The sequence below is a fragment of the Triticum aestivum genome, chromosome 3A (genome assembly GCF_018294505.1).
Source record: "Triticum aestivum cultivar Chinese Spring chromosome 3A, IWGSC CS RefSeq v2.1, whole genome shotgun sequence".
In the NCBI taxonomy this organism is placed as follows: domain Eukaryota; kingdom Viridiplantae; phylum Streptophyta; class Magnoliopsida; order Poales; family Poaceae; genus Triticum; species Triticum aestivum.
In genome coordinates this window covers 172796729-172851933 of record NC_057800.1, presented here as the reverse complement: position 1 = coordinate 172851933, position 55205 = coordinate 172796729, and the positions used below count along the sequence as shown (strand labels likewise).

General features: G+C 45.4%; 5 protein-coding genes across 7 annotated transcripts; 2 read left to right on the top strand and 3 right to left on the bottom strand.

Annotated features, from left to right (window-relative positions):
* Positions 1-17527: 17527 nt before the first annotated feature.
* LOC100873124 (probable transcription factor GLK2) lies at positions 17528-23493 on the top strand. 2 transcript variants are annotated; one of them, XM_044483709.1, is made up of 6 exons: positions 17528-18551; positions 19501-19644; positions 21955-22332; positions 22467-22535; positions 22647-22781; positions 22972-23493. In XM_044483709.1, the coding sequence occupies exons 1-6, from the start codon at positions 17925-17927 to the stop codon at positions 23140-23142; spliced, it is 1524 nt and encodes a 507-aa protein (XP_044339644.1). In that variant the 5' UTR covers positions 17528-17924; the 3' UTR covers positions 23143-23493. The 2 variants fall into 2 exon arrangements, with proteins under 2 accessions (XP_044339644.1, XP_044339643.1); XM_044483708.1 differs by having other exon boundaries at positions 17531-18557.
* A 543-nt stretch (positions 23494-24036) lies between these two features.
* On the bottom strand, positions 24037-32525 carry LOC123060847 (DDB1- and CUL4-associated factor 13). Its single transcript, XM_044483704.1, has 17 exons — positions 32249-32525; positions 31614-31703; positions 31420-31531; positions 30076-30103; positions 29885-29983; positions 29110-29179; positions 28986-29020; positions 28822-28896; positions 28651-28746; positions 28428-28491; positions 26894-26947; positions 26649-26734; positions 25889-25949; positions 25742-25806; positions 25097-25202; positions 24488-24576; positions 24037-24382 (listed from the first exon to the last, which is right to left on the bottom strand). Exons 1-17 carry the CDS (start codon positions 32312-32314, stop codon positions 24220-24222), a joined length of 1359 nt encoding a protein of 452 aa, XP_044339639.1. The 5' UTR covers positions 32315-32525; the 3' UTR covers positions 24037-24219.
* An 88-nt stretch (positions 32526-32613) lies between these two features.
* On the top strand, positions 32614-34752 carry LOC123060849 (protein NUCLEAR FUSION DEFECTIVE 6, mitochondrial). Of its 2 annotated transcripts, XM_044483706.1 has the most exons (4): positions 32614-32853; positions 32940-33061; positions 33552-33588; positions 34412-34752. In XM_044483706.1, exons 1-3 carry the CDS (start codon positions 32720-32722, stop codon positions 33569-33571), a joined length of 276 nt encoding a protein of 91 aa, XP_044339641.1. In that variant the 5' UTR covers positions 32614-32719; the 3' UTR covers positions 33572-33588; positions 34412-34752. The 2 variants fall into 2 exon arrangements, with proteins under 2 accessions (XP_044339641.1, XP_044339642.1); XM_044483707.1 differs by lacking the exon at positions 33552-33588.
* Positions 34753-34987: 235 nt separating this feature from the next.
* LOC123060846 (probable metal-nicotianamine transporter YSL1) lies at positions 34988-37556 on the bottom strand. The gene is made up of 5 exons (XM_044483703.1): positions 37073-37556; positions 36826-36989; positions 36646-36743; positions 36231-36552; positions 34988-36128 (listed from the first exon to the last, which is right to left on the bottom strand). Exons 1-5 carry the CDS (start codon positions 37554-37556, stop codon positions 34989-34991), a joined length of 2208 nt encoding a protein of 735 aa, XP_044339638.1. The 3' UTR covers position 34988.
* A 121-nt stretch (positions 37557-37677) lies between these two features.
* On the bottom strand, positions 37678-40123 carry LOC123060848 (uncharacterized protein At4g28440). The gene is made up of 2 exons (XM_044483705.1): positions 39750-40123; positions 37678-38163 (listed from the first exon to the last, which is right to left on the bottom strand). Exons 1-2 carry the CDS (start codon positions 39997-39999, stop codon positions 37976-37978), a joined length of 438 nt encoding a protein of 145 aa, XP_044339640.1. The 5' UTR covers positions 40000-40123; the 3' UTR covers positions 37678-37975.
* Positions 40124-55205: the final 15082 nt, after the last annotated feature.

Here is a 55205-nt window from a genome sequence, read left to right as displayed (position 1 = left end):
CGTTTGGGGGGCCGGCCCCCCTTTCCTTGTTTCCCTCTTCCCCTTCTTTCTTCTTACTTGGACTAGGAAAGGGGGGAAACCTAGAATGCATACTTTTGGAGGCCGAGCTCCAGTGAGCTCGGTATTTTGAAAAAATCAAAAAGCGTATTTAAAAGTTCCAAAAAAATCTGAAAAAATACCATGAAAACTTATATGTATTCCGCAAGAACGTGTTAAATTTCGTCGAAAAATGTTGTGATTTGTAGGTTGTACAAAAATAACAAATTTTTGGCCCAATAACAAAAATAAAAGGCCCATTAAAAATGTGTATGTCTTTTTCCTGTACGCCACATGTAAACGTATAATACTGTGAATTTTTGCATATACATAGTATACATGTGCATGTGTGTTCAAAAAATAAATTTGGAATTTTTCGCGCTCCAAAAAAGTAAAAATTGAAAACGAGCTCAGTGGAGCTCGACCTCCTTTGGCATTTTTCCGGGAAAACCTACTCCTACTAGGAGTAGGAACCCCCCCCCTTGGGCGTGCCCCTTGAGGCCGGCCCTCCTCGTCCTCCCCTCCTTTATATACAGGGGAGGGGGCACCCCATAGACACACAAGTTGATCTTTAGCCATGTGCGGTGCCCCCCTCCATAGTTTTACACCTTGATCATATTGTCGTAGTGCTTAGGCGAAGCCCTGCGTCGGTGACTTCACCATCACCGTCAACACACCATTGTGCTGACGGAACTCACCCTCGGCCTCAACTAGATCAAGAGTACGAGGGACATCACCGAGCTGAACGTTTGCAGATCGCAGAGGTTTCGTGCGTTCAGTACTTGATCGGTCGGATCGCGAAGGCGTTCGACTACATCAACCACGTTACTTAACGCTTCCGCTTTCGGTCTACGAGGGTATGTAGACGCACTCTCCCCTCTCGTTGCTATGCATATCCTAGATAGATCTTGCGTGATCGTAGGAAATTTTTGAAATACTGCGTTCCTCAATAGGTACGTGGACACACTCTCCCCCTGTCGTTGCTATGCATCTCCTAAATAGATCTTGCGTGATCGTAGGAAATTTTTTGAAATTGCATGCTACATTCCCCAACACATACCCTCAGTCCCGAGGGTGAACTACTCCCTCCTCATCATGGAGAGCGTCGGGATGACGAAGATGGCCATCGATGATGGTTTCCCCCTCCGACAGGGTGCCGGAACGGGCTCCCAATTGGTTTTTCGTGGCTACAGAGGCTTGCGGCGGCGGAACTCCCGGTCTAGGTTTATTTCTAGGGGTTTCTATATTTATAGAAATTTTTGGCGTCGGGAAAAAGTCAGGGGGTCCACGAGACGATGACAAGACAGGGGGGTGCGCCCTCCGCCCTTGTGGATGCCTCGTGGCTCTTCTGGCCCAACACTTTTGCTTCGGGGGCTTCTTCTGGTCCGTAAAAAATCACCGTAAATTTTCAGCTCATTTGGACTCCATTTGATATTCCTTTTCTGTGAAACTCAAAAACAAGGGAAAAGCTGGCACTGGGCACTAGGTTAATAGGTTAGTCCCAAAAATAATATAAAATAGCATGTAAATGCATATAGAACATCCAAGATGGATAATATAATAGCATGGAACAATCAAAAATTATAGATCCGTTGGACACATAGCAGTACTGTCTCATGGAGAAAAAAATAGAGAGAAGGAATCATCATGTTTTAGGATACGAAACCGCCGCCGCCTCTTGTTCTTCATCGAGAGCGCTCATCTGGAGTCCGGTCGGGACTCTGAAGGGTAGAATTTGTCGTCATCGTCATCATCAACCCTTCTCCATCAACAATTCCATGATGCTCACCACCAGGAGTTAGGAATTCCTTCATAGGCTTGCTAGACGGTGATGGAGTAGGATGAGATTGGTCATGCAATCGAGTCAATTTGCTAGGGTTTGATCCCTCGTATCCACTATGTTGTGAGATTGATGTTGCTATGACTTTGCTATGCTTAGTGCTTGTCATTAGGGCCCGAGTGCCATGATTTCAGAGCGGAGCCCTCTATGTTTCATGAATATATTTGAGTTCTTGATCCTATCCACTAGTTGTATGCACTTGTTATTGTTCTGAACCGTAGACCCCATAGTGACAATAATTGGGATACTCTTCGAGGATGACTATAATTCGAGGATTTCATGTACTCACCATGTGTTAATGCTTTGTTCTGATTATCTATTAAAACGAGGCCTTAATATCCCTTAGTTTCCTTATGGACCCCGCTGCCACGGGAGGGTGGGACAAAAGATGTCATGCAAGTTCTAATTATAAGCATGTATGACTATATACGGATACATGCCTACATTACATCGATGAATTGAAGATATTGTATATTGCTCTAGATTGTGACTGTTATATGATGAATATCATCCAACACAAATATCCATCTTCGATCCAATGCATATGCTTTTCTCATATGGTTTTTGCTAAGTTACTTCCGTTGCTACTGTCATTACAATCATCACAAGCTGCTACTGTTATTGTTCATGTTACTATTGCTATTTTCTACTTCTTGAGCTTGCATTGATTTTTCCCTTGAAGAGGAAAGGGTGATGCAGAAAAGTAGAGATAATTATTTCCCTCGGTTAAGAACCAAGGTATCGATCTAGTAGGAGGCACAAGCAAGTCTCCAATCTATGCACCTGCACAAACTAACAAACACTTGCACACAACACGAAAAAGGGGTTGTCAATGCCTTCACGGTCACAAACAAGAGTGAGATCTAATAGAGATAGGTATAAAAGATAAATAAAAGAGCAAACTAAAGTAAATATAAATAAATTGCAGCAAGGTATTTTTGGGTTTTTTGGTTTATAGATCTGAAAATATATGATGAAAAATAGACCCGGGGCCATAGGTTTCACTAGAGGCTTCTCTCTTGAAAGAAAACATATGGTCGGTAAACAAATTACTGTCGAGCAATTGATAGAAAAGCGCATAGTTGTGACGATATCTAAGGCAATGATCATGCATATAGGCATAACGTCCGTGACAAGTAGACCGACTCCTGCCTGCATCTACTACTATTACTCCACACATCGACCGCTATCCAGCATGCATCTAGAGTGTTAAGTTCATAAGAATAGAGTAACGCCTTAAGTAAGATGACATGATGTAGAGGGATAAACTCAAGCAATATGATGAAAATCCCATCTTTTTATCCTTGATGGCAACAATACAATACATGCCTCGCTACCCTTACTATGTCACTAGGTGAGGACACCGCAAAATTGAACCCAAAACTAAGCACCTCTCCCATTGCAATAAAAACCAATCTAGTTGGCCAAACCAAACCGATAGTTTGAAGAGAAATACAAAGTTACTTAATCATGCATAAAAGAGTTTAGAGAAGACTCAAATAACATGCATAGATAATCTGATCATAAATCCACAATTCATCGGATCTCGACAAACACACTACAAAAGGATATTACATCAGATAGAACTCCAAGAACATCGAGGATAACATTGTGTTGAAGATCAAAGAGAGAGAAGAAGCCATCTAGCTACTAGCTATGGACCCGTGGGTCTTTGGAAAACTACTCACACTTCATCGGAAGGGAAGCAAGGTTGATGTAGATGCCCACGGTGATCGAACCCCCCTCCGGCAGGGTGCTGGGAAAGGCCCCAAGATGGGATCTCACAGGAACAGAGGCTTGCAGTGGCGGAAAAGTATTTTCATGGATGCTTCTGATGTTGGGGGAATATTTGGGAATTTATAGTGCAAAGATTAGGGACTTCCGATGGGCCCACAAGCCCTGAGGGCGCCCCCCCCCCATAGGGTGTGCCTAGCAGGCTTGTGGCCTCCTTGGGAACCTTCTGGCCCCCTTTCCAAGTCGTACGGGTGTCTTATGGTCCAAGAAAAATCATCGCGAAAGCTTTATTCCGTTTGGACTTCGTTTGATATTCCTTTTCTATAAAACTCAAAAACAAGGAAAAAACAGAATCTAGCACTGGGCTCTAGGTTAATAGGTTAGTCCCGAAAATAACATAAAATAGCATATTAATGCTATAAAACATCCAAAACAGATAATATAATAGCATGGAACAATCAAAAATTATAGATACGTTGGAGACGTATCACTATTGCTACTACTACTATCAAAAATATCGTACTACTATGCTACTAAACACTTTGTTGCAGATATAATTTCCCAGGTGTGGTTGAATTAACAACTCAACTGCTAAGGTTCATAAATATTCTTTGGCTCTCCTTGTGTTGAATCAATAAATTTGGGTGAAATACTACCCTCGAAGACTGTCACAATCCCTATACTTGTGGGTTATCAAGACTCATACTGATGAGGGCATGGTGGTCAGCAAGGATGGAGGGGCTTCTTAAGGCCACGTCCACCGCCCATTAGCGCTCCACCATCTCGGCTCCTCTGTGGCCGAGCTACGAAAGCGATGCCCTCGCGCCCTGTCCTCACCTAGAGGCGGAGGCAGCGCCACTTGATGATCGCGTGGCTCTGAGGCCACGTGCGCTGGAGATGTCGGGCGAATGATTGCGGGCTCTCCATGGCCAGGGGGAAGTTTCTTCCCTTGGTCCTCTGCTTGGCTCCCCATGGACAAGTATTGGCCCTAGACCATGGAGGTATTAATCCCTCCTCCAACATAAGACGCTGGAGGGGTAGGTATTAGACCTCTCCTGCCTCGGCTTGTGCGAGGGAGGGATTGACCTTGGTCTCCCATAAGCTCACCACTAATGAGCTCGCGGGGAGACCAGGGTAGTCCTCGTCTAGCAATTCACACTGCTCCCTATAAAACAAGGTGAGAAGAAAGAAGTAAGAATTTGTAACGTGCATTGCCATCTTAATTAAAACTAAGTACTTGTTAAAAGCTTACCTTAAGGCATCGGGGCACGTGCGACAAGGGTGGCTGGGACTCCTTGGAGGAGTCCGAACTGATCTCCACGACAGGCCTCGACGGCTGGCACGCCACGGACCCCCTAGTCCTCCTAAGGAACTTGGAAGCATGGGGGAAGGCCAAAGCCTCGTCATCACCTGGCGCTGCCCATTCCCTCTTCCCACCTCGGGTAGATGGGGCCTCACTGGAGTCATCCTGTTGCTTGGAGATGGAGTCCAAACCCCAGGCCTGTTACTCAGGAGCGCTCTCCCGAATGGCCAGTGTTGGGGAACGTAGTAATTTCAAAAAAATTCCTACGCACACGCAAGATCATGGTGATGCATAGCAACGAGGGGAGAGTGTGATCTACATACCCTTGTAGACCAACAGCGGAAGCGTTATATCAACGCGGTTGATGTAGTCGTACGTCTTCACGATCCGACCGATCCAAGCACCGAAACTACGGCACCTCCGAGTTTCAGCACACGTTCAGCTCGATGACGATCCCCGGACTCCGATCCAGCAAAGTGTCGGGGAAGAGTTCCGTCAGCACGACGGCGTGGTGACGATCCTGATGTTCAACTGTCGCAGGGCTTCGCCTAAGCACCACTACAATATTATCGAGGATTATGGTGGAAGGGGGCACCGCACACGGCTAAGAAAACGATCACGTGGATCAACTCGTGTGTCTAGGGGTGCCCCCTGCCCCCGTATATAAAGGAGCAAGGGGAGGAGGCCGGCCGGCCCTATGGCGCGCCAAGGAGGAGTCCTCCTCCTAGTAGGAGTAGGACTCCTACTAGGAGGGGGAAGGAAGTGGGGAGGGAGAAGGAAAGGGGGGCGCCGCCCCCCCTCTCCTAGTCCAATTCGGACCAGGGGGAGGAGGCGCGTGGCCCACCCTGGCTGCCCTTCTCTCTCTCTCTCCACTAAGGCCCATATGGCCCATTACTTCTCCCGGGGGTTTTCCGGTAACCCTCCGGCACTCCGATTTTCTCTGAAATCACCCGGAACACTTCCGGTGTCCGAATATAGTCATCCAATATATCAATCTTTATGTCTCGACCATTTCGAGACTCCTCGTTATGTCCGTGATCACATCCGGGACTCCGAACTAACTTCGGTACATCAAAACTAATAAACTCATAATATAACTGTCATCGAAATCTTAAGCGTGCGGACCCTACGGGTTCGAGAACAATGTAGACATGACCGAGACACGTCTCCGGTCAATAACCAATAGCGGAACCTGGATGCTCATATTGGCTCCCACATATTCTACGAAGATCTTTTATCGGTCAGACCGCATAACAACATACGTTGTTCCCTTTGTCATCGATATGTTACTTGCCCGAGATTCGATCGTCGGTATCTCAATACCTAGTTCAATCTCGTTACCGGCAAGTCTCTTTACTTGTTCCGTAATACATCATCTCGCAACTAACTCATTAGTTGCATTGCTTGCACGGCTTAGGTGATGTGCATTACCGAGAGGGCCCAGAGATACCTCTCCGACAATCAGAGTGACAAATCCTAATCTCGAAATACGCCAACCCAACATGTACCTTTGGAGACACCTGTAGAGCACCTTTATAATCACCCAGTTATGTTGTGATGTTTGGTAGCACACAAAGTGTTCCTCCGGCAAACGGGAGTTGCATAATCTCATAGTCATAGGAACATGTATAAGTCATGAAGAAAGCAATAGCAACATACTAAACGATCGGGTGCTAAGCTAATGGAATGGGTCATGTCAATCACATCATTCTTCTAATGATGTGATCTCGTTAATCAAATAAAAACTCTTTTGTTCATGGTTTAGGAAACATAACCATCTTTGATTAATGAGCTAGTCAAGTAGAGGCATACTAGTAACACTCTGTTTGTCTATGTATTCACACATGTATTACGTTTCTGGTTAATACAATTCTAGTATGAATAATAAACATTTATCATGAAATAAGGAAATAAATAATAACTTTATTATTGCCTCTAGGGCATATTTCCGTCAGTCTCCCACTTGCACTAGAGTCAATAATCTAGATTACACAGTAATGATTCTAACACCCATGGAGCTTTGGTGTTGATCATGTTTTGCTCGTGGAAGAGGCTTAGTCAATGGGTCTGCAACATTCAGATCCGTATGTATCTTGCAAATCTCTATGTCTCCCACCTGGACTAGATCCTGAATGGAATTGAAGCGTCTCTTGATGTGCTTGGTTCTCTTGTGAAATCTGGATTCCTTTGCCAAGGCAATTGCACCAGTATTGTCACAAAAGATTTTCATTGGACCCGATGCACTAGGTATGACACCTAGATCGGATATGAACTCCTTCATCCAGACTCCTTCGTTTGCTGCTTCCGAAGCAGCTATGGACTCCGCTTCACATGTAGATCCCACCACAACGCTTTGTTTAGAACTGCACCAACTGACAGCTCCACCGTTTAATGTAAACACGTATCCGGTTTGCGATTTAGAATCGTCCGGATCAGTGTCAAAGCTTGCATCAACGTAACCATTTACGATGAGCTCTTTTTCACCTCCATATATGAGAAACATATCCTTAGTCCTTTTCAGGTATTTCAAGATGTTCTTGACCGCTCTCCAGTGATCCACTCCTGGATTACTTTGGTACCTCCCTGCTAGACTTATAGCAAGACACACATCAGGTCTGGTACACAACATTGCATACATGATAGAGCCTATGGCTGAAGCATAGGGAACATCTTTCATTTTCTCTCTATCTTCTGCATTGGTCGGGCATTGAGTCTTACTCAATTTCACACCTTGTAACACAGGTAAGAATCCTTTCTTTGCTTGATCCATTTTGAACTTTTTCAAAATTTTGTCAAGGTATGTGCTTTGTGAAAGTCCAATTAAGCGTCTTAATCTATCTCTATAGATCTTAATGCCTAATATGTAAGCAGCTTCACCGAGGTCTTTCATCGAAAAACTCTTATTCAAGTATCCATTTATGCTATCCAGAAATTCTATATCATTTCCGATTAGTAATATGTCATCTACATATAATATCAGAAATGCTACAGAGCTCCCACTCACTTTCTTGTAAATACAGGCTTCTCCAAAAGCCTGTACAAAACCAAATGCTTTGATCACACTATCAAAGCGTTTATTCCAACTCCGAGAGGCTTGCACCAATCCATAAATGGATCGCTAGAGCTTGCACACTTTGTTAGCTCCCTTTGGATCGACAAAACCTTCCGGCTGCATCGTATACAACTCTTCTTCCAGAAATCCATTCAGGAATGCATTTTTGACATCCATCTGCCAAATTTCATAATCATAAAATGCGGCAATTGCTAACATGATTTGGACAGACTTAATCATCGCTACGGGTGAGAAGGTCTCATCGTAGTCAATCCCTTGAACTTGTCGAAAACCTTTTGCCACAAGTCGAGCTTTGTAGACAGTAACATTACCGTCAGCGTCAGTCTTCTTCTTGAAGATCCATTTATTCTCAATTGCTTGCCGATCATTGGGCAAGTCAACCAAAGTCCATACTTTGTTTTCATACATGGATCCCATCTCAGATTTCATGGCTTCGAGCCATTTTGCAGAATCTGGGCTCACCATCGCTTCTTCATAGTTCGCAGGTTCATCATGATCTAGTAGCATGACTTCCAGAACAGAATTACCGTACCACTCTGGTGCGGATCTTACTCTGGTTAATCTACGAGGTTCAGTAGTAACTTGTTCTGAAGTTTCATGATCATTATCATTAGCTTCCTCACTAATTGGTGTAGGTGTCACAGAAACCTGTTTCTGCAATGTACTACTTTCCAATAAGGGAGCAGGTACAGTTACCTCATCAAGTTCTACTTTCCTCCCACTCACTTCTTTCGAGAGAAACTCCTTCTCCAGAAAGGATCCATTCTTAGCGACAAATGTCTTGCCTTCGGATCTGTGATAGAAGGTGTACCCAACAGTCTCTTTTGGGTATCCTATGAAGACACATTTCTCCAATTTGGGTTCGAGCTTATCAGGTTGAAGTTTCTTCACATAAGCATCGCAGCCCCAAACTTTTAGAAACGACAACTTTGGTTTCTTGCCAAACCACAGTTCATAAGGCGTCGTCTCAACGGATTTTGATGGTGCCCTATTTAACGTGAATGCGGCTGTCTCTAGAGCATAACCCCAAAACGATATCGGTGAATCTGTAAGAGACATCATAGATCGCACCATATCAAGTAAAGTACAATTATGACGTTCGGACACACCATTACGCTGTGGTGTTCTAGGTGGCGTGAGTTGCAAAACTATTCCGCATTGTTTCAAATGTAGACCAAACTCGTAACTCAAATATTCTCCTCCACGATCAGATCGTAGAAACTTTATTTTCTTGTTACGATGATTTTCAACTTCACTCTGAAATTCTTTGAACTTTTCAAATGTTTTAGACTTATGTTTCATTAAGTAGATATACCCATATCTGCTTAAATCATCTGTGAAGGTGAGAAAATAACGGTATCTGCCACGAGCTTCAACATTCATTGGACCACATACATCTGTATGTATGATTTTCAACAAATCTGTTGCTCTCTCCATAGTAGCGGCGAAGGTGTTTTAGTCATCTTGCCCATGAGGCACGGTTCGCAAGTACCAAGTGATTCATAATCAAGTGGTTCCAAGAGTCCATCAGTATGGAGTTTCTTCATGCGTTTTACACCGATATGACCTAAACGGCAGTGCCACAAATAAGTTGCACTATCATTATCAACTCTGCATCTTTTGGCTTCAACATTATGAATATGTGTATCACTACTATCAGATTCATCAAAAATAGACCACTCTTCAAGGGTGCATGACCATAAAAGATATTACTCGTATAAATAGAACAACCATTATTCTCTGATTTAAATGAATAACCGTCTCGCATCAAACAAGATCCAGATATAATGTTCATGCTCAACGCTGGCACCAAATAACAATTATTTAGGTCTAATACTAATCTCGATGGTAGATGTAGAGGTAGCGTGCCAACCGCGATCACATCGACTTTGGAACCATTTCCCACGTGCATCGTCACCTCGTCCTTCGCCAGTGTTCGCTTAATCCGTAGTCCCTGTTTCGAGTTGCAAATATTAGCAACAGAACCAGTATCAAATACCCAGGTGCTACTGCGAGCTCTAGTAAGGTACACATCAATAACATGTATATCACATATACCTTTGTTCACCTTGCCATCCTTCTTATCCGCCAAATACTTCGGGCAGTTCCGCTTCCAGTGGCCAGTCTGCTTGCAGTAGGATCACTCAGTTTCAGGCTTAGGTCCAGATTCGGGTTTCTTCTCTTGAGCAGCAACTTGCTTGCTGTTCTTTTTGAAGTTCCCCTTCCTCTTCCCTTTGCCCTTTTTCTTGAAACCAGTGGTCTTGTTGACCATCAACACTTGATGCTCCTTTTTTATTTCTACCTCCACAGCTTTTAGCATTGCGAAGAGCTCGGGAATAGTCTTATTCATCCCTTGCATATTATAGTTCATCATGAAGCTCTTGTAGCTAGGTGGCAGTGATTGGAGAATTCTATCAATGACGCAATCATCTGGAATATTAACTCCCAATTGAATCAAGTGATTATTATACCCAGACATTTTGAGTATATGCTCACTGACAGAAATGTTCTCCTCCATCTTGCAGCTATAGAACTTATTGGAGACTTCATATCTCTCAATCCGGGCATTTGCTTGAAATATTAACTTCAACTCCTGGAACATCTCATATGCTCCATGACGTTCAAAACGTCATTGAAGTCCCGATTCTAAGCCGTAAAGCATGGCACACTGAATTATCGAGTAGTCATTAGCTTTGCTCTGCCAGACGTTCATAACATCTGGTGTTGCTCCAGCAGCAGACCTGGCACCCAGCGGTGCTTCCAGGACGTAATTCTTCTGTGCAGCAATGAGGATAATCCTCAAGTTACGGACCCAGTCCGTGTAATTGCTACCATCATATTTCAACTTTTCTTTCTCAAGGAACACATTAAAATTCAACGGAACAACAGCACGGGCCATCTATCTACAATCAAACATAAACAAGCAAGATACTATCAGGTACTAAGTTCATGATAAATTTAAGTTCAATTAATCATATTACTTAAGGACTCCCACTTAGAAAGACATCCCTCTAATCTTCTAAGTGATTACGTGATCCAAATCAACTAAACCATAACCGATCATCACGTGAAATGGAGTAGTTTTCAATGGTGAACATCGCTATGTTGATCATATCTACTATATGATTCACGCTCGACCTTTCGGTCTCAGTGTTCCGAGGCCATATCTGCATATGCTAGGCTCGTCAAGTTTAACCTGAGTATTCTGCGTGTGCAAAACTGGCTTGCACCCGTTGTAGATGGACGTAGAGCTTATCACACCCGATCATCACGTGGTGTCTGGGCACGACGAACTTTGGCAACGGTGCATACTCAGGGAGAACACTTTTATCTTGAAATTTAGTGAGAGATCATCTTATAATGCTACCGTCAATCAAAGCAAGATAAGATGCATAAAAGATAAACATCACATGCAATCAATATAAGTGATATGATATGGCCATCATCTTCTTGTACTTGTGATCTCCATCTCCGAAGTACCGTCATGATCACCATCGTCACCGGCGCGACACCTTGATCACCATCGTAGCATCGTTGTCGTCTCGCCAATCTTATGCTTCCACGACTATCGCTACCGCTTAGTGATAAAGTAAAGCATTACAGCGCAGTTGCATTGCATACAATAAAGCGACAACCATATGGCTCCTGCCAGTTGCCGATAACTCGGTTACAAAACATGATCATCTCATACAATAAAATTTAGCATCATGTATTGACCATATCACATCACAACATGCCCTGCAAAAACAAGTTAGACGTCCTCTACTTTGTTGTTGCAAGTTTTACGTGGCTGCTACGGGCTTAAGCAAGAACTAATCTTACCTACGCATCAAAACCACAATGATAGTTTGTCAAGTTGGTGATGTTTTAACCTTCGCAAGGACCGGGCGTAGCCACACTCGGTTCAACTAAAGTTGGAGAAACTGACACCCGCTAGCCACCTTTGTGCAAAGCACGTCGGGAGAACCGGTCTCGCGTAAGCGTACGCGTAATGTCGGTCCGGGCCGCTTCGTCCAACAATACCGCCGAACCAAAGTATGACATGCTGGTAAGCAGTATGACTTATATCGCCCACAACTCACTTGTGTTCTACTCGTGCATATAACATCAATACATAAAACCTAGGCTCGGATGCCACTGTTGGGGAACGTAGTAATTTCAAAAAAAATCCTACGCACACGCAAGATCATGGTGATGCATAGCAACAAGGGGAGAGTGTGATCTACGTACCCTTGTAGACCGACAGCGGAAGCGTTATATCAACGCGGTTGATGTAGTCGTACGCCTTCATGATCCGACCGACCCAAGCACCGAAACTACGGCACCTCCGGGTTTCAGCACACGTTCAGCTCGATGACGATCCCCGGACTCCGATCCAGCAAAGTGTCGGGGAAAAGTTCCGTCAGCACGACGGCGTGGTGACGATCTTGATGTTCAACTGTCGCAGGGCTTCGCCTAAGCACCACTACAATATTATCAAGGATTATGGTGGAAGGGGGCACCGCACACGGCTAAGAAAACGATCACGTGGATCAACTTGTGTGTCTAGGGGTGCCCCCTGCCCCCGTATATAAAGGAGCAAGGGGAGGAGGCCGGCCGGCCCTATGGCGCGCCAAGGAGGAGTCCTCCTCCTAGTAGGAGTAGGACTCCTACTAGGAGGGGGAAGGAAGTGGGGAGGGAGAAGGAAAGGGGGGCGCCGCCCCCCCCCCTCTCCTAGTCCAATTCGGACCAGGGGGAGGAGGCGCGTGGCCCACCCTGGCTGCCCTTTTCTCTCTCCACTAAGGCCCATATGGCCCATTACTTCTCCCGGGGGTTTTCCGGTAACCCTCCGGCACTCCGGTTTTCTCCGAAATCACCCGGAACACTTCCGGTGTTCGAATATAGTCGTCCAATATATCAATCTTTATGTCTCGACCATTTCGAGACTCCTCGTTATGTCTGTGATCACATCCGGGACTCCGAACTAACTTCAGTACATCAAAACTAATAAACTCATAATATAACTATCATCGAAACCTTAAGCGTGCGGACCCTACGTGTTCGAGAACAATGTAGACATGACCGAGACACATATCCGGTCAATAACCAATAGCGGAACATGGATGCTCATATTGGCTCCCACATATTCTACGAAGATCTTTTATCGGTCAGACCGCATAACAACATACGTTGTTCCCTTTGTCATTGGTATGTTACTTGCCCGAGATTCGATCGTTGGTATCTCAATACCTAGTTCAATCTCGTTACCAGCAAGTCTCTTTACTCGTTCCGTAATACATCATCTCGCAACTAACTCATTAGTTGCATTGCTTGCAAGGCTTAGGTGATGTGCATTACCGAGAGGGCCCAGAGATACCTCTCCGACAATCGGAGTGACAAATCCTAATCTCGAAATACGCCAACCCAACATGTACCTTTGGAGACACCTGCAGAGCACCTTTATAATCACCCAGTTACGTTGTGACGTTTGGTAGCACACAAAGTGTTCCTCCGGCAAACGGGGGTTGCATAATCTCATAGTCATAGGAACATGTATAAGTCATGAAGAAAGCAATAGCAACATACTAAACAATCGGGTGCTAAGCTAATGGAATGGGTCATGTCAATCACATCATTCTTCTAATGATGTGATCTCATTAACCAAATAACAACTCTTTTGTTCATGGTTTAGGAAACATAACCATCTTTGATTAATGAGCTAGTCAAGTAGAGGCATACTAGTGACACTCTGTTTGTCTATGTATTCACACATGTATTATTTTTCCGATTAATACAATTCTAGCATGAATAATAAACATTTATCATGAAATAAGGAAATAAATAATAACTTTATTATTGCCTCTAGGGCATATTTCCTTCAGCCAGGCCCTTGCCTTGGCCTCCTGGGGGGCTTGGTCTTATTTGGCTTAATCGTGACCACATATGGGTCCTCGGTCAGCAACTTCTCTAGATTGGCGCTCAAAGGATCCCCCCATTGAGGTGCTAATGATTTGACTGACCTAGCAAATGCACGGCACTCCCGTGAATTAAAGCAAAAAAAACTTAGTCACTTAGTCAAGGAGTAAGAAAGAAAATTGAAACCACAAATTAACAGTGGGTACTTGACATACCTCGGTCGCTGGATGTGCTCGGTAGTAGCCGATGTCGTCCCCCTTGGTTTGGTAGGTGTTCTCCCTTGTCGAGGGCTTGACAAGGATGGTTAACATCCCTCGAGGTCCTTCCCCCTGAAAAAACTTTGGCTCAAACATCCATAGGGGGGATGCTTGGGTCTGGAGGGGCTAGACCCTGCCGTGGAGCATGATGTGGATCACTTCCACCAGTGTCAGACCATTGCTGATAAGGACCTTCACCTAGTCCTGGAGTTCTCGGACTTCCCCCTGGTTCCCCCAGTTGAGGCTCTTGGTGGTCCAGGAGTGCAGCCTCTTCAAGGGTGCTGCCGAGAAGGCGGGAACACCCTCTTGATTCCCCAATTTCACGTCAACCATGTAGAACCACTGCTCTTGCCATTGTTTCACCATTTTGATGAACTTGACTAGCAGAAATTTGACATTATGAAGCTTGCTTATCATATTGCCCCGCACTCGGTGATCTTGCGGCCATTGGTCTATGGTTTTGACATAGAACAATTTGAGCCAGAATCCAAAGTGCGGCTCGATGCGAAGGAAAGCCTCGTGGAACACAATATACGAGGCATTATGGAGGATGGAGTTGGGGGCAAGTGGTGGAACTGGATCCCGTAGATGAATAGAAGGCTTTCGGGGAAGGGGTGGACAAGAAAACCCAAACCTCAGATGACATGGGATATGAACACGATGCACTCGCCTTCCCGAGGTTCTGGGACTCCAGAGGCGGAGTAGATATCGTCGCTGACAAGGGGCAAGCGGCACTTGACCTCGTTCGGTGATGGGAGTTAGCCGCCCGCGTGAAGCTCGGTGATGTTGCCGGCGGTGACGGTGGAGTCCATCCACATGCCCCTCTTGTTGGATGCCTTCACCTCCGCTACCTCCGCGGCGACGCATTTTCCCTTGCCGGACATTTCTTGGGATGGAAAAGGGGGTGAGGAAAAGGATGAACGGTGGGGTTTGGTTGTGCTCTCTGGGCGCTGCAGCTTGAGAGTTTTCGAATGCTGGAAGCAATGGGGAGGTGTAGGATGAATTAGATTCATCCAACTCCTTTTATAAGCTGGTAAATATACCAAGGGGCACCATGTCGTGCGCTAATTTTTGCCGCTTCCCAACCACGATGTGCATTACGTGTGCGCATGGGTTGAGGGATTTTGTTAATGATATCGTCGAAAATCCGGAGCACTATCCTTTATTGATGGGACGTGCCAATGGAAACGGCCTAGGGCCATGGTAAATTCAGCACAATGACTATAGATGGGACCTTTCAGTTCTACAATCTGCGGCAACAGTTCTGTTTTCGGTTAAAAGTTTTTAGAACACCACCCAATTGACCTATCATGCCAGCACAACAAAACTTTGCGGTTAAGCTATCGAAGCTTGGATCGAGCCTTCGAATCCGATGAGAATAAAAGCATTCCATGGGGATTATGGGTTGGACCTCCTCAAAAGACCGAAGTGTCTAACTCTTCGGACTGAAAGACATGGTTAAATAGAGGAAGATGTCGAAGAGTATGAACCTATCAAATTTACAAGAGACTTCGGATCCAAGGGAGTCCTCGAGTGTGTAAACAAGATGGAACATCAAGATTGTTAACTCGCCTACGAAGCCGAAGACCCAAGACAAAGCCTCTCCGAGGAGTTCAATGTCCTCGGCTTGAAGACCAGTTCATGGGCTATTGCCGTTGTCCTGGACTAGGGGGTGCAAACCACGTCGGCCCCTCTTTAGTGAGCATGGCCGATGACCCCTGGATCATCAATGAATGGGTCAAGACTGTCATGCCCCTTGGCGTGCTCAAAATGGAATCTTTCGAAGACTTGGTGCATACTCAAGACATATTTGAATCTTCGGCGTGTTTACCCTAGATGTAACCGGCCTACATGTAGCCCTAGGTACCCTAGGTGTCTATATAAGCCAAAGGGTTTAGAGCATAGGGTAGAGAATCATACATTTACATACGATCTCGAGATAGATCATCATGTACTTTGTACTCCAATACAGTCAATATAACAGAAGCAGGACGTAGGGTTTTACCTCTTCGAGAGGGCCCGAACCTGGGTAAACATCGTGTCCCTTGTTCATCTTGTTACCATCTAGCTAAGGTCACCAGCTCGGGACCCCCTGCCCAAGATCTGCCAGATTTAACCCTGACACTGAGGATAGGACGTGTGCTCTTTGTGGGCAAGATGAAGATTTCAATCACATTTTTTCACTTGAATTCTTGCCCAAGTTCTATGGGGATGTCCCCAAGAAATGGTTAAGTGTACCTGGGCACGAGGTAAGTCTGTTTATTTCCACCTTCTCCGGTGTGGACTTTCAGAGACTACTTGGAGGCTGACTCGGCTTGGTTTTGCGACACTTGCATGGGCCTTATGGAACGTTTGTGATTAATCTCGCAATGATGGGTCTTTTTTTAAACTTCTTGTTGACAACTTGTACAAAATGATTATCTTCTTGCAACTAAGGAAGTCGTTGTGCAAAACCTTGACTCGTCGACCCTTGAGCGACAGATTAGGAGCCTTAGAGGCATGCGGCGTTGTTGAGTGAAGCTTCTTCTCGGTGAAAGCTTCCTCTACGCCTCGTATGGCTTCGGCGCCCCGTCGGCCATCGTGTATCCGTTTGAGGGCCTTTGCTCCTTTCGCGAGCTTGTATTGTATCTGTTGCAGCCTGAACTTCTCTCTAAAATGGTAAAACCTTTAAGTGCTTCAGTAATCTAAAGTCGGGCAAGCTGCTTTTTTATGAAAAAGAACAAGATAAAGTTTTTCGAGAGGACTTTTTCCCTCAAGTTTCCGACAAGGGTCATTTTCTGTCAATTTCTGTTAAATCTTCCTCAATTGAAAACCCCAAATCGCTACTCTCCAAAATAATACCGTTGCCGTACTTAACAATGATGAGTAGCAATAAGTTATGTAGAATGGGTGTGGGCGTGTGGCTAGGTCTCAGTCAACTGAGACTTAACCAAGTCTCAGTCAAGTGATATAGCATATTAGAAGAAAAAAGAAAAACTGAGAAGAATTGTTTTGCATGAATGTTCATGCAAAATCAAAGGAAGATAGTACCGATCAAGACATATCGAAGTCTTAGTCGACTGAGACTTAACAAAACTGATATAGAATATAGTGGACGACAAATCCGCCAGCACCATATGGCATGCATGTATGCATGCACATGCACAACAGAGAATTATTTCTGAGTCAAATTCAGTCTGCGGGTCACTGAGATAAGGTGAAACAGATAAACACTCGGAGTCTTGGTGTCATGCGCCATCCATGCATACAATTCGCTGGCAGTCGGTGTATAATGTACAGAGCAGCTTGATGTGTGCGTGTGTGCTAGAGGGAGAAGGGGGAGGAACCCTATGACTATGAGAGAGAAAGGAGACAGAGAGCGAGAGAGACCCTATAAAGGGGGGAGAGAGAAATCTCAAGGAGGTTTGTGGTGGACATGCGTCCTCCTCGCTCCTCTAATACTCCCAAATCACCACCAAACTAGCTAGTCCATCCCATTGCTCTCAACCTCCTTCCCCATCCGTCCCTCCTCCCTTCTTCCTCCTATCCATTGGAGATCTCCATTGGAGGGAGCTCTACCTGGCCTGCCTGCTGCTCATGCACTGCACTGCCGATCTTGCTACCACTCCAAGCCCAGGTTCATAGCCGACTGGCTATATAGCCCGTAGCTCCATCTACCCACCGATCGAGATCGCTGCCATCGTCAAGCCAGCTGAGATTTGGAGTGGTTTTTGGTGCAAAGATTACTTCCAAGTCAATTCCTTCCCGTCTCCGCCGATCCTACGAGCTACGTACGCCGAGATTGGGATGCTTGAGGTGGCCACGCTGCAAAGCCCTAATCCGGCCGTCTTCAGCCTCGGCGACCACCACCATGTCGATGTCGGGTTCCCGGAGGCCACCGTGGAGGAGGACGACTTCCTGCTGGACTACATCGACTTCAGCACGTGCGACATGCCCTTCTTCCACGTCGACGACGGCGACGACATCCTCCCCGACCTCGAGGTCGACCCGACCGAGCTCCTCGCCGAGTTCGCCGACGAGCCGGCGACGACTACGGTGCTGAGCCCGGCGGCAGAGCCGGCGCCAGACAGCTGCGAAACCCACCATGGCGACGAGGCGAAGACGGCCGTGGAAACGGACCTACCGGCAGAGATGGACATGGAACTACCAGAAGGCAAGGGCGAGACGAAGGGTTTGATGTCGTCGTCGGAAGAGAAAGATGTGAAGCAGCAGCACGACAACAAGAACAACAACAACAACAACAACAACATCGTGGGCGATGAGGTTTGCAGCGCGGTGACGACGGACGATTCTTCCGCTGCGGTCGGGTCTGAGAACAGCAAGTCGTCGGCGTCGGCAAAGGGGCACAGCAAGATGACGTCGAAGCCCGCGTCGGCAGCCGCGGCGACCAAGAGCTCCCACGGCAGGCGGAAGGTGAAGGTACTGCCTGAATTCTCTCACTAGCCCTAGCTCCATGGTATATCCATAATTAAGCATGCTTAACCGCATGGGGTTGGGGGGAAAGAACGAAAGAAAGGGATAAACTCTATGTCGTCCAATCGATCTGCACATCACGATCCACTGCAGCTGCCCGTCTGGCGCAAACTCTGACATAATCTTTCTCACGATCGACGACATCTCCTGCGAGGCAGGCAGCAGATCTGACTGACCCAGGACCCAAGAAATCACGAGAGGCCTAGCTGTAGCGTCGTAGCAGCACGGGGCATGGCCCTGGCCCTGCATGGTACAGCCGGGGCGAATCAGCAGCTCGTGATTGCCTCCGTCGCGAGGAGCTAGCAAGCACGAGCAGCTGATCGACTTTGACGCGCGCGCGCGGCTGCTGCGTCGGTACGTACGTAGTTGAAAGCTGGGTAACATCATCAGTGGATAGGAGAGGCGCGTGGAGGGAGGGAGGTTTGCACCGAAATGTTGCGCGGCAATGAATAGGCCATGGAAATCCCCGTGCAGGCAGCTTTTTGGGACGACGGGCGGATAGGATAGATCTCAACCGGCCGGCAGGGAAAGAGAGAGGGAGAGCGTCACGGGAAGCGCACGGTAACAGTGGCATACACACACAGCAGCAGCAAACAGTGCAGCTATAGCTGCTCTTTGCCCCTTTATTTCGGTGCAGATTTTCACACACGCGGCGCCTATGAAAAGTCTTGTCTGTGATCTCTCCTGCCTATACGTACGTGCGTGTACGTCTCTCTGTTACTAGCGGTACTAGCTAGTTCTAGGGTAAGCAAAGCTCATAGGAAAGTAGTTCCATTTAGTGCCCTGAATCTTCTGAAGCATGTAAATGATGCTCTTTGATTAATAAAATTCGTGCTTATTATATATGGCTGGTGATTGATTGATTAAACAAACGATGAATGAATGGCAGGTGGACTGGACGCCGGAGTTGCACCGGCGGTTCGTGCAGGCGGTGGAGCAGCTGGGGCTGGACAAGGCGGTGCCGTCGCGGATCCTGGAGCTCATGGGCAACGAGTACCGCCTCACGCGCCACAACATCGCCAGCCATCTCCAGGTCCGTTTCTTTCCATGCATTATTTCGGCAGATTAACTACACTTTTGCTAAAACGCATCTAAATATGTCATAAGTATTCTTAGGATCGAATCGTCGGCCGAGTTTTAAATTCACACGGACGGACGCGGTGCCTGCCACTGCTAGGTGCTAGCGCAAAGACAAACACGAGCATGTACACACATGCACTCGATCCATCCCCAGCTCCAGGCAGCACAGTCAGATCTGGCCGTCTGGGCAACATATGTACGTCTGTGCCTGCCCATATGCATTGTCGCCATACGTTGTCCAGGCACGGACGACGTTGCAACCGCCAGCCCCAGCCCCTCACGGCCTCGTGTACATTATTACAGCATTATTATCATCGCTACGTATACATACGTACCGACGACGCACTGTACTAGTAGTACTACGCCATATGCATGGCATGCATGCCTGCATGCATGTGACCCCATGCGTGAATCATGCAAGTCCTTGGCAGCGCTTTCACAAACACATGCACGCAGACGCGGGGTGTCAAAAGTGAAACCACTCGCTCATTCATTCAAACAAAAATTATCCGGTACGCCGTGCTCATGCATGCATGCATGCGTTCCCGTTTGGATATTCCATTGCCCAAACCGTGCAACGGGGAGGCGCCAAGGTGTGCAGCGCAGGGGGGCGCCACCACGCCGTACGGGTGACCACTGCCCACGCCACACGGATTTGAGGGAGGGCGGCCCCGGCCGGTCCTGCCCTAGTCAGCGCGGGCGCGTGCCATGTCGCCGCTGGCCGGGTTCCTCACCGCCGTAGTGCCCGTGCATGGATGTACTACTCCCACTCCCTGCGGCCCGGTACTGAACGCCCGTTTTCTAGCGAGATGGCCATATCCTCGCACGAATTCCCGTGCACGCGCGTCCCGCTTTGGCACCAGGCGATAGAGATCCAGATCTCGGCAATCTGTTCTTACTCCTTTAGTTTTAACGATCTAAAACGTCTTATATTTGTTCACGGAGGGAATACCTTTCTGTAAATTGCATACAACTCTATATATAAGTTCTTCCACCTCATAAAATAATTATTACTCCCTTTGTAAAGAAATATAGGAGTGTTTAGAACACTACTTATAATTCTTTACCGGAGGAGTAGATGGCTAGCTGAGCATTACATTACTATGCATTTTAGTGAACCAGTGAGGTACAGTGGATTAATTGTGATAGTCTAACTTTTTCAATCTAAGTTTCGTGGTATTTTTTCAGTTTAGCTAACAAACCAAACACGGCAACATTTGAAGCACAAACTACACCTTAACATTTGTATGATCCTGTAACTAAAAAGTGGAGGCTTATTCGAAAATGAAATCAAGGGGTGAGTAAAATGATCTATATATGATTTGTGGGGGTGTCTACTTTTCTGAGGACCGTTATTCTGTATCTGCTCCTCACGGTAGAAAGAATCGATGGGAAAAATGGAGTATTTGTTTGGCTGAGAAATTCCTGGTTCTGAGTTGAAAACTCGAAAATGATTTCTACTCCCTCCGTTCCTAAATATTTGTCTTTCTAGACATTTCAAATTACTACTACATACGGATGTATGTAGACATATTTTAGAGTGTAGATTCACTCATTTTGCTCCGTATGTAGTCACTTGTTGAAATGCCTAGAAAGACAAATATTTAGGAACGGAGGAAGTAATTGACTGAGACAACGTTATATTTACAATTTTGTAACTGAGCATCTGCATGCTTTTGCATCTAATTAATGTCTTCTTTGGTTCATAGGATAGGAATAGGAAAATCATAGAAAGTGAGATGAAATATATCTCAATTTCTATAGAAAAGAGATAACATTTTATTCATAGAATAGGATCTTTTTCATTGAGTCCAGACTAATAGATTTTTTACTTTGAAATGTGAATAATTGGTTTCTATCCTACATAGGAACAGGAATTCATTTTTACTCCCTCCGTCTTATAATGTAAGACATTTTTGTGAGCTTGCAAAAACGTCTAACAATATGGGACGGTGTGAGTACAAATCAAAGGGCCAAATGTTTTTTCCTACAAAGTTCTTATCCTTCAGAATTCATGTAAACCAAAGGAGGCTTAAAGTAGCACTTGATTGTTGTGTAATTTTATATTCCATGATGTGTGGCTTGTTTGAATTATTATTATTTTGAGGGAGTGTGGCTTGTTCGACTTAAAATAACAATTATTAACACGGTTAAAAATAGTAAAGGTACTATGAGTTTGCATTTGTGGTGGAAGACTCAAAGTTAATGCGGTTGCGTTTCAAACCGAAATTAATGCGATTACATGTCCTCCGTGCAAGTGCAGAAGTACAGGTCACACAGGAAGCACCTGATGGCGAGGGAGGCGGAGGCGGCGAGCTGGACGCAGAAGCGGCAGATGTACGCGGCGGCCGGCGGGCCGAGGAAGGACGCGGCGGCGGGAGGCGGCCCGTGGGTCGTGCCGACGGTCGGGTTCCCGCCCCCGGGGGCGATGCCGCCGCACGCGGGGATGGCGCACCACCCCGGCCAGCCGCCGCCGTTCTGCCGGCCGCTGCACGTGTGGGGCCATCCCACCGGCGTCGACGCGACGCTGCCGCTGTCGCCGCCGTCCATGCTGCCCGTCTGGCCGCGGCACCTGGCGCCGCCGCCGGCGTGGGCGCAGCAGCCGCCGGTGGACCCCGTCTACTGGCACCAGCAGTACAACGTGCGTGCGCTACTACATTGCTCCGCCTCTGTCTCCCTCTTCCCGCGTTCACGTGACTAGGCTCTTTCGCTTTGCATGTGTTGGCGGCATGCGTTCGTAATAACCGGTTGGCTTACCGTTTTCTCCTCGCTCAGGCTGCCAGGAAATGGGGCCCGCAGGCAGTGACACAGTGCGTTCCGCCGCCGATGCCTCCTGCGGCCATGGTAATTAAACTAGTAGCTAGTACTATGAATCATTTGCCCAGTCGTTAACGTTGAAGCAGCTGTGGTAATTGCGTGGCTAATATGGTTACCTGTGTGTGTGCGCGCGTGCAGATGCAGAGGTTTGCTGCGCCGCCGATGCCGGGGATGGTACCGCATCCTATGTACAGACCGATCCCGCCTCCGCCGTCGCCGGTGCCGCAGAGCAATAAGGTCGCCGGCCTGCAGCTTCAGCTCGACGCCCACCCGGTAAGTACATAGGCACGGCTGATGGTTCATTAATTTATACTGTACTTCTGATCCTGAAGTCACACTATAGTACACGGACACGGTACGGTGTTCCAGTCCAAGGTAGATATCCATTGATTAATCAGTGCACGCAAGAAATACAAACGTGCCCCTAATCATATGTGTTTAATCTCCGATATATATTGCGCAGTCCAAGGAGAGCATCGACGCAGCCATCGGAGACGTTTTAGTGAAGCCATGGCTGCCGCTTCCCCTGGGGCTCAAGCCCCCGTCGCTGGACAGCGTCATGTCGGAGCTGCACAAGCAAGGCATACCCAAGGTCCCGCCGGCGGCGACAACGAACTGCGGCGGCGCCGCCTGAGAGTACGTACGTCTCCACCACCACCGGCGCCGGAGCCGTCATGCTGCTGCTGCTTCCCCCCTCTCTCTGGGTGACACAACTCGTCGACTACTCGTCCGTCTGCACCTACGTGCATACGTATGGCTGATCGACCGGCCGGTTGGTCGACGTACGCGTGCGCGTGTAGATTAATACTCATAGTTATAATAATGTATTGTCCTGGGTGTGTCTGTATGAGTGCACTGACATGGATCTCTGGGTTTTTCCTCTCGTGTGCGTGCGCGCTGTGCGCACACACGAGCGCTGCGTCTATATTGTTGGGATGGAACAAACTTATATTATTGGACTGGTAAATGAATAACCAATGATGCATGCATGCTCCGTGTGGAAATGCAATTGCATATTTCTGCAAAATGTGAGAAACGTCTTTATTAACACGACAAATATAGGACAGAAACTCTGTATCTGCATGCAGAAACAAGCTTTTCGGTAATAATTTTTGTGAGCACAAATGATGATATCAAATGTGAAAAACGTACTACTAACACCGCATACACTGTACCAGGAAATATAATGTGGGGGCGAAAAATGTTAGTAGTAAGCACATTTGTGGTCGATGCAAATAAATTCAAGATGCGACAAATATAGAAGCTCTGCATCTGTATGAGAAATATAATCAGCAAACTCCCCATTGATAACGGGAACAACAAAGATAACAGAATCAGACTTCACGTGTTGGCGTACACCAAATGTCGCCATCTAGTCTAGGAGACAGCCGACACATAACCCATCGTAGGTGCTGGCATAAAGGCGTCCATGGAGAATAACACAGCACATACTACAGACTTTTACAGAGAGACTGATTGACGAAGGCATGGTGAGCTTACACTCAAATTAGCATCGCTGAATCGCCCATACAACAAGTCCTCTTTATTTCCTTCTCAAAAGTAATCCGGTACGTTGTCCAAGGTTTGCAAGTAACAACATGACACTACACATAATAAATATGTTCCCAGCTTCCCATCACTCACACTCGACCAAAAATAATACTCCAACGTAATGCCACTTTGTTTGGCCTCGCGATGGTCAGATCCCACCCTACTCAACTTCTGTGATGAGCCTTCTCTTTCTGAAGGGCTGCATAGTCCTGCTCCCTGGAGCACTGTGCGCTCGCCTTCTTTCTTCTTTCCGGCTTTCTGCTTCAATCATGGCGCGCCTTATCTTGCCTGCCTTGTAGATCGGCTTGGGCAAGTGCTTATGTCTGCAACAACACATCATCCATGCAGCATCAGCAGAATGATGGTAAACGAAAACAAGATGCTCCATCAAGTTGAAACACTTTTCAGAACAAGAAATAGTAGCTTACTTGTCAATCCGCCTGATTTCTGGAAGGTGATTATACCGCGCCTTGACAGCATCAAGATATTCTTGCTTTTTGCGTTCCCTTGGAAGAATCTGCAGAAAATATTTGTCGAAACATCTTATACATAATAGAAGACCTTAAACACTCAAGTAGAAACACTTCTCAGGACAAGTGAGACCATTAGGACCTTTGTCCATCAGCCCCAAAAGTAAAACGCTAAGTGTCAGAGAACAAGGCAAACCCATACCTTCATGAACAATTATCAAGTTTCAATCGTGAAAAGTCTTTACCCGCTAACCTAGCTGAGCATTTTTTAACCCATAACTGAATCTCAAAAGCACAACAACTAACTGTGACTTGAAGGTCACTAATATGCTCACATTTACTACTGATTCTCTGCCATTCTTAATTGAGTACATCATTTATGTCTAGTCATGGAATATGATGATGCTAAACAGAAGGAACAAGAGGATGTCAACAACAGACGTTTATTGTTATGCTACTTCATTGGGCATCCATGTGAGCTCAATCATATGGCATGGAACTGAAGCAAGTAGTAAACATACGAGACAGCAACAACTGGCAAACACCGGATGGCAGTAGAAAACTTACAACTCCCAATTGTTCTGAAGCTTTGGACTTCCACAGACGAAGATTTGTGTCATCACTGCCAGAAACTAGATAGGTCCCATCATATGTGTATTTCACACAAAACACCCTGCCAAGGTATGGGTAAATTGGTTACAACAGAACAGAAATTCCATAAAAGCAAGTTGTTAAAGATAGACATGGGGTCTAAAATAAACAAGATGGCTAACGGTAAAAACCAATAAATATATAAATGCCATGTATCAGAACTGCTATATTCATGCTGATTCCAAGAACCATGGTTATATGGCTGTGCATCAGGTTGAAATGTACTCCCTCTGTAAACTTCTATAAGAGCGTTTAGATCACTACTTTAGTGATCTAAACGCTCTTATAAAAGTTTACAGAGGGAGTACTTCTCAAACCTCCATACGTCTCAACAGAGCAACATATTCAACTGTAAAACTGGTTGAATTGAAAAGTCTATTCTGATTTCTGAACACTCAAAAGATATAGATCAAAACTGATCTGACACTAAATTGATCTGGTTGGTATCCGACAGCAGAACAGGCTTGAGGGGTAAAAGTTGGGAACCATACTGAAGTTTGGGCTTAAGATCAGGTAGACAAACTAAGCAAGGAAGAGTGAAAATAAATAATAGAAACAAACCTTTGCATCCTCTTAGTATGGTATATCTCCCTGCTATGATCACCGTTATAATTGAAGATCCGTACCTACAAAAGCAGTAAAAAAAATTGTCAAAAATCACCTATACATGGTACAGTATGAACTTGGATCTACAAAAGTGGCACATACCGTTCTATCGTAGGAACCAGTAACAAATTCCCGTCCTGTTGGGTTGTAATCAACATCCATCCTGACAACACAACTCATGTAAGAATTGACTTCTAAAATTCAAAAGGAAAAGAATACTGTATGTTGCCAATGGGCTTGATGCAGAACTACATGAAATGATAGCTTTCAGATGTACATTGTATAATGCAAGGCAGGAACTGCACATCTCAGTGAGTCCAATGACACATTGACACTACAATGAAATAGCACCACATGTATAAAATCCTTATTGCAGCTTCAGTTTTGTTGATATATCCTAGAACTTGTCCATGTGCATGCACTTAACATACAGATCTATATAATATTGACAGGAGATATGCATATATGCTAGCACATGCACTTAACATACAGATCTATATAATATTCACTCATTTTCTCTACTAGGGGATTGACCTTTACATACATCCACGTGTTATACTCCCTCCGTTTCTTTTTAGTTCGCATATAAGGTTTGGTCAAAGTCAAACTTTGTAGAGTTTGACTAACTTTATATTAAAAAATATAAACATTCACAATATAAAATCAATATTATCAGATGCACCATGAAACGTATTTTCATACTATATAGTTTTAGTATTGTAGATGTTCATATTTTTTTATATAAATTTGGTCAAACTTTGTGTAGTTTGACTTTGACCAAATCTTATATGCGGAGTAAAAAGAAACGGAGGGAGTACTTTAAACAGGACATTAGATATTTGTATTTCCAAATAATACTTACACTGCTGAAACATGACCCTTGTGAACAACCTTGGCTTCATTCAGCTTTCTAGCATCAAAAGAATAACAGTTTGTATCTTCGTTTGCCTAGTAACAAAAAGAATCAGGACAGAAGTTCTTAGCTATGCAAAAGCTCAAATTTAAACAAAAATTCATATATCTTCCAGTCTGGAACAGTATCATATAAGTTGCTTCATTAGCGCAAGCATATAACAAGAACAAAAATATTTGACATTTCAATCTTACAGCAGTGAAGTTCATGGGCTCCCTAGGGTTCCAGCAAACTGAATTGCACCTTGTCTGCATAAAACAAATACATTAGCATCTCCAACTCTCTATGCTTAGTGGTTACTAAGATAGAGCAGAAAAGCAATAAATATTCAGCAAGGTGCCCAAATAATTATATGAGCATTAAAAATAACTAAGTTAGTATGATGAACGAGAACATGCAAATTTTGACTGATCAAATATGGTTGACATTACAAGAAATTAAATTAGTTGGCAGAAGATGGTGCTAGATCTATATTTTGGACACCATTGGGTGTTGGCCTGATCGAATTGGTTACTTTTAGGGATAATAAATTCCAGAACAAAAGATAGGCTTAAGATTCTGAAATGGGTTGGTTTAAAAGAAGGTCCTGAAAATCTGGAATGTTCATGCGAAATGACTCTAATGAGTTGGCATGCCAGATGATTGAAGAAGAATAAATAGAGAAATCAATGAATTTGAAGATACTCCTCACAACTGTGTTTACAAGATCACATGTTGATATTGAGGGTGACATTAATGTGTCCGCAGAAGACAGGAAGGATTAATTCAGAAGGGCAAAGTTGCAACTAAAAAGATGTGTCAATAGATTTTAAATGTACAAGAGATGAATATATCCAAGACCTTGCAAGGACCTCTTAGTCTCTTACAATTCAGTGCATATGAAATGACACATAACCATTTCTCCTGAAGAGCGGATATCTCTATGTGTTCTGTAAATGCACCGTCCATTGTTCTTTCTTCCAACCCGCCAGAAACTGACCAGTTTTAAGTTGGTTCCCACAAAGTGTTTGTCTATTTTCTAGTATATTCTTTGCACTTCTCTATTTTTTTAACCACCGTAATTTTATATTCTTCACTCTTTGTTAGGACCATAATTACCTCACTCCCAGTGGGATACGGACCCAGCATACATCATCATCACGTAATGCATTATTCAGAGCTCACTTTGGATCTTTTTTGCTGCGTGTATTAGGCCCATTCCTTTCATATAGACAATTAATATCAGAATCATACACCAACTTGGAATTTGTTGAAGTAGGCTTAAGAGTTCTAAATCCTGGTTACACACCAAAAAAGGGATGGGAAAGAGGTATGTGAAATCTTTCTAAGTCAAGCATAATTTAGTTTAAAAAACACTGTATTTATCGGTGCTTGAGTTACTCAAATTTAAGCAATACCATTACCAAGATCTCAACAGGATCTTATTATCAATTTAATTTGTCATGAAGCATCATGCAATAGTGAACTAAAACTAACACAGCCCACTATCATATGGCAACTTTTAGTTGGTCTTTCTCACTTATACTTCATGCCGTTCGGTGATGAACAAATGCTGATGTACTTTGAGCACAGGGAATCAGAACGAGACGGTAGGCATTATGTGCACAGCATATGAGAACAAAGCAAATGTTCTCTGTGCATCAAAGTCTCAATAGTGTTAGCATGCTCTATCTATTTTGGATTTTCTAGGTTTTACAAGGATCCACAAATAAAGAGAATTCAACAAACCTTCATGATTAACTTTCTAGCTGGGGATGACATGCGCAGGTCAAAAAGTGTTAAACTCCGATCACTGCAAAATAAATAAATCCTATTTTAGTAGGAAAAAGAAGTTTTAAGGGGAGCAAAATATCGGATTACAACATTCATCATTAGAAAATTAGCAACAAATACTGGAATTTTAGGGGAAATTAAAGAATAATGTAAGTAAAACATCAGGTTCTAAAATTACCTAGATGATGTAAGTAAAACATCAGGTTCTCCAGGATTAAACCGCACAGAAAGAACTGTATCTTTACCCCATTCGAAGGTATTTATTGGCTCCGACCTACAGAAATGAATTAGCATTGGTGGTGGTAGAAAAGACACAAAATGCTGGGGAAAAGGCTATCAGATAGTATACCTGTTATGGTCCCATATATCTACCTGAGCACCTACAGTTGCGAAAACATTACGATCCCACTGGTGGTCAACACCCCTAAAATTCATCAGAAGAGAAATGGTCCATTCAGCAAAGAAGATGAGAGGAATCTGGAATAAGTCAGGGCAGTGCAGTAGTGCTCTCACCAAAATGCATGCTTCCATGTATAGACTGCTGACGGCTGTAAACCACAGTGGCAAGGTAAGGAAATGAGATGTCATACAACATAGATAGTGCAAAATAAATGTAATGCATCCCTTCAGTGCACACCTGGGAAGCATCTCCAATAGCATCATTAGTGTCCATCATCTTACGCATAGGATCTTTCCAGAGTCGAACACTGCAATCAATAGATGGATAAGTGCATAGTAAGATCACGGACACAGATACATATTCACAAATCCACTTCTGTATTTTACACTTTAAAGAAGTAGACTTTGATGAAGTGAAGTTTAATTATTATTTTCAAAACCTGTTTGAAATGGTTTACCACAACTTTTTGCCTGTGTAACGCATAAGTCAGTATGCCACTGGAATTGCTCTTAACCTATATTACCCCCTCCGACCCAAATTAAATTGACGCAGCTTTAGTACAACTTAAAGTTGTACTAAAGCTGCGTCAATTTAATTTGGGTCGGAGGGAGTAACTTATTTTAAAAGGGCTGTTATTTGTGTTTAATGGGGCTTAATCTTGTGGGAATTTTAAGATAAAGCTCAAGTCCTACACAAAATGCTGCGTCAATTTAATTTGGGTCGGAGGGAGTAACTTATTTTAAAAGGGCTGTTATTTGTGTTTAATGGGGCTTAATCTTGTGGGAATTTTAAGATAAAGCTCAAGTCCTACACAAAATGCCTTACACATATATATTCAAGAAAGATAACAAACAGATCCTGGGACATGGTGATCATTAATACACCTGTGGGTTAGAGCCAACTTAATGCAAAACATAAGCAGTGAGAGAACACCTCAAGGGTTAAGTTGCATGCCTTGAATTGAATCTGTGTCTAATAAGCAAAAAGAAGTGGCACCCACAAGTTCACTTACGTGCAATCAACACCACAGGATATCAGAAGATCGCCGTCGGTAGATGTTGCCAAACCTCTCACAGCACCCTGGTGTCCAGGGAACTGGCAGACTGTCTTCCTGTTTTTATTGTTGCACAGGAAATTAAAATTACAGTCACAAGTTGTAGTAAACTATTTCAAACAGCTCAGTTGATATTTCATCGGCGGTACCTTGCAGCAATGTCCCATAGTCGAATATCTGTGAACAAAACAACAGGCACAGTTTACCACTTCCAGTACAAATTTGAACTTGATCAGAAGATGAATAAGGTAATGCATAACTGAGACTTCTTAATTTTTTATGTAAATTTAAATAAATGAAGGGAAAACATCAGCTTCAATACTAGAAAGGTGCCTCGTTCTAACAAAATGGAGCGGGGGTAAACCCCTTTTCATAAAAAAAAGATATACTAGAAAGGTTGAACCAAAAAATCGGTATCACATAGTGGCCAGATCACACAGACTGCTGAAGCGTAACAAAGCAGATGTTACTTGCAAATGCATAATACAAGGGGGTTGGCAGCCATGCGATAGTTTCACAAACAGGGCAGGGTTATATATTCACTAGAAACGGGTAAAAATAATAAAGCAGTGACAAAACATTCAACCAGTACTAACAAATTTATTATTACTCGAAGTGTCGCCACTCAAACTGATACTCTGTCCGGTTCAAATAAACTGGTCATTCTGGCATTTTGGTTACATGCAGCCAAAAATTACAAACTGCCTATCCACATGCCCATGCACATAGATTGGACACGTGAAAACAATATGTGTAGATTTGTCTTGAACAAGTACTTCCACTGAAATTAGGTTTTATAAATATATTCCAAAAAAATTAGTGCTCAAATATGCATTTCAGGGCAATGCTAATGCCGAAAGCAAAAAAATTCTGCGAACTTGGGAGTATAGCATTAGAGCTTCTTACTCTTTGAATCCTGAGTTAACTGAACAATTCAACCAATGACTAAACAAGTGCCAACACTACAATTGGCAGTAACATCAATGTGGCTACTCTGCCATTCACACGAACCATTCCCTTTCCAGATGTCAATTCCTGAGAACGCTATGATATTAAGAACACAACAATTTATTATGAATTTACCATTTTAGTGTGTTACCATCAGATACGATTGGATCACAACACATAAATTGCAGATCACTAGAACTAGATGATACTCTTGATTGGTCAACATAAAGTATTCTTAGCAACCCAGAGAAAATGCACACAAATATTACAGGTCATATTCTAGATTTCACATGTAAAGTGAGTCATGTTGACTGAGGCAAGAGTTCACTTTGAGCTCCATACGAGATTATAATGCATCCGGGCAAAAAAAACAATATTTAGCAACCCCTGAGGTGCAAACTAAAAAGCAGAACAGTGAAAGGTTGTATGTTATAATTTACTGCATTGAGCTTAGTAAGCTAGTTCGTTGAAGGAGCAAATAAAAATGCATTGAACACACTCAAAGAGACGAAAGCAGCACGCTAGTGCAGAAGTATGATAATTACCCCCATCCATCGAGCCAGAAAACATAGCTTTCACATAATTGGAGTTCTTCGCCATGCACGAAACAGCATCAATGTGACCATCCATTGCTCCAATAAATGGCCTGGCAAATATCTGAAATGGGGAGCAGCATAAGTCGCATGAAAATATACAGTAAAAATAAAACATAAATGCAGATAAGGAAGATGAGACGTACCTTCTCTAACTTTGCAGCATTAAGGGCTCGAGTGTACTCAACAGCTTTCTCTTGACTACGGAGTGCTGGATCATAATTGCGGAATACTTTCTGTTGGGAGTAACAAATGCAATAGAGATTGTCATTTGTTGGCACAAAATATACAATAAAAGGCCTAAGCAAGTGACCACACAGACTTGAACCTGGGAATATAGCATCAACAGCTATATTGTGAATGTTTCAATTTACATGGCAGCTACCATGCTAACACACCGCCAGAAGTATTATTCAGTCGATACATGACTTAGATATCTGATGGCTATAAAATGTTAAGATGTTCCCCCAACCTGGGGGAAGGGGAAAATAGCTCTAGCAGAAGGGAATCAATTTGACGACCCCTCAAGAGAACTCGGCCGTTTTTGTTTTCGTTTTCAGTTGAAAGGGGGCCTATCAATTTAACTGGATAAAATGATAGTATTACCAACATCTGTAACTGCACGCAAACGCACTCCATGCTTAGGAAACAGCTCTCGCTTCTTATCCTACCATATCTACAGTACGAGTATGATGATTATACCGGATGCAGAACAACGAGTCGCAACCGACATGAGCGGGAGCACAATCAATAGAAACTACGAATGCAACGAGGGCTTCACCTGCAGGTCCTGGCTGCGCTCGCGCGTGAAGTCGTCGGTCGAGCGCGATATCACCTTCACCCTCATCGCGACCGCCGATGCAGCGAGGCGGGGCACTCGGCAAGGATGCGCTGCAGAGGCGCGATGAATCCGTAGATGAAGGTGCGGGGCTAGGGTTTTGCGCCGAGCAAGCTTCTCCTCCTCTAAACCCTGGTTGCCGCCGCCGCCGCCGCCGTCGAGGGGAAACAAAAGAGAGGAGTAGAACGCTACGAAGCAAGGGTCGGCGGCCGTAGAACAACAGGATGAAACTGGGCTACCCTCAACGTTTAAGGGCCCATTGGGCCCATCTCAAACAGCCCAACAAGAAATGGACCGAGCAGACCTATGAAAGGCCCACCCACATTGGTTCCGTCTGTTTGTGTGACTCGAGCGCTAGCTAGCCGGAAACCATCTCTCCCCTCCTCCTCCTCCCGTCTCACCAAGTCAGCCACGATGGCCGCCGCCGCCGCCAGGTCGATGCTCCGCTCGTCCGCTTCTCTCCTCCGCGCTGCTCCGGCGAGGGCCTCTTCCTCTGCGGCGCGGCCGTCCCTTCGCCGCGCGCTGGGCGCGCCCCCTCGCCTCCTCAGGTACGACCTCGGCCACCAGTCGACCGTGCCCCCCTCAACTAGCCAGATGTGGGCTGATGATTGTAATGGCGCTGTTCGTTGTGCAGGTCGCCCGTCGAGGCGAGCTTCTGCGTGGAGTCGCTGCTGCCACTGCACAGCGCCACCGCAGCGGCGCGGATGACATCTATGCTGGCCGTGCCTGGCCGAGGCCTCGGGTGGCTCACGGAAGGTGAAACTGAAACTACTCTTCCCCTTCAAATCTGTTATTAATTCGTACATTAGTCTAAAAAATGTGTATATAAATTCATGTGTTACGGTGTAATTGAGACAATACAGTAGATTTGTTTTGATATGAATCATATGTCAGTAGTGTGCCTATTGTCACCAACAATCCAACTCAAGCTAAACGTTGTAGTAGCAGTAACCTGCCATAGTTGATCCCAGTGTGCATAAGAGCATTGACTTGCACTACCTTAGTCTTGGTTAACACTGGTCCAAATGCGCATAACAATTTCTCTGTATCATTCGCCCAATTCCTTCAACATCTGCATCATACTATATGAACTTTCAAACACAAATCAATGGATGCAATCCACAATTCTATCTGGCCGTGTTTCCAGCATTTAGTTTCATGTTAACATCATTCTCCAGTCCTGTTTCCAGTCTTATTGACCAAAGAGACCCACTTTTCTGTTTTTCTTTTTATTTCTTTGTTGTAGGGAAAGACGAAACTAGATGAAGACCAACTTGGGAAAGGTGACCACTAAAATATCTCCACCATTTCGTTGAAATATGAGTAAATGTTATGTCCCTTACCAATCTTAAACGACTACCAAACCTTGCTCCAGTATGTGTAGAAGTGCTGCCGTGCCAACTTATTGCTATATGAATCATAACTTTCTCTGGGACTCCCTACACCTTTTAAAACCATGTTTAACAATTGATAGATAATAATTACTACATAAAACATAGGAATGATAATGGTTCCTATTATTGGAGGATTTCCTGTAAACTTAGTGATTAAGGCTCCTAATTCCACCGGAAAGAATGAATATGTTCATATTTTAGTTACATGATCTACAATTTGTGCATTGGGGCGCAAAATAAAAAATGATGATAGGTGTTACTAGTTATTGACTGGGGCAGTATTGAAGAGAACAAATTGACAAATATCTAAAAGTTCTAAGCGGACAACTCGCTGAAACTTTGTGCCTTAAGTAGCGATTTTTTCACCTAGTATACTGTTTGAGCCCCCCCTAAATTGCAGGGCACTGTTTCTTAACATAGAGTATACAGTATTATAACGATTTATTTCCATAGGGAATTTTTATCTATTTGTTTTTTTCCGTTCATATCGTAGAGAAACTGATTTTTTTAACATTTGGCTATGACGTACTCCCTCTGTAAACTACTATAAGAGTGTTTAGATCACTAAATAGTAATCTAAACACTCTTATATTAGTTTACGGAGGGAGTACTATGAAACACCCTGGAAAAGTAGCATATGTAATGTTTTAATTTATACATTCTTCTTAAATTTGTATAACTATCGTGATGAGTTATTATTGTTGGATAACAGCTGAAATTGATGGGGTATGATGCTGACCTGCCAACGGAGCCAGGAGATTACTAGTCTTTCAGGATGAGTTGACAAAGAAAGGAAGCATGCTTTTCTTTTTCTGTATGTGTACTACGATGAAATTTTTAATAAATGATGTTTGATATTGCTTAAACTTCATTCTCCCACCTTCATCTTCATTAACCAGAATCATTATGGTTATGTGATGAGAACCGTGCTAGGGGTGTAGAAGTTTGAATCGCTGGCAAAATGAATACTATGCTTGACCTTTTGTATCTGTTTGTTTGGTTTGTCAGCATGATCTGGTGATTAAAAGCCTGTTCCCTTTCTTTTACTGGCAATGTGGCTTGGTGTCAAGCATATTTTGATCCTTTTAGTCTTCACTTATGAATCCCATTTATCTTGTACAACATCATTGTTTCAATAATGCTCCTACAGACACTGGAAAAAAAATTACACAGGCAAAAAGGCAAGTATGCGACTCAAGGAATTCACATGTGTAGCTGTGCACTAAATAACTTTATAACAATATGATCTGAAATCATTTACAAGCAATTTCTGTCAGTACTTGTCTGTATCATCGTGAGGTAGTCACTTTGGGTAGGAAGTGCTCCCGCATTATCTTGTTCTGATGACTAGACAAGAACTTCATGCAGATGGGTGGCTCGATTTGGAAAATTGAAAGTAATGCTGATGGCAATGCCCAAAGTCCATCTCCACATATCAAACCTGATGCTACTACAACTGCAAGCATATTTGCGTTTTTCTTATCTGTTTTCTTCCAGATAACTAACAGTAGACTCCCCAAGGCCATGTCTATTGCAATATTCGGTGCGATTAAGAATGGAATTGCCATAGCCATGGCGTTTGGAATGTAGTTACTTGCCTTCCACTTCCTTGCTTTGGCTACTGCTGACAGGCAATCCAAGCAAAAGGCCATAAGGAAGAAAGCTATACAGAACTCAATGGAGTGCTTTGGGAGTATCTTGGTTCCTTCAACACTTAAAACTGCGAGCCCACGGTATGCGGTGGCCAAGGGCGCCGAGAATACCGATCCAGCTTCTCCCAGATGCTCTTTGCCAACAAGTTTTTCGAAGGACAGGAAGACAAGCGGGTTGATCAAGCAACCAAGTGCAGTCCCAATTACTTGGCTTATGAACATTGACAGCGGCGAGGTGAGTGTTAGGTATCCTGTCTTGAAGTCATGCATGAGCTCAGCAGCATTGCCAATGATCATCAACATGACACCACAGGCAGCAAGACCGGCAATGGCGCCACCAGATGCTTCACCAACCCATGCCCCAACAAGGAATATAGCAAGCTTCGCATAGACGGATGCCAGGGACCAGTCACACAGTCCAGAAGCATATGAATTGCAGAATGCCAAGATGGGAGCGACAGCGTATAATAAGGCCACATGGTAATATCGCATCTGTGGGAAGATACGTGGAACAAAGATTGCTGAGACGGCTGCGAAGAGGATGTAGCCAGCAACCGAGACATAGCCCGGCAGTCCTTCATTCAGAAAGATCTTGTTCCTGCGACGCTCATCGTAGCTAAGAGCTGTTTGTTTATCTGAATTTCCATCGGCTGGTATGTTGGTACCGCCGGGATTCCGTTGCTGGCGATTCATGTGGAAGTGGTTGGCAGCCCTTATGGTGATTGAACCCAGTTGGAACAGGCAATCCCCGAGCACCATCGATATGCCCATGGGCACCTGTTTCATGGAAGCAGCAAACATGGTCAGCGAAGTGCGAAGACTGAAACATCTGATCAAGTACGAACCACGGTGAAGTTCAGATGGAATTCTGTCACTAACCTTGTATCCATTGATTCCCCTGAAATTTGTCGGCGAAGGATCGTTGTACCAGTCCCCTTTCTTGCTCTGGAGGGTTGGCCACAGGAAGAAGGAGGTAATGATAGATCCGAAAAGCATGGAGAAGTTGATGAGGACAGGGCAGATCATGCCCACACCGACGAGACTCGCGGAGAAATCGAAGTAAAACTTCTGCTTGTATGCCTTCAATCCGAACAAGGGAAAATCTTGGAAGCCGCAGCCGCTCCCTCCCGTGTAAACCCACTGGAAGGATGCCCACATGAAGCTTCCAACAACGGCTTTGGACATGGCCAGCACCTGCCTCCTAAGGAGGGGAGGAGAGAAAACATTAGTGCCGGTTAAGCTTACAAACGGCATAGTGAAGAGCCAGCAGGTTACAAAATGGCATTGTATCTACTTTGCTGTTGCGGCTCCCGCTGGCGTGTGGAAGCTGTTGACGATTCCGGCGATAGCTGAACCAGATGGATACATCAGTTTGTAGTCCAGTATCATGAGCTGCCAAACAATGGCGAAATGTCTCAGTTTTTTTTATAGCAAAGGCATGGATCAAAATAGTGATCGGAAATGAGTTCATCACCTTCCGCAGTGGGAGGGTGCAGAACAGGCTGGCGAAGGTGACGAGGCCGAGGAAGGCCACCACGTTCCCGGTGTGCAGCGTGTACACGTCCTTGCCGGTGCCCGTCCCGCCGGCGGACTTCGCCACCGTCTCGGTCATCGCGAGCAGGTAGGTCGTGAAACCACCTGCAAATGCAAAATCACGGCCGCCGGCTGAGCAAAAACCTGGTGGAAATGGCCGTGTGCGTGGACGGGCGGACGTACGATACCGTAGAAGGAGAGGGTGGAGCAGGAGATGATGCAGGTCTGGAGGACGACGTTCTCCTGCCTGGTGAAGGGCTGCGAGGCGACGCCGAAGCGGGCCAGCAGCCGCGTCCACGACTTGATCACGAAGAAGCCGAGGAGGCTCGCCACGATGTTGAACGTCGGGCCGACGCCGGCCGTCAGCCCGATCCGCATCGACATGAAGCTCAGCACGGCGCCCAGCACCGTGCTCACGGCCACCGACCGCACCGTGACCTGCCGCCACCACGGCGGTGGCGGCTGGCCCGCGAACGCCACCTCCACTGATGGCTCCTCCTCGCCATCCTGTCCGGCAGCGACGGCTGCTGCAGTTTCTGCCTCCTCCGATGACCGTGGATGCCGGTGACCAGCGACGGGAGCCATGTTTGCCTGAGGCCTTGCCTCAGCCGCTAGTTTCGTTTTGAGCACGTTCGCCAAAAGTGTTGGCCTTGCCTTTTTTTTAACCAACATAAGCGTTGCTTTTTATAGCCGTAACATGTCTGGAACAGCAGATGACTGTTGTTTTACCGGATCTCCACGAAAATTCTGTTCTGGACACGGCAAATATAACATCAACACAACGTAACAGCAATTCAACACAACATGTAATGGCAGTTCATTCCGTTTGATCTCTAAAGCTCAGCGCAACATGGCGCCACGCTGAGCTTGTTCCATTACAACAGCAATACAAGCAGTGCCAAGAGGAATCACAATCCAGTAAGATGCATGGAAAGCTCAGTTTGATCCATCGAACATTCTAGCTCAAGTGATACAATCTTGATCTTATCTACTACCACCATAAGAAATAAACAAGCTTACCAACGGCTTGACAATATTCATTCATAGTGCTTCGTTTTTATGGCGGGAAAAGGGCAGGGAAACTTCAACAATTACTCGGCCACGTTAACCAGCTCGTACTCTACTTGCGACAAGTTGTTCTCTTCATTCACAGTAAAGCTGGCAGGTTCTGTAGCTTCTACCCGCCCCCACTTGTCCACCGCAAGCCTCATCGAAGCTTTGAACATGTCAATTTTAGCATTGCGCAAGATGGCTGTAGCACCAGCCTTCAACAGGTCAACTGCACAGGAAGAGCATACCATCAGTCCATAGTACATGCATCATCATGAAATAGAGTAGGAATCATGACCCCATCCCCTATACTCTTCAATGACCATGAGCAACTAAGAAGATGTATAAGATCTGAAAATGATAGCATGCATAACATCAAAAGGTGGTAGTCCTACTGCTGCTTATAATAGCCACTGGGTTGTAAGTTCACCATGCAATTTATAATTAACAGATGAAAGAAGTGAAGCTATTAGGATGCTTTTCTCTGTGATGCATGACATTAAAGGAAAAAGAAATTTGTACTATCAATATGGTATGACAGACTGTTGTTTCCAGTTGAAGACATGGAGACAAAGGAAGATCTAGTATCAAAAATATTGTCAGATGCAGTTCATGCATATATGGTGAAATAATAGCTCAAGTGGACACTGAAAAAGAATGCACCACCTGCACATATAGAAATATAGTACCCTCACTTGGATTCAAATAAACAATAGCACAATACAAGATTGGAAAAGAGTGTTGTGCTGTTTCGGAAATTGGGAAAACAATATAAGGTCCAAGTCAATCCAACTGCGCAGATGGCCACTGGCCAGCAGAACTGTAGAATGGCAGGTAATGGTAGTGAACTACTTTTGTTTGGCATGCAGCCTTTTTTAATCAACTATCCATCAGTTAATTTTGCTATTTAGTTTTCATAATTACTTCCGAATGAAACCTAATAAATTTTCTGTACAGGCCAACAAACAAACAATAAACAACAACAAAGCCTTTAGTCCCAAACAAGTTGGGGCGGGCTAGAGGTGAAACCCATAAGATCTCGCAACCAACTCATGGTTTTGGCACATGGCTAGCAAGCTTCCACGCACCCCTGTCCAGTTCTTTCGTGATACTCCAATCCTTCAAATCTCTCTTTACGGACTCCTCCCATGTCAAGTTCGGTCTACCCCAACCTCTCTTGACATTCTCAGCTCGCTTTAGCCGTCCGCTATGCACCGGAGCTTCTGGAGGCCTGCGCTGAATATGCCCAAACCAACTCAGACGATGTTGGACAAGCTTCTCTTCAATCGGTACAGGCCAACAAAAACTGGTTTATTTTCAGCAGAGAAATTTTTAAGAAGCTATTGGATAAATTACTGGGCAGATACTGATCGCCGCATTTTGTGGCAACGGGCCTGGCGGTTGTCTCAGGTCGTGCAGGAAACGTTCACCAGGAACTTGTAATCTGATTCGCAACGCTGGGAAATTGTAGTGCCTTGTACACAGAAAGGCGCTTTCCCTTTCATGCTGTTTTGGCATCTGAAATGTACTGCCTCCGTTCCAAAATATAATCTGCAGTTTGACTACTAAAATTGTAATACCAACCATCCAGATAATTCACCATAAAACATATGGCCAGATGGCCTAAACTGTAAAACGAAGTGACAACCACAAGATTTACACCTCTTATCCTATCGTCGCCACTATAAAGCTACACAAATTTCGAAGGACCTAACCATCATCTACGAATCCAAACAGACTAGCGCCAGAAGACCGGGCCCTAAGAAATCTACCAAAGGCACCATATGCAAGGCCAAGGAGTGGCAACCCAATCACCTTGGTCGTTGCGGGCAGTAAAGATGATGGAGCCGGTCTCGTCGCCCACGAGGCACTCCGCGATGCGGGGGGCGCGGGCGGAGGAGGAGGCGGGCGCACCAGTGCGCACGCGGCCAGGGACGGGGTTGGCGCTGACGACCTTGACGATGAGGGTGTGGCCGTTGGTGCCCGGCTTGAGCTGGTCCACCTTGACGAACACCGGCTTCCTGAGCGCCGGCTTCTCGCCGCCCTGCGCCGCCGCCGTCGACATCGCCGGTGGTGGTGGGGTGGTGGTTTTCGGATCGAGTCGTGGCTGGGTGGGGGTTTGCGGTTGCGGGGGTGGTTGGGAAACCCTAGAGTTTCGGTGGGGAGCTGGGAGTGGTGGTAGAGGGAGCAGACGGCAGTGAGGCTTGTTGTAGTGCGAGCTTCGGGCTGTAAGAATTGGGCTGAGCCTGATCCATTAGAAGATAATGGGCTGCATAGTTTCAAATTGGCCTAGTAAATGATCCAATAATTTTGAACGTTAGATCTAGAGGGTCTTTTTAGGGGCACTGATGTGCGCCGATGCGCCGGCAGAACAATACGGCCGGTCGTACCGTGGACGTACGATACGTTCCATAATAGCCGTACGATTGCTTCTTCCCCAATTGCTTCGCTGGTAAAAAAAAAGTCATGTCGTCTGTTCATTCCCACTGTCTCGTGATCTCCCATACGCCAGCCAGCTCGCCGGTCGCCCTCGTCCACGACGCTGCCGTCCTCGTCGCAGCCGTCCACCCTCGTCTCGCCGACCACCGTCCTCATCGCAGCCGTCCGCCCTCGTCCCTGCCGGCCACCATCCTAGTCACCAGCCCCAACCACCGCCGATCGTCCTTGTTGCTTTGCCCCGTGCAACAGCCGCACCCCGCGGTTGAAGCTCTTGTTGAGACCGTTGTAGCTTCGGTTGCGACGACTGAAGCTCATCGGCATGCTCGTCGCCGCTCATCCCCGGCGTGCAGCTTGCAACAAAAAATCGAGCACCGGGGGAGATGCCCGATGCTACAACCGACGACCAAAAAAGCTACAACTAGCGATAGGAAAAGCTTCAACCGGCTACGAAAAAAGCTTCAACCAGTATACGACTGGAGCTATGGATGACCAAGAAAAGTTATGACCGGTGACAGGAAAAGCTTCATCCGACTATACAAAAAGTTTCAACCGTGGAAATGAAGCCATGGACGAAAAACGAAAACTTGTAACCGACAGTTATAAAAGTTACAACCGCATTGAAAAAAGCTTCAAACTTCTTATCTCAGTTGCGACCCCGCGATGACGATGACGCCGTTTTGCTGCAACCGTAGTAGATTTTTGCTACCATCGGCGATTGAATTTGCTACAACCGGTTCCAGCAAAATTTTGCCGCGGGGTGTAGTCCTGTCATGGCTGGTTGCAGCTCCGGCGAGGTAGGCAGAGCTCCGATGCATGCGGATCCGCGCGGATCTGGTCGAGGGCGGCCAGATCGGCTGATTCCCATGACGGCGGCGCCCCTGGGAGGCCTCCGGCGCGGGTGACGGGTTGACCATGGCAACAGGGAGAGAGAAGAGAGAGATAACCGAGAGGAAGAAGAGAAAAGGCAGGAGGGAGAAGACGCACGTGGGTGGGCCCCCCATCCTACGTGTCACTAGGCGGGGCGTGGGCGCGTTTGCGCGTGGACGCGGCCGGTCGAATCTTCGGCCGGTGCGCCGTTGCCAAACGATTCCCTTTTTTAGACTGTATGTTTTGATACAACATTGGACGAACGTGGCACCTTGGATCAGATGGTTGAATGGCTGATCTCATTTGGATGAGTGTTGCTATATACACATGACAAATTTGTGGCTGATGCATGGACGATCCTACGAGGCAGCGCCAACGGTGCTCGAAACATACGAGCCTTTCCAAAGAGGTTTTACCTTCTACATAACCCCCCCCCCCCACACACACACACAAACAATACCTTTTGTCCTGCGGAAAACCCGGAAACCTTCTCGAGGCGATTAGGGTTACACGCGGGGGTGCTGATGGCTCCGGCCAATCTGGTCGGCGGGGCGCAAGGTTTTCTGTCGGGATTTTGATGGCCGGTCCATTGGGACATGAGGAGTGAGGGAGGCGGGTGCCTTGTCGCATAAGACGGGAGGGATCGACTCACAAAAGCACTTGGGAAACTTGATATCACAGATGAAGAAGTCACTCCTTTGGTGATAGATGATCGCGGTGACAGGGAATAGCGAAAGTGGATGGTGGTTAGAAAGGTTCTTCACATAAACATACTCCATATCCAGACCATCACCAATGCCCTTCGCCCGGCATGGGGAAACCCCAAAGGTTTGGTTTTCAAATCAATAGGGGACAACATCTTTATTGCTGAGTTTGCTACACAGAGAGATCATGATTGTATGTGGGAAGGATCCCCTTGGCACATTAGCAAGCATGCAGTAATCTTATATGAATTTGTTGATTGCATGAGGCCGTCGGAACTTGATGTCTACTACGCAACTTTATTCTTATAGACACGCATTGGGCCTCCAAGTGCAGAGTTTTGTAGGACAGTGGCAATTTTCCCTCAAGTGGATGACTTAAGGTTTATCAATCTGTGAGAGGTGTAGGATGAAGATGGTCTCTCTCAAATGACCCTGCAACCAAATACAAGAAATCTCGTCCCCAACACACCCAATACAATGGCAAATTGTATAGGTGCACTAGTTAGGCGAAGAGATGGTGACAAAAGTGTATATGGATGGTAGAAATATATTTTTATAATCTGAATAAATAAAAACAGCAAGGTAACAAGTAGTAAACGGGCACAAAAACGGTGTTGCAATGCTTAAAAACAAGGCCTAGGGTCCGTACTTTCGCTAGTGCAATCTCTCAACAATGCTAACATAGTTGAATCATATGATTATCCCTCAAAGTGTAACGAAGAATCACTCCTGAGTTCCTATTAGCGGAGAACAAAAGATAGGAATTTGAAAGTGCGTTAAGTCGACTAGAGGGGGGGTGAATAGACGATTTTTATGAATTCTTCACTTAGGAATTTCATGGTGAGGAAATTTCTAAGCGAAGAACTACTTGCAGCGAAATAAGTACTCAGATGCAGACATGACATAACATAAGCATGGGCATCATGATGAATTGGAAACAAACACATAGTACAGAAAGCGTAAGCATAGGATACAACAAGGTGAAGACAAACAGACTGAAGAAATTGAACTGAGGAAATTGAGAAAGTCTTCAGCCAAAGCCTTTAAACAGATATGAACAAGCACACAACACAGTAATGAGGAAATGAAAGGGTTGAGGAAATAGAACCAGTTAGCTCGGTGAAGACAATGATTTGGTAGACCAGTTCCAACTGTTGTGACAGTTGTACGTTTGGTTGGAGCGGCTAGGTATTTAAACCTGAGGACACCCAGTCCTCACCGTATTCTCCTTGAGCTAAGGTCACACAGACATCGCCCAATCACTCGTGGTAAGTCTTCAGGTGACTTCCAAACCTTCACAGACTTGGTCACCCGGCAATCCACAATTTTCTCTTGGATGCTCTAGACCATGACACCTATTCGTTTGGAGGATGCATAGTCCTCAAAGGTAACAAGCATCGGTTCCACACAGGAACAATCTCTTCAGTGATGCTCAATCACTTTGGGTTTGTAGGTGTTTGGGTTTGGGTTTTCCTCACTTGATGATTTTCGATCAAAGTCCTCGGGGGATGGGATGCTCTCAATTAAAAGTGTCAGTTTCTCGCGGAGCAGCCAACCAGCTAGTGGTTGTAGGGGGCGGCTATTTATATGTTGGAAATATGCCCTAGAGGCAATAATAAAATGGTTATTATTATATTTCTTTGTTCATGATAATTGTCTATTGTTCATGCTATAATTGTGTTATCCGGAAATCGTAATACATGTGTGAATACATAGACCACAACACGTCCCTAGTGAGCCTCTAGTTGACTAGCTCGTTGATCAAAAGATAGTCATGGTTTCCTGACTATGGACATTAGATGTCATTGATAATGGGATCACATCATTAGGAGAATGATGTGATGGACAAGACCCAATCCTAAGCATAGCTCAAAGATCGTGTAGTTCGTTTGCTGTAGCTTTTCTGAATGTCAAGTATCATTTCCTTAGACCATGAGATTGCGCAACTCCTGGATACCGTAGGAGTGCCTTGGGTGTGCCAAATGTCACAACGTAACTGGGTGACTATAAAGGTACATTACAGGTATCTCTGAAAGTATCTGTTGGGTTGGCACGAATCGAGACTGGGATTTGTCACTCCGTATGACGGAGAGGTATCTCTGGGCCCACTCGGTAATGCATCATCATAATGAGCTCAATGTGATCAAGTGGTTAATCACGGGATCATGCATTACGGTACGAGTAAAGTGACTTGCCGGTAACGAGACTGAACAAGGTATTGGGATACCGACGATCGAGTCTCGGGCAAGTAACGTACCGATTAACAAAGGGAATTGTATACGGATTGATTGAATCCTCGACATCGTGGTTCATCTGATGAGATCATCGTGGAGCATGTGGGAGCCAACATGGGTATCCAGATCCCGCTGTTGGTTATTGACCGGAGAGGCTTCTCGGTCATGTCTGCATGTCTCCTGAACCCGTAGGGTCTACACACTCAAGGTCGGTGACGCTAGGGTTGTAGAGATATTAGCATACGGTAACCTGAAAGTTGTTCGGAGTCCCGGATGAGATCCCAGACGTCATGAGGAGTTCCGGAATGGTCCGAAGGTAAAGATTTATATATAGGAAGTCCAGTTTCGGCCATCGAGAAGGTTTCGGGGGTCACCGGTATTGTACCAGGACCACCGGAAGGGTCCCGGGGGTCCACCGGGTGGGGCCACCTATCCCGAAGGGCCCCATGGGCTGAAGTGGGAGGGGAACCAGCCCCTAGTGGGCTGGTGCGCCCCCCCTTGGGCCTTCCCCTGCGCCTAGGGTTAGAAACCCTAGGGGTGGGGGCGCCACCCTTGCCTTGGGGGGCAAGGCACCCCCCTTGGCTGCCGCCCCCCCTAGGAGATTGGATCTCCTAGAGCCGGCGCCCCCCTAGGCACCCTATATATAGTGGGAGGGAGGGAGGGCTGCGCACCCCAAGCCCCTGGCCTCTCCCTCTCCCTCCCGTGACACTCCTCCGTCTCCCTGCGCTTGGCGAAGCCCTGCCGAGATCACCGTTGCTTCCACCACCACCCTGTCGTGCTGCTGGATCTTCATCAACCTCTCCTTCCCCCTTGCTGGATCAAGTTGGAGGAGACGTCTTCCCAACCGTATGTGTGTTGAACGTGGAGGTGTTGTCCGTTCGGCACTTGGTCATCGGTGATTTGAATCACGTCGAGTACGACTTCATCAACCCCGTTCTCTTGAACGCTTCCGCTCGTGATCTACAAGGGTATGTAGATGCACTCCTCTCTCCCTCGTTGCTAGATGACTCCATAGATTGATCTTGGTGATGCATAGTAAATTTTAAAAATGCTACGTTACCCAACAGTGGCGTCATGAGCTAGGTCTATGCGTAGTTACTATGCACGAGTAGAACACAAAGCAGTTGTGGGCGTCGATATTGTCAATTTGCTTGCCGCTACTAGTCTTATCTTGATTCGGCGGCATCGTGGGATGAAGCGGCCGGACCAACCTTACACGTACGCTTACGTGAGACCGGTTCCACCGACTGACATGCACTAGTTGCATAAGGTGGCTGGCGGGTGTCTGTCTCTCCCACTTTAGTCGGATCGGATTCGATGAACAGGGTCCTTATGAAGGGTAAATAGAAATTGGCAATTCATGTTGTGGTTTTGGCGTAGGTAAGAAACGTTCTTGCTAGAATCCTATAGCAGCCACGTAAAAACTTCCAACAACAATTAGAGGACGTCTAACTTGTTTTGCAGCAAGTGTTTTGTGATGTGATATGGCCAAAGGATGTGATGAATGATATATGTGATGTATGAGATGATCATGTTCTTGTAATAGGAATCATGACTTGCATGTCGATGAGTATGACAACCGGCAGGAGCCATAGGAGTTGTCTTTATTTATTTATGACCTGCGTGTCAACATAAACGTCATGTAATTACTTTACTTTATTGCTAAAGCGTTAGCCATAGTAGTAGAAGTAATAGATGACGAGACAACTTCAAGAAGACACGATGATGGAGATCATGATGATGGAGATCATGGTGTCATGCCGGTGACAACGATGATCATGGAGCCCCGAAGATGGAGATCAAAAGGAGCAAATGATATTGGCCATATCATGTCACTATTTGATTGCATGTGATGTTTATCATGTTTTACATCTTATTTGCTTAGAACGACGATAGCTTAAATAAGATGATCCCTCGTAATAATTTTAAGAAAGTGTTCCCCCTAACTGTGCATCGTTGCGAAGGTTCGTTGTTTCGAAGCACCATGTGATGATCGGGTGTGATAGATTCTAACGTTCGAATACAACGGGTGTAAGCCAGATTTACACACGCAATACACTTAGGTTGACTTGACGAGCCTAGCATGTACAGACATGGCCTCGGAACACAGAAGACCAAAAGGTCGAGTATGAGTCGTATAGAAGATACGATCGACATGAAGATGTTCACCGATATTGACTAGTCCGTCTCACATGATGATCGGACACGGCCTAGTTAACTCGGGTCATGTTATACTTAGATGACTGGAGGGATGTCTATCTGAGTGGGAGTTCATTGAATAATTTGATTAGATGAACTTAATTATCATGAACTTAGTCTAAAATCTTTACAATATGTCTTGTAGATCAAATGGCCCACATTGTCCTCAACTTCAACGTGTTCCTAGAGAAAACCAAGCTGAAAGACGATGGAAGCAACTATACGGACTGGGTCCGAAACCTGAGGATCATCCTCATAGCTGCCAAGAAAGATTATGTCCTAGAAGCACCGCTAGGTGACGCACCCGTCCCACAGAACCAAGACGTTATGAACGCTTGGCAGACACGTGCTGATGATTACTCCCTCGTTCAGTGCGGCATGCTTTACAGCTTAGAACCGGGGCTCCAAAAGCATTTTGAGAGACACGGAGCATATGAGATGTTCGAAGAGCTGAAAATGGTTTTTCAAGCTCATGCCCGGGTCGAGAGATATGAAGTCTCCGACAAGTTCTTCAGCTGTAAGATGGAGGAAAATAGTTCTGTCAGTGAGCACATACTCAAAATGTCTGGGTTGCATAACCGCTTGACTCATCTGGGAGTTAATCTCCCGGATGATGCGGTCATTGACAGAATCCTTCAGTCGCTTCCACCGAGCTACAAGAGCTTTGTGATGAACTTCAATATGCAGGGGATGGAAAAGACCATTCCTGAGGTATATTCAATGCTGAAATCAGCAGAGGTAGAAGTCAAAAAGGAACATCAAGTGTTGATGGTGAATAAAACCACTAAGTTCAAGAAAGGCAAGGGTAAGAAGAACTTCAAGAAGGACGGCAAGGGAGTTGCCGCGCCCGGTAAGCAAGCTGCCGGGAAGAAGCCAAAGAATGGACCCAAGCCCGAGACTATATGTGATATACATGTAATTGATGTGTACCTTACCAGTACTCGTAGTAGCTCCTGGGTATTTGACACCGGTGCGGTTGCTCACATTTGTAACTCAAAGCAGGAGCTGCGGAATAAGCGGAGACTGGCGAAGGACGAGGTGACGATGCGCGTCGGGAATGGTTCCAAGGTCGATGTGATTGCTGTCGGCACGCTACCTCTACATTTACCTACGGGATTAGTTTTAAACCTCAATAATTGTTATTTAGTGCCAGCTTTGAGCATGAACATTGTATCAGGATCTCGTTTAATACGAGATGGCTACTCATTTAAATCCGAGAATAATGGTTGTTCTATTTATATGAGAGATATGTTTTATGGTCATGCTCCGATGGTGAATGGTTTATTCTTAATGAATCTTGAGCGTAATGCTACACATATTCATAGTGTGAATACCAAAAGATGTAAGGTTGATAATAATAGTCCCACATACTTGTGGCACTGCCGCCTTGGTCACATAGGTGTCAAACGCATGAAGAAGCTCCATGCAGATGGACTTTTAGAGTCTCTTGATTACGAATCATTTGATACGTGCGAACCATGCCTCATGGGTAAAATGACCAAGACTCCGTTCTCAGGAACAATGGAGCGAGCAACCAACTTATTGGAAATCATACATACTGATGTGTGCGGTCCAATGAGTGTTGAGGCTCGCGGTGGCTATCATTATGTTCTCACCCTCACTGATGACTTGAGTAGATATGGGTATGTCTACTTAATGAAACACAAGTCTGAGACCTTTGAAAAGTTCAAGGAATTTCAGAGTGAGGTTGAGAATCAACGTGACAGGAAAATCAAGTTCTTGCGATCAGATCGTGGGGGAGAATACTTGAGTCACGAATTTGGCACACACTTAAGAAAATGTGGAATAGTTTCACAACTCACGCCGCCTGGAACACCTCAGCGTAATGGTGTGTCCGAACATCGTAATCACACTCTATTAGATATGGTGCGATCTATGATGTCTCTTACCGATTTACCGCTGTCATTTCGGGGCTATGCTTTAGAGACTGCCGCATTCACTTTAAATAGGGCTCCGTCGAAATCCATTGAGACGACACCGTATGAATTATGGTTTGGGAAGAAACCTAAGCTGTCGTTTCTAAAAGTTTGGGGATGCGATGCTTATGTCAAGAAACTTCAACCTGAAAAGCTCGAACCCAAGTCGGAAAAATGCGTCTTCATAGGATACCCTAAAGAAACTGTTGGGTATACCTTCTACCTTAGATCCGAAGGCAAGATCTTTGTTGCCAAGAATGGGTCCTTTCTAGAGAAAGAGTTTCTCTCGAAAGAAATAAGTGGGAGGAAAGTAGAACTTGATGAAGTATTGCCTCTTGAACCGGTAAGTGGCGCAGCTCAAGAAAATGTTCCTGAGGTGCCTGCACCGACTAGAGAGGAAGTTGATGATGATGATCATGAAACTTCAGATCAAGTTGCTACTGAACTTCGTAGGTCCACAAGGACACATTCCGCACCAGAGTGGTACGGCAACCCTGTCTTGGAAATCATGTTGTTAGACAAACGGTGAACCTTCGAACTATGAAGAAGCGATGGCGGGCCCGGATTCCGACAAATGGCTGGAAGCCATGAAATCCGAGATAGGATCCATGTATGAAAACAAAGTATGGACTTTGACTGACTTGCCCGTTGATCGGCGAGCCATAGAAAATAAATGGATCTTTAAGAAGAAGACAGACGCGGATGGTAATGTGACCATCTATAAAGCTCGGCTTGTCGCTAAGGGTTATCGACAAGTTCAAGGGGTTGACTACGATGAGACTTTCTCACCCGTAGCGAAGCTGAAGTCCGTCCGAATCATGTTAGCAATTGCCGCATTCTATGATTATGAGATATGACAAATGGACGTCAAAACGACATTCCTTAATGGTTTCTGTCGTGGTTTTGTCACGGCAGATGTCCTAGAGAAAGGACTTAGTCGTGGAGCCATCGCAACGGGTTAGCTTGAAGGGGTTAAAGCGGACACAGGGACGCAAGAGAGTTTATACTAGTTCGGCCCCTTCGATGAAGGTAAAAGCCTATGTCTAGTTGTGATGGAATTGATGGGGTTTCGATGACTAGGGAGCAAACAAGCTTCGCCTAAGTCTCGAGTTGTTGTCTGTCCTTGAACCGCTGCCGGGTCGTCCCCTTATATACACGGGTGACGCCGTCAGTTTACAGAGTCCCAACACCGGCTCATATACGTGTTCGGTTTGGTCTCTACTTATTCCTAACTTACAATACAAGCTTACATACCGACGCCGGTTTACGGCTATGGGCTTTAAACCGGTCATGGGCTTTAACATACTTAACTACTGATGAGGTTAATCCAGCCCAAGTAGGCCGGTTTACGCCTAGTAGTAATATCCCCAACATTAGGCCCCAGATTGATTTGAACAGGTTCATGTCAATCCTTTAGCAAAAAACTTCATCTTCAACATCTCCTCGTAGTTTGGTGAACCGTCGTGATGTCATCTTCTCCGATTGCTGTAAACCAGAGTGACGTCATCTGTCATAAAGAAACTATCCATGATACCTTCTTGTTTAATAGATCTGTGACAATTAAGGCGACAACTCCATTTCCAAATTCGCGGCCCCTTGATTCTCGCGCCTGACACATGTCCCTTTCTTTATAAATAGGACCGAGGGGTCATTTCTTTTTCCCCTTCGTGCCCTTCTGCTTCGTCTTCCTCGTGTCGTCCAGCTTCGGAGCTCCGCCGCCATCGACGACCTCTGCTCCAACCTTGGCCGCTGCATCACCCTGATTGTTCCAGAGTATCGCGGCGACCTTCTATTTCTTCCTCGGCTCCGGTGAGTTCTTCACCTTTTCCTCCGTAGATCCGTTCTAGGGTTTCCAAGTTCTGCCGTGTTCATCGTCTGCTTCGTACTCATATGATAGATCTTAGATAAACTTGTAAACCTTTGCTCTGTGTAGCGGTAGTTTTTAGCATCCGCCTTCACTTACATGCCTCAAGACCATAGATCTACCTGTATCTCTGCCTATTGATTCGGTACTGTTCTTTTTTGACCCCTGAATATTTTCCGTCTTTTCTGAACTTGCTTCAGATCCGTCGGTGTAAAGAAATCTTGTGAAATCTATTTCTGTACACTTACCCATCCGCAATCTCAACTGTTTCACTGCTTAGATCCGGCGGTTTAACTTTGTAGGAAAAAATTGCCAAACCAGTATATACCATTAGTCCCCTTGTTGAACCACCAGATGTTGTTGCTTTAGAAAACTCCGGTTTAGATAGAGCTGTCTCTGGTTTAACATTGTACATGCCAGTGTACTTTTATCAATGCATTCTTGAACCGGAATCACCTATCTTGTAGATTTCATCATGGCCAAGCAAGTATATGAGTGCAACTGAGTTCCTTCTCGTGTCACAGAGACTCAACTGAACAATTCAGTCTTGATTGGCGCTTTAGGCAGCAAAAACACCATCCATTGGAGGGTCCCTGGCAAAGAATGCCCTCCCACACCTCAAGAAGGAGAGGTCGTCGTCTTCTTAGATCACTTAGCCCGGGGCTTTAAGCCGCCCGGTTCTAAATTTTACCGGGACGTTTTAGCCGATTTTCAACTCCATCCACAAGACACTGGCCCCAACTCTGTTACAAACATGTGTCACTTCCAAGTGCTCTGTGAGGTGTTCTTTCAAGAGGAACCCATAGTGGAGTTGTTCAGAGACTGTTTCCATCTAAACCGTCGTACTAAATTTTCTGATGGTTCCAATACGGAATTGGGAGGTGTGGCGATTCAGAAAAGGAAAGAAGTCACATACCCTCACGCCAAGCTGCACAGCCACCCCAAAGAGTGGAATCAAACATGGTTCTACGGCAAAGACACCTCCCCTGCTAGTGAAAATCCTTTGCCTGGCTTTCGTCCGGAACGGCTTAGCAATACACACCCCTTTCCACAAAGGTTGACTGCCAAGGAGAGAAGCAAATACGCTCCGCAACTGTCCAAGCTCAGAGCCTTCATGGCCAATGGTTTAACAGGAGTTGATCTCGCTCATTTTTGGATATCGTGGAGCATACTGCCCCTGAGTCAGCGCTCCGGTTTGATGTGCGAGTATACTGGCAGTGTTGATGACCCACTGCGACATTGTAACATCCAGCTTACCGACGAAGAAATCACAAAGGCTGTGAATAAAATGCTGAATGAACTAGAACACATCTGTGCTCGAACCGGCCTGCTTCCCTTCTATGCCACCAACAAACCGCCAGCTGTAAGAGTTTGATTGTTCTTTTTTCTGAACTTGTTATTGATATATCTGGTCATTATTTAATATCAATACCTGTTTAAACAGGGCAATGATCCGTTTTGAAGCAAGAAACTGCCGCAGGATAAACCAGAAAAACCAGACAAACCGGAAAGATCAATCCGGCAAAAGACTAAAGTTGTGAAGAAGACTACCCACAGGAAAAGAACCACTGCATCCTCTGATCCGGCCACTGATGACGATGTGGGTAACCCGGACCTTGAGGTAGAACTTGATTCACTTGGCTTATATTTCACGCGCCTTATTGATGATGATATTTGTCAGGATGATGCCGAAGCCAGTCATGCTGATGTTGCAGAGGTAATTATTCTTTCCTCTAATTCAGATCCTTTGCCTTCACTAAAAATCCGCCAGGTAAACCGGAAGGTTAAATTTTCTCATCCTCTTGCTTACTTGGATCCCAAATTTCTTATGAAGACTCAACAGCACGAAGCTCGCCGCACGACTCGGCATAGTGGCCAGGTAGTTACCTCTGCCGGTTTACCGAATAGTCCGGTTTGGAAACGCCATTCAGAGGTCTCTAATTTGCCTGTCAGTGCTTGTCCTAAAATGGACTGTTTTCGTCAACCTCTTAATCCGTCTGACTCCGATTATCAGGTCACTTCCCATTCATCATCTGGCGAGTCATCAGCTACCCAGCCGCCGCCGCTCAAAACGGTGCTTGGGTAAGCCATGCTTTATCATAATGCTTCTGGTACATTACTTTGTAGCATATACTGTACTGACCTTTGTTACTCCTTTCAGGGCCAAGCTTAAGCCAAGCAAGAAGGCTCGCCTAGATAAAGCAGCTGAAGAAGATGCTATTCCTGAACCGGACAGAGTACTCAGCCCTGAAGCGGCCATCCGTGAGGATGTGCCAAATGACCCACCACCACAAGATGATGATTTTATTACTGAAGAGAGACATGTTAATACCTCCGGTCCTGTTGACCAGCCCAGAAGCCCCATCCGGATTGCGAAAACCACCAGTCCATCCAAGTCTACTGATAAACTAACAGCCCCAATGCAAACCGGCAACGCCAAGGATGATGAAGTTGTTATTACTAGCATTGGCCATATAGAGCCAAGCAATCCTGTCGCTTTGTCTAAACATACTGCCAAGGAAGAATTTGCTGCCTTTGGCAAGGGTAAGTGGAATATTGATCTGGCGACTTACGCTGCTCTGAACGCCCAAGACATCCATTCCGGTTATCTGAACCGGCTATATATCAGTCGTGACTATGAAGCCGGTCTGGTTAACATGATGAAAGATAAATATGAGGTAACCTCCATATGCTCTTTCCTGCATGTATGCTTCAATTCTTGCTGACTCGCCTAGCCTCCAAGGACCGGTTTGTAATCTTCTGTCAAACTGGGACTTACTAACATGAATCTTAATGCCTCGAAATTCACTGATGTAGCCCCCAAGGGCCGGTTCAACTTAGTGTAGTTAAACCGGGACTTAAGTAATTAATATCGCCGCATCAGAACTTATTTGAACAAATAGCCATTAGCCCCCAAGTGCCAAGTTGAATACTTGTATTGAGCTTGGGACTTTATAATCAAGTGAAATATGAATATCAAATAGGCATTAGCCCCCAAGCGCCAAGTGCATAACTTGTTATGTGGTTGGTGCTTCAATTCTTGCACTGCTTGCTGAATCATATAACTGTCTATATGCAGGCTGAGCTGAAGACAAAAGAGACCCAAATCGCTGATCTCCAAGAAAATCTGAAGTCCCAACAGACTGAAACCTCAAAAGCAAAAGATGAGTTGACCAACGCCTTAAGCGTCATGGAACAACTTAAGAAGGATTTCAAGAAGGAGCGGGCGGATTGAGCTACTGAAAAATCCATTTTAACCAAACGAGCAGAAGACGCCGAGGCTGCACTAAAACCGGTGGTGGATGAACTGACGAGCCTAAAGCGGCACGTGCATGCCATGACCGCTGCTATCTTTGGCAAGCCGGTTTGATTTCTGAATTGATTCTGCCGTCTGACAGGGCTGCCGGTTTGTTAACCCTTTGTGATATTTCAGGGACACGCATTGGTCATTTGGGGTCAGATGTGCGGAAGAAATTGAAAGCTGCCTATACGTTGATCGAACAACTGTACACTGGTGCACAGCGGATCATCTGTACTACATTCCACAACAAGCCGGCGCCCACTTTGATTCAGGACACTCTGCAGAAACTGTCGGTGCTTCCTGCCCGGGTTGAAGAGCTGAAGAAATCTGCTGCTCGAACCGGTGCGATCAATGCCTTAATCCGAGCAAAAGCTTGGGTGCCAGATTTTGATCCTATTGAAGCGGCTCAGGGCTATCCCAGCTTGAAAGAAGACGGGTCAGAGTTTAGTGAAGCGGATCTGCGAGCAATAAACCGGGAGGTGCGTCCGCTAGCTTGTCAATTGGCTGAAGAAGCAGACATGTCTCATTATCAAGCCCAATATGACAATCAAAACAAGCGAGTAGCTGCACCAATTCATGAAGCGGAAAATCTTATCCCTCCAATCTGTAAGCATACTTACGCTCCTGATATTGAACCGTCGTTGCTGATCCATGATGAAGCTGTCTTTCAAGCATTAATGGGAATCGACTGGACAACTATTGATTTCCAGCCGCTGGGTAGACAAACTGAAGTTGAAGCGGCGCGGGATGACCCACAACTATCAGGCCAGGCTGGTGACCAAGCTTGAACCGGAAGCCGGTTTAAACTGCTTCTCCTTTGAAAAAAACAATGATCTTGTTTTGGGCACCGTGTTGCCTTGTAATAGGTTAGCCGATACTCTTGATTTTGATATGCCTTCGTGCATAATTACTGCAACTTGTTCTTCCTTTGGGTGATGAACTTTCCAAAGTATTTCCTGCCATATAAAAATCTGCCATTGTTGGGCATGAAGTTGGCTTAGCCAATCTTGAAGCGGAGGTTTATAAACCCACACTGTTGGAGGAGATAGCAGCTCCTGTATATATATAATGCCAGTTTACCATGTAAACCGTGCCAGGTTATAAGAAAACACCGTGTTACTCCAAAATAGGATGTTAATAAAAAATTAAACCGGGCAAATAGTCTCCGGATCAAAAAATGGACCGTATTCCGTCAATTGACAGTTTGAACTGGTTTAAAACTTTGTCGGTTTGAAAAACGCAACAAAAAGAAAGAAATATCTATCAAAGAAGGTTGTGAAGCAAAGACAATGATAAAAAACCGTTTGTAAAAAAAGAGGCTTATTTGAGCCGATCAGATGGCGTTACCATGGTCGGACACGACCAAGCTCCCGATAGGTGTAGCTATGGTTCAAGTCAGCCAGGTCCCCAAATGAAACCGTGTCATTTATGCCGATCAAGAGGCGTGGCAATGGTTCGGGTTCGACCAAGCCCCCAAGTGATTTTGTGGCCTTAGGCCGATCAAGAGGCATGACTGGTTCAGACATGACCAAGTCCCCAAGTGATCTGGTGGCTCTCGCCTATCAAGAGGTGTTGCATTGGTTCGGACACGACCAAGCCCCCAAGTGATGATGCTTTGAAAAGCTAACTCAAGGGGTAAACCGGAGGCCGCTTTAGAACAACTCACTGTAACCACACATGATGTAAAAGAACAGATACCCCGCTTTAGCTGAGGTTCCGGTTTATT

Excerpts from the sequence above, each read along its gene's own strand:
- LOC100873124 (XM_044483708.1), top strand. The coding sequence starts at position 17,925 with ATGCTTGAGGTGGCCACGCTGCAAAGCCCTAATCCGGCCGTCTTCAGC. Across the intron at positions 18,558-19,500 it reads ACGGCAGGCGGAAGGTGAAG|GTGGACTGGACGCCGGAGTT; the intron begins GTACTGCCTGAA and ends AATGAATGGCAG. Across the intron at positions 19,645-21,954 it reads ACATCGCCAGCCATCTCCAG|AAGTACAGGTCACACAGGAA; the intron begins GTCCGTTTCTTT and ends GTGCAAGTGCAG.
- LOC123060847 (XM_044483704.1), bottom strand. The coding sequence starts at position 32,314 with ATGAGGGTGAAGGTGATATCGCGCTCGACCGACGACTTCACGCGCGAG. Across the intron at positions 26,948-28,427 it reads CTAGAAAGTTAATCATGAAG|ACAAGGTGCAATTCAGTTTG; the intron begins GTTTGTTGAATT and ends TGTTTTATGCAG. Across the intron at positions 25,950-26,648 it reads AAGGGTCATGTTTCAGCAGT|GATGGATGTTGATTACAACC; the intron begins GTAAGTATTATT and ends TTGTGTTGTCAG.
- LOC123060849 (XM_044483707.1), top strand. The coding sequence starts at position 32,720 with ATGGCCGCCGCCGCCGCCAGGTCGATGCTCCGCTCGTCCGCTTCTCTC. Across the intron at positions 32,854-32,939 it reads GCGCCCCCTCGCCTCCTCAG|GTCGCCCGTCGAGGCGAGCT; the intron begins GTACGACCTCGG and ends TTCGTTGTGCAG. Across the intron at positions 33,062-34,411 it reads CCTCGGGTGGCTCACGGAAG|CTGAAATTGATGGGGTATGA; the intron begins GTGAAACTGAAA and ends GTTGGATAACAG.
- LOC123060846 (XM_044483703.1), bottom strand. The coding sequence starts at position 37,556 with ATGTTGGTTAAAAAAAAGGCAAGGCCAACACTTTTGGCGAACGTGCTC. Across the intron at positions 36,744-36,825 it reads GCACCCTCCCACTGCGGAAG|CTCATGATACTGGACTACAA; the intron begins GTGATGAACTCA and ends ATTGTTTGGCAG. Across the intron at positions 36,553-36,645 it reads GCGGGAGCCGCAACAGCAAA|GAGGCAGGTGCTGGCCATGT; the intron begins GTAGATACAATG and ends TCCCCTCCTTAG.
- LOC123060848 (XM_044483705.1), bottom strand. The coding sequence starts at position 39,999 with ATGTCGACGGCGGCGGCGCAGGGCGGCGAGAAGCCGGCGCTCAGGAAG. Across the intron at positions 38,164-39,749 it reads TACTGCCCGCAACGACCAAG|TTGACCTGTTGAAGGCTGGT; the intron begins GTGATTGGGTTG and ends CTTCCTGTGCAG.